The sequence below is a fragment of the Ixodes scapularis genome, unplaced genomic scaffold (genome assembly GCF_016920785.2).
Source record: "Ixodes scapularis isolate PalLabHiFi unplaced genomic scaffold, ASM1692078v2 PGA_scaffold9__187_contigs__length_104089568, whole genome shotgun sequence".
In the NCBI taxonomy this organism is placed as follows: Eukaryota; Metazoa; Arthropoda; class Arachnida; order Ixodida; family Ixodidae; genus Ixodes; species Ixodes scapularis.
In genome coordinates this window covers 70,085,362-70,157,163 of record NW_024609884.1, presented here as the reverse complement: position 1 = coordinate 70,157,163, position 71,802 = coordinate 70,085,362, and the positions used below count along the sequence as shown (strand labels likewise).

At 46.3% G+C, this 71,802-nt stretch overlaps 2 protein-coding genes and 1 non-coding gene across 3 annotated transcripts; 1 reads left to right on the top strand and 2 right to left on the bottom strand.

The window, feature by feature from the left end:
• The first annotated feature begins 18,171 nt into the window (after positions 1–18,171).
• On the top strand, positions 18,172–20,657 carry LOC8031471 (unextended protein). The gene is made up of 3 exons (XM_002405768.4): positions 18,172–18,542; positions 18,601–19,967; positions 20,029–20,657. The coding sequence occupies exons 1-3, from the start codon at positions 18,172–18,174 to the stop codon at positions 20,655–20,657; spliced, it is 2,367 nt and encodes a 788-aa protein (XP_002405812.4).
• Positions 20,658–20,696: 39 nt separating this feature from the next.
• Positions 20,697–22,655, bottom strand: LOC8031472 (synaptic vesicular amine transporter). Its single transcript, XM_002405767.3, has 8 exons — positions 22,550–22,655; positions 22,063–22,437; positions 21,731–21,997; positions 21,340–21,668; positions 21,099–21,282; positions 20,996–21,041; positions 20,851–20,938; positions 20,697–20,777 (listed from the first exon to the last, which is right to left on the bottom strand). The coding sequence occupies exons 1-8, from the start codon at positions 22,653–22,655 to the stop codon at positions 20,697–20,699; spliced, it is 1,476 nt and encodes a 491-aa protein (XP_002405811.3).
• Positions 22,656–35,646: 12,991 nt separating this feature from the next.
• Trnas-aga lies at positions 35,647–35,728 on the bottom strand. The gene has a single exon. It is a non-coding gene; the product is annotated as a tRNA-Ser (tRNA).
• Positions 35,729–71,802: the final 36,074 nt, after the last annotated feature.

The window sequence follows — 71,802 nt, the reverse complement described above, 5'->3', positions numbered from 1 at the left end:
TTTAGGGGTAAGCCGCCCGAAATGTCAACATCGCGCGATACGCAAAACGCGCACGTGACTGAGAGGATGCTTACAAATTTTTTTTTTTTGTAGCCAGGGGGGCCCGGGCCCCATGCCCCCTCCCCCTGGCTACGTGCCTGTTCAGAACACACGCAAAAATTAAGAAAACAGAAAAGAAAGTCATCACATACTCTGTTTTGCTTTCTTTCCTTCCTCCTTCTCTGCGTTCTGAAACCAGGAACTGTTAAACCAGCGTCAAGCTCGTCTTCGCTTCTTGGATAATTTCACGTGCCGTAGATCTGAACGTCACAATGCGTAAAGCAGACGCTGGGGGCACCGGATATTTCCGGAAGGGTCCATTACCCAAGCAGTAAAGAGAATGCTGGTAGGCCAGGTAGGTACACCCGCTGTACGCGTTCGCCTCCCCTGCACACCAACACGCGGCCTTGACGTTACGCCGCTGTCGGGAGAGATGCATGTGCAAAGTTGACGCGAATCTTGTTCCTGCGCACGCGCAGTGCCTCATGTGGGGACTGCGCCTTTGCAAGATTACAAGTAAATATTATAAAGAAGTCGCGTTGACGTGCAATCTGCCATTTGTTTTATATATGTGCTTTCGAACAGGCAGTTATACTGCTGCAGACGCGGGCGCACGCAGTGTGTGTGTGTACCTACGTTCCCGGCACCTTCTGTGATGCTTGCGTAATTTGGTTAAAAGTCTATGCGACCACAGCGACTTGGTCGCGTATTTCGCCCCGCGGACAACGTTCTGTAGCAGTCAAAGATAGGGGCCAGTGGCGTAGGCAGAAGGGGCAGAGGAAGGTTTGGGGGTGTCGAACCCCCCCCCCCCCCCCCTCCCTCCCCCTGCCCCATCCTTCCAACGGGGCCCGCTCGCTCACCTGCTCGCGCAGTCGGTTTTGCACGAGGCACGGAGCAACGGGGGAGCGCTGACCATCTCCAACTTATATGCTTTCGGGAAAATTGTTCGTGTAAAATATGCAATATTGCTTAATTCATGTTTATTTGATGAGATGCGGAATTTTATCTCAGATATATAGAGAGCGGATATTTCGAAACATTTGTGGGGTGAAGGATGGCAATTTCACGGCAAAGTATAACAAACTATCCTCACTGAAATACACAGTTCAATCAAACCAAAGTGAACATAATAAAACGAACACACGGTGATAATAAATAACAATGTCAGTGATGTAAGGATATAATAAATGAATTGTAAAAAGAAACTGCACTGCAAGCGACGAGTGGCGCTGCGCTCACGGACACCTTCTGTGATCAGAATTACGTGATTTCGACTAGAAATTACCGCGAATAAAAAGGTAACTGTGACTAGTTACATTAGAAAGCAATTTACAGGTTCTCTTTATCATCTCATTTATGCCAAGCGCCTACACAATCAAATGCAGCCGCCTGCGATCACGGAAAAAAACATCCCGGACGTCCTCCGCTTGAACCTTAATGTTGCGGTGAACATTCGAAAGCGCTATACTTCGTTTCAGCTTAGGATCCAGTCGGAGCCGATGCTACAAGCGCGAGCTCCTGGCTTTCAGCGTCCCTGCCGAGCACGCTCGCCCGTGCAGTGCAAGCACTGTTCAGGGCCACATGCAGGCGCCTGTAGCACTGGCATGCGTCTAGACTTAAGCTGAAACGAAGTATAGGTCTTAGCAGTCGCTCATTGGGAGTGGACGCTCTTAGGTATGTTTTCAACCGTCGTACAGTGAAGAGAACGAGCGCTCAGCTTCCGCCGTTGTTCAAGGCAGAGTCGCTAGGATCTTGAGGAGACGATGGACGCTCTGAATAAGTGCCTCCGGAGTCCGGACACGTGAGTCGCTAGGATACATTTCTCCCTCTTGCACGTTTCTCTATCTTGCATTGGACGCGTAAAATTTCCCTATTTTTGGAGAAGTTTCTGTCACTTTGCGAAAATCGTCGCTCACGGATGCGATGAAGTCCGTATTTCTTTCTGCTTTGTATGTCCAGGGCATCTGATGCAATTCCTTATTAGATTAATCTCTCCGTTTCACGAAACATCAGAAACTCAGAAGAGACAAGCCTTCATATTCTCACTGCGCATAGACGCAAGGCTAGTCAAGTTCCTTTCCACGTTCGGCGTGTAGTTTCTTTGTCGTGCGTCATGTCATTTCTCCGAGTGACGGAACGAAGAGTTCGAACTGATGACTTGTTCTTACCCCGAGGATAGGCTGCTGCTGCCTTTGGACCACGCTGCAAGATAAAATGGCCTAGCAAAGATAAGATTCTCTTTCCTTCACCATCTGGTTCTGTAGCACAAATTTGTCAAACATTTAATATATAATAGATTTTGGTTTTGCGATTGTTCAGAATTACCTTCGCCATAAATATGGGCCCCTAGTGTTTGTGCGTGGCCGGTTACTCCAATTTTTCAATGTCGAGATTTCTTTTTTTTTTTTTTTGCCGCTTAATTTTTTTTTTATTTTTCTTTGTGAAAGTATAGTTATCCTTGTGAATAAAAGCGCCAAATAAGACAAGGACAAAGAAGTGGAACGACACAAGGCGCTTCTTTGTCCTTGTCTTATTCGGCGCTTTTATTTAAAGAACCATGAACCAACTGGCCCAACTTTCCACTTTTTTATCCTTGTGTTTTGTCTGTCCTTCAGGCGTTGGTATTGCAGTGCTACCTCAAAAAGCGGAGGGAGTTGTGTGCTGTAAGAGGGCTTTTAAAGTTGGCGGGCCGCAAGTACGTCGACAATAGAACAGTGGGCCCACCCCGCCCGTATTCCTGTAAATGAAGCCTGCTCCGTTGTGAAAAATGACAATGCAGCGTTACCCGTTTTATCTTAACAGCGCCTCCCTAATCTTTGCTTGAGCGTCCGTGTCGGCGAGACCACCCTGCGTCATTGAGGGGGGGGGGGGGGGGGGGATGCCGTTGAATTCCTCCCGAAATAAAATCCTGGCTACGCCAGTGATAGAGGCGCACGGGCGCCCGGGCGTTCAATGCTGCGCACGCGTATATTGATCCCTTCTTCTGAAGAGCGAGAGTCAGTTGTCCGCAGACTTGTAAATAGTTGAACTACCCTACTCAAGTTACACTAGTTTAACTACTTTTTTGAGTAGTTTAGGAACTTTCCATTGCATTTTTATTTCCGTAATTAGTAGTTTAATTTAGGGTGTGTTCAGATAAGGACGGTCATGGTGGTGTCATGCCTATTTTTTTTGCTTTCAATTATATTTTTATATGAGGTAGCGAAACCTGTCCACACAACGGGAAAGACCTTACTTTTGCAAAATACTTTCTTGTATTCGTGAAAAAAAAAATCGCATCCGAGAGAGGGTTGAAACGATTTTCCAAACTGCGCGATGACGCAACTTTGAAGGCCGGAGGAATAAAGCATGCAGCTTTCTACGCCATCATAATTTTTTAACATTTAATGCACGCATAATTTACTGATAGAATGGTTCAAAGTTAACTTATATGAGCATATATTTCAAGCGAAATAAAATACCAAACTTGGCTCCTTGAGCAAATCTTACATAATGAGGCCATTTTTCCGCGAATTTGTAAGTCAATTTAAATTTATATTCTAAAGCTGAAACCTTTTGTTTCGAGTGTTTAATGCTCTGTAAATTTGTAGAAAATTAATTAGCGTTATTAGCGTTCTACAGTTGAAAGTATTTTCTGCATTCCGCCCGAAATTTTGTCAAAATCTAAAAAGTCAATTTTTTGCCATTTTTGTGCCGCAACTAAAAAAAAAAAAAAATACTCATTCTCGATTTGATTTAAGTTTTACCCGATGGGCCCTTAATGACCGGTAACTACAAATTTGCAAAAATATGTTTCATTATTTTGTTTTAAAACGAAAAAAAAAAAAGTGTAACCAGGTCATGGTCGCATCAATTACCACTGGGGTGTTTCTGTCTTAACGACTGGCGGTACACGAGCGACGCATGCAACAGTATCCCTACTTGGTCATATTAATGCCCAGGCGCCATGAAGCATTCTAGAAATAACACGTGAACTTGTTTTCATCGCTGATGTGGCTGATATTGGCAATCAATACTGAGCTTTACGGCGCGTCCGATACTTATTAGGGAGTTATGCTTGGCTGGTTAAATGCTCATCGTGCCACCTTTTCAGATTAGTACTTTAATATGAGTACTTGGGGCTGACAAAATCATTTGATTCGTCCTTTTAGGAACCGCTAGGACCGAGCGATGTTGCGGAAGCCTTTGACATGACTGATAAAGGGCGCGGCGTGAACGGAAGGTTAAGCCGGTTGTATCTTCTTGCATTGTAATGAATGACGCAGCTAGACTCTAAGCCGGAGAGTAATTGAAGACGGCGGAGGAAATAAAGTGTTTCTCGATGCAGACTAGCCGCCAAAATAGGTGGCAGCCCCTCCTCTCCCTCCGCTCCCCCCCCCCCCCCCCCCCCCCCCCCCCCCCCCCCCGAAAGTGAAGCCGAAGGTTAAATCCGCGCGCGCAAAGGCGATCGTATCTCACCGACTCGAGGCAGCGAAACGCGACAGCGGCGTAGTTTCTTGCGCGGTGTTAACATAACCGGCCGGGAGTGGCGATGGTAAACAAACACTATAGTCATTCCTCCTGCGGTGGCACAGCAGCCCCTTACAACGGAAGAACAAATACGGAGAACGGAGGAGGCGTGATAGATGCAAGGTTGGTGAAGAGGATGTTAATGCAGTGCTTGCACACTCCAAAACGGGCAAGCTGAATTTCTCTAGGCAAAGCCCGAATAAGGAAGATGCTTTGCGTGTGAAACTCAATGGAGATACCCAATGGGCTCCAAAACGCTTCATGACCCGGTCCCTGCGCGAAGCATACGGCATCAACAAACTTGGTCACTCCAGCTTTGCGATTGGCCTCACGAAGCTTATATCTGCGACCTCATTGGGTCAAGTGCTTGCCGCACCGGGGGGTGTGCGTTTGTACCTAGTGTGCTAAGTTCCAGCTCTGTCTCGTAGGGCTGAAAAATACGGCAGGGGATTCACGTTCTCGAGAAGATGTGCAGTCTCTCCGCGTGTGTCCGCAACCCCCCTTGCTTCTTTGGCAAGTGCGACCCGTGCCCAAGAACGGAAGAATCGACATTGGAAAAATTCGATATTGGACATGACGAGGAGGTAGTCTTCGCCACATGGGAACTGGAGGAGTTAATTAGGAGGGCGCTGACGGCCGCAGCGTTTATCAAGGAGCTTTAAAAATATGATAAAGTGGATCCCTCACAACTACCTACGACGCGTGCAAGCAAAGGCAATACATGACGAGAAGCAGTCTTGTGAAAGGGGTGCTATTGTTTTCCACTTTGGACTTTGCCGAGAATTAGACCGTGGTGCTTGCGGACGAGGTACAGGCGTACCATTGGCAGAAGAAACAAATCAGCATCTTTACGAGCGTTGTAATGTCAAGGAAGTCGACGCGGAGCGATGCCGCTATTTGCGAGGATCTAACTCATGACTCAGCGCATGCATGCTTGACCTTGTCAAAAATTAAGGTACACCTCAAGGACAATGCATCCCCCCCCCTCCCCCCCCCCCCCCCCCCCCAATCTGCTCTCGCCTCACTTACGTTAGCGATGGAGCGGCCGCCCATTTTAAGAACCGGTACCAACTTCACTAGTTGCAGTGCAGTGAGCTCCGTACGATGAAGTGTTATCTTTTCGGCAACAGGGCACGGCAAGAATGCTTGAGAAGGGGTAGGGGAGCCTGCAATACACCAAGCCTACAGATGGCGAGCTTGAGGCATTTTGAGAACGAAAAGAAAAATAGAGTGGAAGGACGCCCAAGAGGGTGCCTGGAATCCAGTCACTTCACATGTGGAAATATGAGCGCGGACTCTGAGTGGAAGAGGCCCTGAGCCGCTTGAACATGTTCTAGTAGATTGCTTGAGTCACCAAATCCAGCTACGCCCGGATATTTTAGAGACTCCTCTCGTTGAATCACCCGGAGACCGACCAAGGCGCACATCACAGTTTCCAAATTCCATGCCCTTCAATATAAACAAAACCCCGCGGGACAAACGGTTCGAAGGCCTTCCTGCACCTGGTTTGATATATCGCGCTTCCAAACACGCTCTTTGCGTCTCTCACGAAATGCGACCTGTGTGAACACGCAGTCTGCTCTGGACTTGGAGCCGTGATATTCGATCTGCGGAAAAGCGGATCGAGTTGGGGAGAAGCGACGGTGGCTGGCCAGGTCCGTGCTGGGGAAGCCTCAGCAACAGGTGCGTGTGTGTGTGTGAGTGTGTGGCTGGCCTCATCGAGCTGCCCACTAGCCCACCGTAGAATCCACCGGTACCACCCCCCTTCGGACAATGCAACGGAAGAGGCCGTAACTCCGGTACAGTGAGAGATTAGACGCTCCCTCCACCCACTAGCTCCTCAGTATTGCAATCTGGTTGGTAGTAATTCAGGATTTTAGGAGTTCAGCATTCAATTGTCTAGTAATTATTTTTTCTTTTGTGTATTCGCCAGGTATTTTTGCATTTTTCCGCCCGTGCACCGGCACGGTGAGGACCTAAGGTTATTTACTGCCACGTTTCGGTACTTTTGAAGCCCATATAATATTTCTGCTTCTATTTAAATAATCGGTTTAATTAAACTACCGTTATTTGAAAACTTGAGTTACGTCCTGTTTATTGGCAAGACCTCACAGCTGTGTAGGCCAGTCGACTGATCAGCAGTTCTTTCTTTCTTTTCTGTTTATAGTGAACCACGAATCTGTCCGCGTGGCGACGGCTTACGGCATTCGGTGGCGGCGCTGGCTGAGTCACACCAAGAGCGTTCTAATGGCAAACAAACATCGGCAGCTTCTTGCACTCTGTGACCCTTTGGGATTCCGTAAAAATATTCCCCAGATCAATAACTCTCTTGCCCCCCTTGACCCAGTCACAGATCATGACTTTTCTGAATGCGGATGAAGCGTAGCAAGAGATCCTGTTGGAGCGACTTGAGTAACGCCCGAGCGCACACTTGGCTGGTGCCTTCGACGCTAAACCACTTACAGTACCCAAATCTCCTCTAACTCAACCTGGATTTCCACTCATTCGCCATTGTTTTTCGAGATATAAGCTGTTATCGTTCCGCCTTAGACACGCCCGCAACGGTCGGGGAAGAAAGCTTCCGCAATGTCGCTCGTTCCAAGCGATGCCTAGAGAAATGAATCAAACTATTTTGTCAGCAAGCTTCCGAGCGGTGCCCAGAAATACGAACCAAATTATTTTGTCAGCCAGGTACTAATATTATTGTACTAACTTGAAATGGTAGCACGATGAACATCTAACCAGCCAAGTATAACACCCTCCCTAGTAAAAAAAAAATAATTTGTATGAGAAATTTCTTGTGTCCAATAAACACATATGAATCATACAAGATATATAAGAACATATAAGAACCACATAAGAATTATATCAGAACTATAAGAATTATATAAGATATATAAGAACCCCATAAGAAACCGTAAGAAACTTCCCAGTAGTTTCTTCTACGGTGCTTGTATGTTCTCATATATATTTATATAGTTCTTATATAGCTCTTATATGGTTCTTATACGGTTCTTATATGTGCTTATATATCTTGTACGATTCATATGTGTTTATTGGACACAGAAATTTCTCATACAAATGAGAATTTTCAATAGGGCTATCCGCCGAATTCAGAAACCTCACTCAAACTACACTCAAACTGAAGGGCCCCTCCGCTTCCTCGAGGAAGGCGCGAGGGCCGGCGCTGGCCAATCGCGACGGCGGATCCGTCCTCGCGATTGGCCAGCGCCGGCCCTCGCGCCTTCCTCGAGGAAGCGGAGGGGCCCTTCAGTTTGAGTGTAGTTTGAGTGAGGTTTCTGAATTCGGCGGTATATCGGACGCGCCGCAACGTTCAGTTTTCATTGGCATTATCAACCACGTCAGCGATGAAACCAAGTTTACGTGCTATTTATAGAATGCTTCGTGGCGCATGGGTATTAATATGACCAAGTAAGGTTACTGTGGCATGCGTCGCTCGTGTACCACTAGTCAGTGTTGGGAAGTACTTTAGGTGCACTGTACTTAAAGTACTACTTCAAGTAGGTTTAGCAAATTTGTACTTTACTTGAAGTACATTCAGAGAGTATGTACTTGCACTTTACTTAAAGTATTTTTGAGGTACTTTCCAAGGAAAGTACAATTCCCGATTTCAAAGTACATTCTCCAAATTTGGTTTTGTTAAATTTGTATCACGAAATGATGCTTAGTCAACTCCGTAGCAATACTGGAAGGGATATTCTAATCTCACCAGAATATAAGCAGACGACGCATCGCTCCGTTTGTTCTAGGGGCAGCTTTCCTGTAGCTTTTTGAACACTCTCGCTACTTCTGGGTCGGTCAGCGCAAGGGAGGAGGTTTAAAATATTAGGAAAGCAAAATGAATCATAGTGTAGCACCTGAGACTGTGGTGCGGAAAAAGTTAACTTTCAAGTCGAAGAAAAATACAACACAGGAGAACGTCACAATGCGTTGAGACATTTTCTTGGCTTTTCCTTCTACTTGAAAGTTCCTTAATTTTTTCGCACCTCAATATCAAGTGTCACATTATGAATATTATCACCAGCTCGCTTGCACACTCACTTGCACACTCCTCTATGAGAGGATTGCTAGCAGAAGCGGGCCGGCGTCATGCTCTCCCCTAGTACATTTAACACCCTTGGGTGCAACAATCCAGTGCAAGCGGTGCCAAAATCAGAAGAGGAACTTCTTACTTTGGCTCCATTCCTGAAAATAACTACTCTGTGTCCACTTGACTTTATCAAATATTCGCCTCTGCTTTTGAAAATAGCTCATGCACCCCTGATTACCCCTGGCCAATGCATACCAGTTAAAAATCACTGTATAGGGGAACGAAAGGGCATCATGAAAGATTGTGTTAAAATACATGTACTTTACTGTGAAAGTACATTGTTTATATAGTACTTTACTTCAAGTACATTGCACCCAGTTTACTTACTACTTTACTTGAAGTACATCACGTCTCATTTACTTTGTACATTACTTGAAGTATTTTTTAGATGTACTCTTTCCAACACTGCCACTAGTCGTTAAGACAGAAACACCCCTGCGGTAATTAATGGTTACGCATTTATTTTCTTGTTTTAAAACAAAACAATGCAATATGTCTGCAGATTTGTAATTACCGATCATCAAGGGCTCATCGGGTAAATTTAATGAAAATCGAAAATGATTGTTTTTTTTTTTAATTGCCACACAAAAATGGGAAAATTTTGACTTTTTCGATTTTGACGGAATTTCCGGGCGCAATGCAGAAAACACTTTCAACAGTAAAGCGCTAATTAATTTGTTAAAAGTTCACAAAGCTAGAAACACTCAACACAAAAAGTTTCAGCTTTAAAGTAAAAATATAAAGCGACTTAAAAATTTGCTGAAAAATGCCTCATTATGCAAGATTTGCTCCAGAGGCCAAGTTTGGCATTTTATTTCGCTTGAAATATATGTTCATATATGTACACTTTAACTAATTCTGACAGTAAAGTATGCGTGCATTAAACGTAAAAATTTTTGTTTTGTAGAAAGCTGGATTCTTTATTCCTCCAGCCTTCAAAGTTACGTCATCGCGCAGTTGGGAAAATCGTTTTTTGAACCTTTTCTCGGATGCGATTTTTTTTTTCACGAATACAAGGAAGTTTTTTTGCAAAAGTAAGGTCTTTCCCGTTGTGTGGACAGGTTTTACTACCTCATATAAAAATATAATTGAAAGCTAAAAATAGGCATGACACCACCATTTACTTTTCTATGTAACTTCTACTCAAATTACAAATTACTTGCGAATTTTAGTGGTAGGTTTGCTGGTCAACAAACATTAAATAGATAAGATGTTGGAGAATCAGCTAATATTTGCAAAGAGGGTGAAGCATGTGGTGTAGGCAGGGGTTTGGGAGTGGTTTGGAGGGTCCGAAACCCTCTAAAAGTTCTACGAGCCCCCCACTGCAACAACCCTGCTACGAGCCGCGGGGAGCGGACAGACACGCCGCAAGTGAGGCCCAGTAAATGCGGTATTAGCGCCGAAGACTGGCGTTTCTTTGTGTACTGAAGTTGAAGAAGACGACGTATTTAAAGAAGGAGTTTGTCCCCGCTCCTCCCCAACGTAGGAACTCTCACCCACTACAGGAGGTGTACTCAGGGGCGGATTTAGAGGGGGGGGGGGGGGGGGTCCGGATGTCCTGACCCCCCTCTTGATTTCTGCATGTGTAAAATTTGGGGCATAAAACGAAGGAGAGAGGGAGGGGTTGCTAAGCATATGGTACGCTGACCAACAGCTGACCCCTCCCTCAGGAAATTCCTGCATCCGCCCCTGGGTGTACTCACTGCAGCCTCACTCTAAGGAGTCAACAAAATGCAGCACCCGCTCTGAAGCTCACCCGGTGCTCCCGTAGTTTGTGCTGTACTTGAAGGATCGTGTGCTAAAGGGCAATACAAAGGTGACCTCTTTGCGTTGCCTTTCCTCCCAAAACTCAGTACATGCAGGTCTATATTCGAAGATCGTTCGAAAAGCCTACACTCTAAAAAAAGAACCATGCGCCTACTTTCCCGCACAGCACTCGGAGAGCCAATCACCGCAACTTACGGAGGCAGCTCAGCGAATGAAGATGCCGAAACATATGTTTAGACCAAAAAACGCAGTCTGAGTTGTGACATTAAGCAATGCAAGCGTGACGTTTTGCATTGCTTAACCTCACAACTCAGACTGCGTTTTTTGGTCTAAACATATGTTTCGGCATCGTTATTCGCTGAGCTGCCTCCGTAAGTTGCGGTGACTGGCTCTCCGAGTCTTCTGCGGGAAAGTAGACGCACGGGATTTTTTTAGAGTGTATAAATTCCCCATATGTTTTGACAAAAAAAAAAAAAAAAAAAAGTCGAATCGGGAAGTATTTTAAGAACATGGTACTTAAAGTACTATTTCAACTAGAACAAGAAAAGTTGGACTTTATTTGAAGTACACTTTATGAGCATGTGCTTGTACTTTACGAAAGCATTTTTTCTGGTAATTTCTCAAGAAAGTAATATTTCCGAATTCAAAGTATATTCTCCAAATTTAGAAACAAAAAATGACGTATCGTATGGCGAAAACGCGCTATCGTCTTTCGAGACTTCATCTGGTCATTTGTCTAAGTGAATGGCGGCTATAAGACCGATAAAAATAAGTGCCTTAAGTGTATTGTGCTAAATAGTTCGTTAGCGAGAGTAAAACAACTACCGCATTTTCCGGGATGTAGTCCGCGGACTATACATGTTTAAAAGTTGAAATTTCTGGCTGTGCGGACTATCTACACGTGCGGACTATACAAGAATTATGTTTTTCAAGATCGTTTATTATGACGAGACGTGACGAATTTTGTGCACGAAAGTGTATGTTAATGATGATTTATGCACATTATAGGCTTTATTGTGAGCTAAAAAGCAGACATTTGTAAACGTGTGCCGTCTATGAGAAGATTTTCGTGCCGACTAAGCACCAGGTGCGGACTATGCACCGGGTGCGGGCTATGCACCGGGTGTGGGCTATCTAAGCAAAATCTTTTATTTTTGACCCCAAATTTCCCCCTGCGGACTATACACCGGGTGCGGACTATAGTCCGGAAAAAACGGTACTCTGCGTCGACTTGACTTAATTCAATATTTGTTGCCATTTCCGAAAAACACTGATGCTCCTGCGTTTACCCGTGGATCAATGCATATGAGTTAAAAAAAGAAAAAGAAAAGGGTATGAAAGGGCATCATGAAAGATTGTGTTAAAAAGTATTTGTACTCTACTTTAAAATATACTGTATTTATAGTATTTTATTTCACGTACATTGCACCCGGTGTATTTACTATACTTGAAGTATATAACCTCTAATCGACTTTGTACTTTACTTCAAGACTCAAGTACTTTTTATGTGTACTTTATGCAACACTGTAAACAACCAAACACTGTCTGCAAAATCAAGCTCAGGCAGTGCTAAACCTCAAAGTAGAAATGAGACACCCGCAGTACATCATTGATCATAAAACAAAAAGTACAAAACAATTAATTACGCAAAAGCAGAACCAGCTATTAATTTATATGTGAAAACACAAGCCGCTTTATCTTTCGCTAGCAGAATTTTGCTAACAGATAAAAAATGTAATATGTACTTTCTTGTTACTATAAAAATATAAAAGTAACTTCAAAAGTAATTCGCTACTTTCTTGCTGTAGTTATTAATTTACTCAAATGCTTTCCATTTGAGTAATTTCTCTCTACTCGAATTACTTTTAGAGCAATACTCAGTAACTTAACTTAATTACTTTCTTTTAGTAACTTGCACATGTCTGCTTATCCGTGAGAGTAGTCCCACTAGAGCGATAAACAAAAACAACCGATGCCGACCACCATCAAGCACGTGCAGTGTGCAAGTAATGGCGTCTTTGGCAGGCTCGCAGTCTCTCTGTGCTCGTGAGTACGAGTGATTGGAAGCCCGTCATACAGTGACGTCACAAAGCGGGTTCGGAAGGCGGTCGGGTGCAGCGCTTTGGGGGGGTGTCGCGACCAACGTTAGTCGCGACGGGCCGGTGGGGGGGAAGGGGGGGGGGGGTCGCGCGGCGGGCGACGAGCGGGGGATTTGGGGGGGGGGGGGGGGGGGATGGAGACGGGCGACGAGCCGGGGTAGGGGGGGGGGGGGGGGGGTGTCGCCGCGGGCCACCGCCCCGGGTGCCGCTGACCCTAGTGACGCCACTGCCGTCATAGATACCTTTTGATGAATGCTGCACAAAATGGAAATAGCCGACACCTTGTCGGTTTCGGTTATTCCCGTCTGTCATTCTAGTAAGACTCGGGCATGAGGGGTTAATTTGAAGGCCACAAAGAACGCGAGGGCGCTTCAGTCAAATCGAGCACCAGAGTTGTATATTGGGAGAGTTTGGCCTATGGGTGGAACAAAGGCCGCGCCAGCGCCGAATATTTCCCCTGCGGTTAGAGCGTAAACTAAAAGTGCGAAACAGCATCGACCAACCAGTAGACCTCGACGTAACAATATTGGAAAGGACATTTAAAGCGTGAAATAGAACCGTTCGATCTCGCAGCAGCAATGATCTGAACTACGCAGTTTGCTTTGGTTTGGAACCCACGTTTGTTTATTCTACCGTTGAATATCGATATGACGAAAACCTCAGCTGCGGCACGTTTTCAGTCACCAAGAGTTACACCTTTTTACTCTAGCGACGCTAAAACGGCTTAAATTAGTGGAGTCGCATTTTTAGAGCTCACGACCACCCCTATAGGAAGTATTCACTGGCGGCCATATCTGTGTGCGCGACTGCAGAGCGCGTGCTGATGGCGAGCTTCCACAGTTCTTTTGTAACGTGCATTCCGCACCCTCAAGATTGCCGGTTTTAGCAGCCTATTAATTTGGGCTCGTTCTGAGCATGCGCTCTAGACAGCACCCACAAATATGGCGCCCAGTGAATACTCCTTATAGGGGCTGTTTCGCGGCCTGTGATTATCCACGATATGCTCACCTATGCAAACCAATGAATGGCCAAACTCTCTCAACACACGGCTTTGTCGAGCACGAGAGCGCTTGTATACTCCGCTCACCCTTACGCTGAGACTACAACCAAAGCTACAAGCGCGAGCTAGCCGGAGCTCCTGGTTTTGAGACATGCATTTCTAGCGCGAGTGCTCGTCCCGTGGAACAACGCTTCAAAGCAGCGACCTCGAGCGCTCGGGCTTGTTGCATTGGCTGCAGTCTCAGCGTACGGGTAAATGGAGTATAGTGGAAGCCCGGGCTGGGTAAAGTCACTGGATCCTGAGAAAGTGGCGCCAAGCTCTTCGTGTGGTCGCCATTTTGGTCCGTGACATGAGAAATTTCTCCTTGACCCCTCCGTTCTTGGGGAGCCGATCTAAATTTGCTGGTGACGAGCAGCTTTATGGAGGCGTTTCTTGTATACCAAGATTTCGCTATCCCCACACCGGCGAAACAAGCGTACCACCACCACATGCTTGTCGGTGCTTGGAGGCACTGAAAAATAAGTTCACTGTTTTAAAATACTCAAGAAGAACAATACAATTGCAAGATATCTGTGGAGATCGCCATGATAGATAAGTTGATTGCATACAGAGTGCCGAAGACGCTTATATTGGTGAGGAACGCTTCCAGTACGATGATGCTCCATGGTGATCTTGGCGCGACTAGTTAGAACGACCCTCTGGAAGCTTCGAAGATTTGAATGGACCGCAGTGGCGATTTCCATGGCAACGTAGACAGATTAGCTAATCGCCTTGCGAGGTTTTGGTCGTCTGTATGTTAGTATCTGTTCATATCCGGCCAGTAGGTATGAAAGGCAATGGCGCTACTTTCCCAGGATCCAGTGACTTTAGGGCTTGCAACCCCGGGGAGGTTGGGTTCAATTCTGGCACCTGCCAGTTCGATCTGAATGAGCATCGTACCGGAGGGCGTCAGTTTAATCGCTATACTGTGTGATGCGCGCTAAGACAACCCCAAATTAGTAGTCGTCTTGCACTGGATGAATTTCTAATCTATAACGTGAAGCAGTATCGCCATCTTTCGTGAACAAACCGACCTCAAGCTGCCTAAACACTCACGTCTTATTTGCTTTGCTTTAATAGACCTTTTCAAACTAAACTTCGCCTTACGATCACCGTAAACAGGTTGGGACACAATGTATTCCGGTCACTTCTTTTCTCTCTAAAAAAAAAAAAAAATTAAATGCACTGCTACACTCACAACATTTTCTTTGTCCTCAGAAGCTCGTACCATCCCATTCGCCAAACGGTACGTCCCACAAGACTGCATTCACAGAGCTGCTTAGATGAGATTAGAATTGTCTGACATTTTTCTGAACCCGTTTTCTTTTCTCTTCTCTTCGGAAAGCTATTAAAGCCGCAGCTTACTAATACCCCTGTTACACGGGCACACTTAACCGCGGTTAACTCAGCTTTAACTGCGGTTACGTGGCAGCACAGATGCCGCACTATACCCTCGGACAGCTATTTCAAAAGAAGTGAAGAGAGCGCGTGCACTGCTTTGGTGGGAGCTCAAGATGCTCAAGCGCACGTTCGCCCATAGCTCTGACTGCATCGCCGCAGAATGTTGTCGGCAAGTATTGTGCGCTAATGGCGGTTTAGCGTAACTGCAGTTAAGTGTGCCCGTGTAACAAGGGTATTAGTGTCAAGGCGCTGAAAAATATGGACCGGTGGCCGAGTGGGCTAGCGCACACCAGCTCGGAGCACGTGGAGCGAAAGCTCGCGCTGCAGAACCCAGGGATTTTGGGGTCAATCCCCACCCGTGCCCGTTTCGATCTGGATGAGAATCGTACCGGCGTGCGGTCGTGTATCACTACTGCGTGGTGCACGTTGAAGACCCCAGGCTAGCAGTCGTACTGCACTGGCTAAATTGCTTATCTACAGTGAGTGACAATTTCGCCTTGTTCTGGCAGACTAGCCTTCTGCTGTATAAACAACTAACGACAAGTTTGACTTTTAGGCGCTGAAAAACAATAAATATTTCATTGATGGTAGTTAAAATGTAATACAATTTTCTTAAATAACGTTCTATTTTCAATCGTATAAATTAAACAATTTTACCTTACGGGCATAAATAAGCTTATCCCAGCTCTAATACCCTCAGGATGTTACTGCAACACTCTTAGGACGCCGGTGAACACCTTAAAAATGGGATGCTGGTGATCTTAGAAGCATTCTAGCGGTATTATTTTACGATTAACACGTTTACGGTAGACACAGGAATCATGACCCTGTAACGGCTCTACCACCTTATATAAGGTGGGTTCCAAAAAGTTTGGGACTAGTTCTGTAGCGTAAAAAGAAAGCAGCTCAGTGATGGGCGCGTAGCTGGAGAAGGCAGGGATCTTCGTGTCTCGTTTTGCCAGAGGTCGTCGCTCTGTGAATATTTGGAGCTGCTCTACACGAGTTTTTCTGATCACGCGTGCTCGAGAACAATGACGAGTTCAGCATCTACCGTTCAAACGGCGAACTTGTTCGCCGTTCAAAATTGTTCTAATGGCGAACATAGATTCTGCGTCAAACTCGGCTTTAAGAATGACAAAACATCACTCAAAAACGAAGAGAGATTGGGGAAGGTCCCTCTACCTCTCTTCGTCTTCCAGTAATATCTGCCATTCTTGAATTGCGAGTGCCACTCAGAACACCTCGCACGCCTCACTGCTTTTTCGTCATAAGCCTGTGGAATCATTTCAAATGTCTTCGTTTCAGATTCGCTCTTCTTTGCAGTCCATTCTAAATTTGACATTGTTCTCGCGCACGTGTTCATAAAAACGCGTGTTGCGCAGTTCCAAATGTTCACAGAACGACGCCCTTTGGCACGAGACATGAAGAATCCTTCCCTCGACAGCTGCGCGCGCATCACCATGCTGCCTTCTCTTTTTACGTTACAAAACTAGTCCCGGAAGTTTTGGATTGCACTTCGACAACTCAATGACATTCAATGACAGGTGACCTTCTCCGCAACTCCGAAGGTTGTACGTACGTTGCTTTGTCGTCGTCAAGATTTCACGTAGAGCAGAATATATCTGAGTTAAGGAAAAATATCTCCAAGTAAAAATCATTTCTGGACGTAATCGTTATTTCACGTAGTTGATAGAACGAGCTGTTCTAAGTTGGTGTCAGTGCAGCAAACACAATTAGTGAAAAATAAAGGGTGTTCTCACTTAACCGTAGCACTATTTTCCGTACCCTTTTTCCACCCTTCAAAAGTGAAGGGCGCTCTGTGCAACATCACCCCATTTTACGGTTAAAAGGTATCTATTGCTCGAAAGAAAAGCGCTGGAAGGGCGTAGCTATGAGTGCAAATCTTTGGAACACCCTTTTTACACCCTTAAGGACGTATTTTTTGTTGTGTCTAGAGATGATAAGGTTCACCACACGACACCCTTTTCGCAGCCAATCAATCTTTGCAAGCGCGAAGGTAGCCACTCTGTAATATCTGGAAAATTATACACATGCGGGATTCAAATCCAACAAGATATATACAGGTGCGCAATTGGAGCTTGTGTTTACTACGCACGACAGTCAAGAGCATAAATCCAGTTGATTCAAAGTCCGATAGTCAATATTAATCTACAATAAAAAAACAATATACCAAACGCATTTGACGTGACGTTTGCAAAGCGAGACTTCAAGAGGAAGGACAAATCTGATTGAAAAAGTGTACAATGGCTATGACAACAGTAGTCTACACGAGTAGAAATGAATAAAAGTACAAATCAGAAATCTTCCCGTGACAAACGATGCTTCCTAAGCATGCTCGAGATTAAAGTAAATATGATATTCACGACAAATGACTACAGCTGCAGTACCAGCATCCTGGATTTTGCCTGCTAGATTTAGTGAGCTTGTAATCAATTGCGACTGAACAACATGTCAGGTTGTAGCATGTGCCTATATGTAGTAGGGATTTCACTTTTGGTTTATGCGGAACAAAAAAAAAATATTTTCAGAAATTGGACGCGTACGACTGCTCGACGAATCTCTTGACTGAAGGCAATGTGCTCTCGGATTTCGCAAGGAAACAAAGAAAGGACTCCCTTTTTTATGGGTATTGAATTTCGTGAGCAAGTAACTATAGTTTTCAGTGGGACAACCTATACACAAAAATATATGTAAAGAACAAATGGAATCACCAGTTTTACACGCCCTCTACAGCAGATAAAAACGCAGTGCTGAGTTTATAAGGTCATTCGCATCAATATTTGTTGCATTTGAGCAAGACCGTTGCAATATGTCTGAAACAGGCACTGTTGAGATCGCACAGAACTTTACGTCGGACAAACGAAATCAGGCTTGCCCGAGGTGCCACTGAAACGTCGATGCTCACTGGGACGAGAATGCCAGTGAGCATCGATGCTCAGGTCAAACAAGCAAATTCTTTACCTAAAGAGCCACCCCCTCCTTCTGTCCAGCTAGAACATCGTTTCGATGGTGAATCGCCTTTGCCGGTTGACCCCAAGACGAGGACAGGAGGATCCCAGGGTCCCGCAGAGCAAGCGCTAGCTTCCAGCAAGTTGCAGCACGTGCCTGGAAGGCAGGCAAGTCAGCAGCAGCGAGGGCGTCATCAGTGGTGGCATTCATGGCGGCAAGATGAGCCCCTGGGCTCAATGGTGCCGTTTGGCGCTGTGCTGTTGGTGCTGGGGGTGGTAGCTGCAGCTGCGGTGGCTCCCACCGTCGATGGAGTGCTGGTCATGGGGCAGGACGGTCGCTGGAGCAGCAGCGAGCTCGTGTCCGTCGGCCAGCAGACCGCGCTGTTGCTGTTGGGTTCGCGTCTGCCTGAGGGTCCCGGTGAGGTTGGTGTCACGTCCAGAGAGGCGCCCCGAGGCGGCAGCTGCGAGCAGCACCACGTTCTGCCGCTGCCCGGTCTCGACAGCAATGGCTCCGCCAGCGTGGTTCTGCCCTGGCGGGGTCGCTGGTACATCTGCTTGCGTCAAGGCAACAGCTGGATTCACCAGGGTTCCGCGGTCAACCTAAACGCGTAAGTGAACTCACCAACTCAGTTGCTGAAGAACGTGCTTAGAGCAACGGCTTCGCAGCGCAGGAGACCCGGAGGCTGCTGTGGTGTCTGGACTGCGTTCTGCCACTTTTAGCGTGTCCGAAGACGGTGTCCTGCTGGTGCCCACGAACGAGGAACTTACGCTGGTGCTACTGGGTACAAATTTCTACGAACACACCAATGTGTCCTTGACTAAAGAGCATGCGACGCGGGGAACCAGGTGCCAGCAGCCGTCGTTGGCCGTCTCGGATCTGGAGCCTCTGCACGGGGGCCTGGCGGCCAAGGCAAGGACAAGGTTTACGTCTGCCGGACGTTATCGGCTGTGCGTGTCCCGCGCGAGACACTGGATCCACCAGGGCAGCGACGCGCTGGTCACACTTGAGGCCCAGGACAAACTGATCCCGGTTTGGGTGCACGTTGTGCTCATTTGCGTGCTTCTCGTCTGGTCTGGACTCTTCAGTGGTCTCACGTTGGGTCTCATGGCTCTTGACAAGACCGAGCTCAAGGTGATCGAATCCTGCGGTACCCCCGAGGAGCGCGAATACGCCCGCAAGATCTTGCCGCTGCGGCACCGGGGCAATTACTTGCTCTGCTCATTGGTCCTTGGAAACGTGTGTGTTAACAGTAGCTTCACCATTCTGCTTGACGCCATGCTGAGCTCGGGCCCTGTCGCCATTGTACTGTCCACACTAGGCATCGTCCTCTTAGGAGAGATAATCCCTCAGGCCATCTGTTCGCGCTACGGGCTCGCCATAGGTGCTCGCACAATCTTAATCACCAAGCTATTTATGGTGCTGACGTTTCCACTATCCTGGCCCATCTCCAAAGTGTTGGATCTATGCCTGGGCGAAGAAATCGGAAGTGTGTTCGACCGGGAAAAACTGACCGAATATCTGCGTATCACCAAGGACTATGCAGATTTAGAGAACGAGGAGCTCAACATCATCTTTGGGGCCTTAGAGCTGACTAAAAAGACGGCCGCGGATGTCATGACGCGTATCGAAGACGTCTACATGGTGCCTTATAGTGCAGTTTTGGACTTTGAAACAATGAGTGAGATTGTTAAGCGCGGCTATACTAGAATTCCTGTATTCGAAGGTAGCAAGCAGAACATTGTATCGCTGCTCAACACCAAGGATCTGGCTTTTGTTGATCCGGATGACGCAATTCCTCTCAAGACACTATGTCGCTTCTACAACCACCCCCTGAGCTTCGTCTTCGAGGATGAGACCCTAGATTCTCTGCTCCGTGAGTTCAAGAAAGGCCATTCGCATATGGCATTTGTACGCCACGTGGTCCAGTGCGAAGATCGCGACCCCGTTTACAACATCACGGGCCTAGTGACTCTGGAGGATGTCATCGAAGAAATAATCCAGTCAGAGATCATCGACGAAACAGATGTGCTAAGTGAGTGGCTTTGTATTTTACACGCTTTCTGTGCCTGACTGCATATTATTTTTATTTGCAGTGGACAATCGTCGCAAGCAGCGACGCAAGGATGCTCAGTTGCTACAAGACTTCAGCGATTTCCTCAAGATCGGTGGGGGTCAGCAGGGGAAGAACGTAGTGTCGGCGCAGTTGGCTTTTGCGACATTCCAATTCCTGAGCACAGCAGTGCGGCCCTTCACTGCCGAATTTGTAACACCCATTGTGCTGCGGCGACTTATGGCACAGAACATATTCTTTACTATCAAACCATCAGCGGGCAAAAGCCTTTTCGATGCCGGGAAGCAGTGCGATTACTTTGCTGTAGTGCTTGAAGGTCGCGTGCGCGTTACGGTAGGAAAAGAGAATCTCGTTTTTGAGGCCGGGCCTTTCTCCTACTACGGATTACCTGCGCTGACAGCAGACAGGGGTAGTTTTGTCCCAGATTACACGATCACGCCACTCTCATATGTGGTTTATATGAAGGTAGGCCATGGTGTCTATGTGGCTGCTCTGCGAGCTTCGCGCATGTGCAAGACGGACGACCCTGCCGACGTCATGCTTCAAGAGTCCATATGCCAGTTTGAGGAGCCGCCAAAACAAACGCCGTCTCCAACGGCTGATGGTACCGACCACAGAAACGTTTCTTGGTCTGAGCCGGCAACTGCCTGAGAATCTTAAGAGTTTATTAAATGAATATGCATCAACGGTTCAACGATGTTCTGGGGAGTCGTCTTCGTTGGCGTAGCTCGTGTAGCGGATGTCCGAAGAGGCGCTGCGCAGCAGCAGCGCCTGAAAAGCCAAGCAATCATGCAGGTTCGACCTTGATAGCCCCACACCCACGTGCTATGTCCAATTCACTCACCTGGTTCTCTTGGCGACCGGGCGGATTCCTCAAGAAGAACATGAGGGGCGAGTAGATGAAGCACACAGCCGCCGTCATGTAGAGCAGCCTGCAGACAAGAACATGTTGTTCGATAGGCTGGTGACAGGCGCGGTGGTTCACTTACGCTCGAAAGCCCATGGTCTTGACAACGCTGCTACTTATAATAGGTCCTGCGAGGAAGGGCAGGATTGAGTGTTCCGCGCGCGACTCCGTGAGTCAGTGCTTACCCAGGACAAAGCCGATGCAAAAGGCTGTGTCTCCGATGGCGTATACACTGCCATATACAGACGAGTGCCGGATGTCGACTAAGTAGCCCAGCATGGGCATCATGGACGAGTCTACCATACCGATAGCGAATCCGATGCCAGCGTTGGGTGCGATCAGGTCGTTCACATTCTTGGCCATAGGAATCTGCGTCGGAGCGCCATGTCAGGTTTGTGCGAGGCCCGCGCGGCGTGGGCTACTCACGCAGACGAGGCAGATGCCGATGATAAAGAGTCCCATCATGGAGGAGAGCCAGCGGCCCAAGCGGTGGCCCATCGGGCCGAACAGGTTGGTACCCACGAGGTAGGAGATGCTTGCAGGCAAGAAAACGGCCCCCTGTTGCCACCGCGGAGCCTCCATGGTGTCCATTAGCCAGAGCGGCAGCGAAGGCTCTAGCACGGCAATGCCCATGTTGGCGAACGTGATGGCGCCGGCCGCTGCCAGGATATAAGGGTCTTGGGCCAGGGACTTGAGCGAAGCCCCCTGTACGATGTCCCGGCGCACTTTGGGCTGCAGCACCACCAGCTGCAAGACTAGAACGTGCCCCGAGGGGCTGTGGCGGTGGGCCCCAGGGGCCAACGGGCAGTTTACTCACGGCCGTCGAGCAGGGTCACGGCGGCAAGCACCAGGAAAGGAGCGCTCTTGCTGACGAATTCGTACATCGCGCCGCCGAAGGGTGGCCCAATCATGACGCCTAAAGCCAGACCGCCCATGGCGATGGCCATAGCATTGCCGCGTTCCCGGTCGTCCGGGTACTTCTCGGCCAGCATGCCCATGCCGGCGACGCTAGTGCACGCGGAGCCCACACCTTGCATCGTGCGCGCCAGGAACAGCGTGCCATAGCTGCTGCCCGCGGCGAACACTGCGTGCGGAGGTGGCGGGCTATGCAACGCGTGGCCCGGCGCGCGCCGTGCGGGGCTCACTCACCCAGTGTCGAGACGAACATGATGACGAAGCCAGCGAACATGGGCACCGTGTAGCCGATGCGGTTCGTGAGCGGACCCACCACCGGGTTGACGAGCGCCTGCACAACAGGTTTGGAGGCGAACATGACGCCCACCTCGACGTTTTCGTTGTTGAGCAGCTCGTGACGCGTCTGCTTGTCTTGGGGACTGAGTGTGCTGGGGCTGGGCTCTGGTTCCGGTGAACTGCTACCCGGGGGTACCAGGGTCCGACCGGGCAGCTCCCAGTCGCCGGGGTCGGTCGTCGTGCCCAGCAACAGCGCGGGGCCGCTCGTCGGCGCGGCGCTGGCATTTTCAGACTCCTTGTTCAGCTCGTAAAGGAAGTTTGGAATGATGGGCACTGCGGGAGGAGCGAGACGAGTGGGCGTGCGGGGCCGGCCCCCCGGGCCCCGCGCATGGCGGCCGATCGATCGGCTGCCCCGTCAAGATGAAGAATCGATAGGGGCGTTTACCGACGGTGGTGAGCAGCATGTTGTCTAGCAGCAGCGCCACGGCCACGATAAGGAGCACCAGCCGCCGAGAGTCCCGGCAGCCGCGGATCAGCTCCAGCAAGTGCATGCCGATCGATCACCTGCGGACGCCATGACTGCAACAGGTGCGCGCAACAGGTGTTGGGCGCGCTCACCAGCAGCCCCCGGGGACGCTGTCGCCGTGTCGACTGAGCCCCGCGGGCCCCCGGGCCCCGCGCCGGCCCCAGGCGACGCACGCGACATCTGCCGGCGCCCGGCGCGGCCCCCTCCAATCGAACAGTGCGCGCCTCCGTGGGGCCCTTTATTACTTGCCGCCTCATTAGCCAGCCGCGCAAAGCGCAGCCGGAGACTGCCGAACCCCACAGGCCCGCCACAGGACCCCGAACAGCGCCGCCTGGACGCGAGCGCGGCCGCCGGGCCCCCACCTATGCCCCTCGGGGGCTGCTCAGGGTTCCCTGGCAGGCCCCTGTTCCGCGTCTTCGAGGACAGTCGCCCCTGGCAAGCGCTGCAGTCGACCCGGGGGCCGCAGCGTGGCCGGCCAGGAAGCCGACCCCGTCCAGCACCACGCGCACGAAGCAATGTAGCAGCTGCGGGCCAAGTGGAGCTTCGCGAGAGACAGACCCCACGAGTCGAGCGAGAACAGCGCGATCGAGAGGCGCGGCGGAAATGAAGCGGTCCCCTACTTCTGCGCCCGCTCAAGGGAGCGAGCGCAGAGGTTGGCGCCCGCTAAACCATGCCGGTGCCGCCTTTGGAATCAGCAAGAGCAAGCTTTGGTCGCGAGCGCAGAAACCTCTCACGAGCCGTGGCGTCGAGCTTTTTCGAGGCTCGACGACAGGGCGTCATACAGCTGACAAACTTCAGCGTCCAGCAGCGCCGTTGCGGGTTGCTGCCGGAGAGTCCCTCATGCGGCCCACAGAAGCACGTCCGATAGCGTGGAGCTTGTGCAAAGCAGATATCAAGGGTGTAGATGGACCGACAATAAGTCCGTTGCGACCTCCGCCCCCCCCCCCCCCCCCCCCCCTCCATTTCAGACATTTATATTTTATGTTAAGTATACGCTAGTGGAGTTTCTGGTGCATTTTATACTTGTATCTGACTAAGAGTAAGTAACTGAAAAAAATAGTAAAGAATCCCCATCCTCCACCTCACCTGCCTCCCCCCCCCCCCCCCCCCCCCTTCCTCCTCCAAACAATTCTGAAGGCACTGACCGACTCGAAGTTCGCTGGGGAATGTAGGAAGTCAAGTACGTGGACAGCCAGACGGAAGCCCGGGCAATGTAGCTGCACATGTGCGTTGTCGAGGGCATGCAGTAACGGTCCCAACAGGCGCGAACCCGCAGCATAATTTCGGGCAACTCTCCGGTCCGTGGTCCGGACGCGGTTTCGGCGAACCCGGGTGGCCAAGGGGAGCGGGATGTTGCGAAGGCTCAGCACCTAGACGAGGGCCTCGCGGTTCGGGAAGCTACACTACCATCCGAGGTTCCAACTGAATCTCAGGCTCGTGCAGCCTATAACCATCGGCCAAGAGTAGGACGGCCGCTGACAGGACTTCAATCCTTGTCGTCTGATATCAAGCCGTACTGTGATTCGGAGCTTGGCCCTGCAGTGGGTAGACGTCAAACTTAAGTAATTTCCTTTCCAAATGTAATTTAATTTCTCTTATGCCATTTTGCTCCGAAAATATTTAATTACAATTAGGATTACGAGTTCACAAAAATAATTCGTACAAATATGCATTACTTTCAGAAAGGAATGCAATTACTTTACTATTAGTTTACTTCCAGTACCCGACTTCAATAATGTTGATGTGAAAGCAGTTTGTCCGATTGAAATGTATTGGTGGACTCCTTCACTCTAAGAAATTCCTGCGCGTCTACTTACCCGCAAAACACTCAGAGAGACGATCTCTGCTATCTACGAAATCAGCTCAGCGAATGATGAGGAGGAATATCTGTTTAGGCCTAAAAATGATGTCTGCGCTGTGGCATTACGCAATGCAAAGCGGCATGCTTGCATTGCGTAATGCCACAGCACAGACTTAATTTTGAGGTCTAAACAGATGTTTCGCTTCATCATTCACTGAGTATTGGGGGTTGTGGGGATATTTAGACAGCGTGTATATGTGAGTTGGTCAGCCATTTCAAAGATGCGACGAGTCACTCGCTGTAGATGAGAAATTTAGCCAATGCAGTACGACTGCTAGCCTGGGGTCTTTAACGTGCACCACGCAGTAGTGATACACGACCGCACGCCGATACGATGCTCATCCAGATCGAAACGGACAGGGGTGGGGATTGCACCCAGGATCTCTGGGTTCTGCAGCACGAGCGTTCGCTCCACGTGCTCCGAGCTGGTGTGCGCTAGCCCACTCCGCCACCGATACCCCGTCATTCGCTGAGCTGATTTCGTAGATCGCAGAGATTGGCGTTTCGATTGGTTAGCGTGTAAGCAGACGCGCAGCCATTCCTCAGAGTGTTGTATGGCCATTGAATATTCCGTTTACGGAATTTTGCATTCGTCACATCGTGGGACATTGTTTTTCTCTTTATTACCGATATGATATATAGGAACCTGCGTTCTGAATATGATACAATTCAGTCGGGTTTATCATTGCAGCTCAACTTCAAGGTAACTGTGACCTATCCTTGTGAAAGGAATCTAACGGAGGCAGAAACTCTAATTATTCTGAAAATGAACGATACTCATTGTGTAAGATACTTAATGAACACATCACAATCTCATCATTTTGATTTTCCACCTTGACAATAGAAGACACTCTCGCTTTTTATCGGGCATCTTCTGTGTCCCTCTGCGACTGCTGTGGTTTGACAGTTGCCCAGCCGGCGTTCAATGTCGCTGGCCTGGCGAGTTGACGGCAGAAGGTCAATGAGGCAGACAATCAGCGTATTTTCGCCTGCCAATGCTCTATAATAGGAAGCTCCAGCATCACAAAATCCCCAAAAGAAGTTGTAATTGTAATTTAAGTTTTCCAATAAATGCAGGTAAAAGTAATGAAATTACAACTGCGATTACATCTAGTTAAAACAATAAAATACAATTACAAACTACTTGCACAAGTTACTAATTTACAGCAATTCTATTACTGTCATTGAATAGATACCGAAGTATGCTATGCTTTGTTTCACCTTATCTGCGAGCGAAGCCAAAGCTAAAAGCGCGAGACCAGCGCTTTTTGCGTTTCTCCCCAGCTCGCGCGCTCGACCAAAGCCTGAACGCACGGAGCTTTCGTGCTCGCGCTTCCAGCTTTGCCTTCGCTCGCACATAGGGTGAAACGAAATATATATGCGGCGGTTTCAATAATGATGATGCTGACGCGGCTTCCGAAGGGATGCGAGGTAGGACGAAGACGCACCAGGGCCGGTTTGCTAGCCAAGAGGGGTATCTTCCCACACGAGGAATTTCGAGGTCAGGTGACCGGCTCCGTGGGGAGAAAGTACCTAGCGTTCCAGCCGATTCCGCTTAGCCGACGTAGGCCTTGCGTGCTGTTTTCTTTAATTATCGATTAACACGACCTTCCCCAGAAATAACTTCACATGCCGCTTTTGAAATGCACGAATGTGGTTTATTTCACTCGCATTTCAAGCCTTTTCACCATTTTTCTGTGCGCAAAATCGAACTTTAATATTCGAAGCGAGGACGGACTTGCGGCAGCCATTCGGCTGCAACATAACGTTTCTCGTCCACATAGAGCCGGTCACGTGACTTCAAAATTCCTCATGCGGGTGATTTAATCGTCGGGAAAGATACCCGCATTGAACGGCAAACCGGCCCTATAGGGGTCCGACTTTGTTCAAGGCGAGAGCGTTGTCGGCCGCTGATTAGACCTGACGCTACAGCATGTGTGTATCAACCAATGGGAGTTTTTAGACCCGCTGGAGAGTTCAATCGGGCAATAGTTTGGTGAAAACGTTTCACCAACATACGAATAGCGAGAGAGGTCTCGCGGCCTTTGATGTCCTTGTCCTTAGTACGTACCGTATTTACTCGAGTAATAGCCGCACTATTAATGAACAAGGCCTTTGCGTCTGCTTTTCCACAGGACAAATATACAGCCGATCATTGCGTTGCGCATAAAAACCATGGCGAATAACCAGATCGAGAACACGATTCTCCAAACAAATGCAATCTTTACAGATGGTATCTTCGCATGAAAACGTTATCTCTGTCCTGTAAACCGCTGGAATCATGCTGTCGATCGCGGTGATTGGAAATCTGCGTGCTCCGCGGGAAAGCGAACACTCAGGTTTTCTTCATGAAGAGTGCGGCTATTACTCGAGTAAATACGGTACTTCTTCATGCATTCATCTGTCGACGTTAGCTTGTGTACGGCAGCAAACAACTTGAGATTTGGATGGACAGACATTTTGATGAACAATATCCTCTGATAGTCTTATTATTCATAATAATATTAGTATTAATAATAATGTTATTATCATTACCATTATTATTATTAATATTATTATTATACCACGTTGGATATTTTAAAGTACAGACCAGATAACTTTGGACTTGTGCACAATCGATATAATTGTATCTAAAGGGTAGCGGACATTTCATCGAACGCCGTTTCATCGAATGAATGGACATTTCATCGAACGCCATTTCATCGAACGCCGTTTCATCGAATCGCTAAGGGCCGTTTCATCGAATTTCTCTGTATCGAGTTTTGGGGCATAACAGTGCTTTATAGATGTTTTACCTTACATTTGTTAAGACTAAGGTTGTCACTTGTGAAACTGTCTTTAGGGTGGAGCCAAATTACTAGAAATAAAAACCATTGGTATAAAAACAAATGGGTATGCGACTTACTGAAAAGTTTTACTCATGTACCTGTCAGAAAACATGACACTGGAGGTAAAGGACCGGCACTTAAAACACTTTTGAATGTCTGTGTCTTTTTTTTTTTTTTTTTTTACCGGCTGTCCGGGGATTTTGGTAATGTGCCATTCACACCAGCTCATTTGCACACTTACGCTTAGTTGAAAGTTTATTCACGAAAAGAATTTAACTGCCAGGGCAGCACACTTATAATAAAACGATACTCTGCCAGGAGAGCACACGAAATAAAACATAATGATACTCTGATTATCAGCTTTATGCTCAGATTGAACGTTTCTGCTTTTTTTTTAGTTTTCAAACTCTACAGAGTCAAAAGCTGCACAAAGTGTCAGCCAACATGGTTTCGGGCTACACCTGGACTGGAACCACCTCCCCTTCACTGTCAACTTTATTACCGACCCTTTTTCCTATGAATCATCTTCAGGACGCTTTCTTAGGAAGGCCAACCCGCACCAGATAATAGTAAAGCCCTGGGCGTACTCTGTCACCCAAGAAGACAGAACCCTTTCGGATCCTCACATAACCCAAGGTTACAGGTACGCGCTGTCAACGCTTCCCAGAAAGCACATCGTGCTTTCTGTTTTTTTTTTTCTTGTCTAATTTTTAATTGTTTTATGTGACATGGAGAGGGGTCATTGTTTCATGGAGGCTTTCTTCTCAAAGCAGGACATGTTCACAATGGAACTTATCTCGTCACAGCATACTGTGATTTAAAAAAAAAGGAGAATTAGATGACGTTGTGTATAAAAATCAAAATAAATTGCAAAAATATTGCAGGCTGTAACAGCTTTCGATGCAAAGGCGTTCGATGAAACGGCTTCGATGAAACGGCGTTCGATGAAACGGCGTTCGATGAAACGGTGTTCGATGAAACGGCTTCGATGAAACGGCGTTCGATGAAACGGCGTTCGACGAAATGTCCGGACCCAGTATCTAAAGCGTAACTTTGTGCTCAATTAATATTTTCATTATTTTATGTAAACATCATATTCTGTGTTTAATTCTAAATAATTACATGCCAGCCGTGCACTATGCGGTATATCCACCTGTTCGCCGGTATTTCAAGCGTATTAATACCAGCTCTGGAAAAAATACAGAAGTGTCATCAGCACAAACCACGTTGTCAAACGTATGCGGTATGTTAAAACATCATTACTACACTAAAAAGACATGAAGCAGAGTACACTCTAAAAAAAACCCGTGCGTCTACTTTCCCACACAACACACGGAGAGCCAATCACCGCAACTTACGGAGGCAGCTCAGCGAATGACGATGCCGAAACATACGTTTAGACCAAAAAACGCAGTCTGAGTTGTGACATTAAGCAATGCAAAACGTCACGCATACATTGCTTAATGTCACAACTCAGACCAGACTTGTACGTAATCCGTTACAAGTAACGAAATTACTTGTAAACCCTTGCATTTATCGGTAATTTAGTAACAGATTAATTTCATATTTTCTAGAGTAGTTTTAAAGTAATTCCCTTACATATTTTACGTAACGGATTCCTTGTAATCCGTTACATTTTTTTTCTGGACCAACCCCCCCCCCCCCCGCAGTGTTGTACGGAACGGCGTTCCAAGGAACGGCGTTCCTGGAACGCGTTCCTTTTAGGAGGAACGAAGGAACGCCGCCGTTCCATTTTGCATCGCTGGAACTGGAACGGGAACGCGTTACATTTTTACTGGAACGGAAAGAGTAACGGCGTTCCTTTTTTTCGTCCAGTGGGGTCATTTTTATTTTATTTCTAACAGAGAAAGTATGAAGATACAAAAACAATATCTTTACGAAGTGCAGGATCTCGTTAACGTTTTGGTCACTAAGCTTATGAATTATTTTGTGTGGTCCTCGCTTGCTAACACTTAAGGGTGCAGGAGAGCTGGTGGGCATTGATTCTTTTTTGAGTGCCCGAAACTGCGGTACAAAAAGAAAAACTTTTAGTAGTAGGAAAAGACAAAGAAGGAGGGTTGTTTTCAACTTGGTTACCTTCTTTTGTTCCACGAATCTTTACACACCCAAAAATTGTATTCTGACTACAGCCATTTCTGAACTTCAATAGCGAGACCTACATTTACCACAAGATCACAGATTGCCAGATATCGGACTCACCCTTGTATCCCGAACATTGGTCACTTACAAGATACACAAAAAATAACCTTTATTCCTTCGCTTGTCCCCCAACTTAGAACTGAACAGCAAATCCAACCTTCACAACGAGGTATTGGTAGCTTTCAAGAGTGACTTTCCAAAAGCCCTACCTTCTCCTTTACTTGCTCGTCTCGCGAACAGCGACATTGAGAAGCAACTGTTGTTAAGTTCTAACACGGGAGTCTGTTAAATTGAAACGAGCGAGGTTGTTGTAAAACGCTCGTGCTATCTTGGGTAAAAGTACACTTGGCTCGTCTGAATTGTGCGTTACAAGCATGGACATGGTTAATAGCTGAGATTTTTGAATCCCGGACAAAAGCTCACCGGACAAGAGCTCACCGGACAGAAGCTCACCGGACAAAAGCTCACCGGACAAAAGCTCACCCATTTTTCCACAGACCCGGACAAAAGCTCACCCATATTTTCACAGACCCGGACAAAAGCTCACCACGAGAAAATTTTATGTTGGTCTTACCACCAGTGCGGACAACTTAGGTGCATGCGTGCGACACAAAAAGGCAACGATAAATTAAATCTGACAGGCGCATGGTTTGTTGATTTTAGTAGAAACAAGTTTATTTATCGATTGGTTAGAAGCGAATGCAGTCCCCCACTAGCTCCAGCAGTCTCGGTAGATCTCGATGTGCATGCAAGCCCTCGCAAATATCTCTAAGACGATTCTGCAGGTGCAGAGTAATTTTTCGCACCCGCTTTACGGTGGGCTCACCTCTCCGGGCTTTTGTCAATGCCGTGGCAACGAGCGCTTGATTTTGCTGTGGGCATTCAATCAGCCTCAAGACGCTTGGATGGGCGTGGCCGACGAGCTTCTGGAACCCGGTACTCTATCTTTCGCAGGTGTTGCTCATCCGGTCTTTATCTTGAAGAGTCGTGTCGTACATATTCCACCGTACCGGGGGAAACTCCGGTCGCTGTCGGCGCAGAGTCAGGCGAAGGGAAGAATTCGCTCTGGGTGCCGCCGCAGATGGAACAGAAGCATAACGGAAGCGGCCGTTGAAATACGAGCAATCAAAATAGTCCAGCAGGTAGCGATGTCACCGGTAGACTTTTCCCTGGTGGTTAGTTCTTGTAGAACAAGCTGTGGTGGAAGGAACCCGAGCCTATCTAAAATCCCGCACAACTTTTTGTAAATTGGTCATCTGTCTTGTACTTTTACAAAAGGCCGAACTCCCGTTCTTTCGAAGTATTTTTAAAAAATTCGCAACTCAATGGTGGATGAGGTACAAGTTCTTCTTAAAATGGTCCAATGTCCATTGCGTCCGCACTTTATTTCAGCCCGTGTTTTGCCCGGGTAGGAAAAAAAAAAAAGGAAATCGAGGTGAGCTTTTGCCCGGATCTGTCAAAAAATGGGTGAGCTTTTGTCCGGGTCTGTCAAAAAACGGGTGAGCTTTTGTCCGGTGAGCTTCTGTCCGGTGAGCTTTTGTCCGGTTAGCTTTTGTCCGGTTACCGAGATTTTTACCATGAATATATCAAGAAATGAAACCCTGCTTCCGCGTGTTTTCTTCTCCGGGTGCCCTTCCATCACGACATACAAACTCGTATGTTGACTATTAACGGGATAGATAAAAAAATAAGAAAGCTCTGCTTGATTTAACTAAATATGGTAATTAGCAAAAAATACAAAAGTAACGTATATGTAACGATACGTTCCATTTTTTAAACTGTAACGGGAACGAGTTCCTTTCTCACGGATGGAACTTGTAACGGGAACGCGTTCCAAAAATCAGAAGGAACGAGGAACGAGCTTTCGTTACTTTTTTTGAGGAACGTGTACAACACTGCCCGCCCGGCCCGCCTACCTTTCTAAAGAATTATTATTATTTTTTTTTTTTTTTTTTTGGGGGGGGGGGGGGGGGTTGATGTCGAGCGCAGTGACACTGTCACGCGAATTGACCAGCGTAGAGGGAGGCTTGGCACTCTTAGTTCCGCAAAACCTTTTTTTTTTTTTTTTCTGCAACACTAAGCCCTTGAATCTATTTTTCTAGACCCTAACAACAATGTCAAAAAATCCAAATGAACATTTCCACTAAAAGAAAAAAGAAAGGGGGGAGGAGGGGTCAAGTTATGTTAGCTTTTTTTAGTCCCTTCGTTTTTTTCTTTGCGATCGAAGGCGGGGAGAGGATTTGTATGCCTCTTCGGGAAGCTCGAGGCGGTAAGTGCACAAACAAGAATTACCAATATCCTTCTCGGTTATAGACTACGACCATTTTCATAACGTCACAACACGAGACAACGCTCCGTCTACCCTAAAATCCACTAAAAGAGATGTCATAATATGTGAAGGTATTATTGCCACAAGCATGCATGCTCGTTCGTTGCTGTACTTATCATCTTCTTTTAGGAAACAGGATGCATTTTTTTCTGTTTCTTTCACCTTATTTGACCCTGTTTTAGAAGCTACTTTCTTTTTTGTAGTCCAACTTCTAGGGTTGGCCCACTTTATTTGTGAATTCCAGCCAGGTTATCTGCATCTCAGTCACCCTTTTTGTGAGTCAGCTTTTTGCGAGCACTTCAAAAATGGTAATAGTCTTCCTTTCTTCTTCTTCCTGTACTGACCCCAGCAGGAAGCATCTTATCTCAAGCAGATATTTTACAAATAAAACATAATGGTGGCTGACGTAGACTTGATATTCTGGCTTGATGAGAGAGTGAAACTCATGAGTGGGGCCATAGCGCGGCTTAGTACTCTGCCCTTCGCTGCCTGTGGCATCAGCGGACGTCTATTTGGAGAACACCTGAGTAAACTGCAGTCGGTTCGTGCTCCGTGCGTTTTTGAACAGCACTAAGAAAGGTACACAGGGCAAACGTGCGTTTACATTTCGTTGTTTTAACCGCCGTCCTAATTAATTGTTGTTATGAGTGTCCTTTTTTTATTACTTATATTTATTTATTGGAAACCTTTTTTTTTTATTCACCAACGTCTCAACCGAGGCTCGACCTGTTCAGAACCAAAGGAAGAATATCGAGCCAAACCTTATTTATTATTGAATTATCAGCTTACTGTTACAACTATATGCTTTGCTATTATCTGGCAATACATACCGGTATAGTAAGATTGACATTATTATTTTAGTTTTGGCTAGATCCTAAATGTATGATGACTTCTACAGCTTCGCGATTTCGACAATGGAGAATTTTAGTAGATCGTCCCGATGAGTCCGATAACGATACCCGATACTCCGCCGCCGCCTTTGCGCATTCATCATATCGTTATGGGGATATCGGAAGTATCGGAACGATCTACTAAAATTCTGAAATATCAACCAAGGGCTGCAACGATGAAGCTTTGCTCTATCTTCGAGGTAAATAGTACTTCCATCGCTTCGCAAACAAATCTCAATGCAGAGCATAAAGCATTCGTGACGCACAATATGGCGCTCCCATACAGTGCTTCAGTTCAATGGGTGTTCAGCGTAACAGTCGACATATATAGTAAGAAATAACGCAAAATGTCAGACGAGCCTTTCGAGAGCAAGCTCTTGCTTAAAATACTCAAGGTCATTAAATGGAACAGGTTGCAACAATAAGAACTTGAATAACCCTCTTCCCTTCGTTTCTTCCTTGAGGGCAATAATGTTGAAAGTAACGCCACGAAAGTAACGGATTACTTTTTGGGGTAACGGTCGCTTACTTTTATGGCAGAGTAATTGTAATTGTAATAAATTACAATTTACCCTCGAGTAATTGTAAATGTAATTCCTTACTATTTTTCAGTACACTCTTAGAAATGCCCGCTTGTCTCCTTACCCGCAAAACACTCGAAGAGCCAATCTCTGCGATCTATGAAATCAGCTCAGCGAAGGATGAGGCGGAACATCCGTTTAAACCTAAAAATGAAGTCTGCGCTGTGGCATTACGCAATGCTAAGCGTCCTGCTTGCATTGCGTAATGCCACAGCGCAGACTTAATTTCGAGGTCTAAACAGATGTTCCGCTTCAACATTCGATGAGGTGTATTCGTAGATTGGAGAGATTGACCCTTCGAGTATTTTTCGGGTAAGTAGACGCGAAGGCATTTCTTAGAGTGTAACGTGCACAAGTTTGACTCGGACTACGTTTTTTGGTCTAAACATATGTTTCGGCATCGTCATTCGCTAAGCTGCCTCCGTAAGTTGAGGTGATTGGCTCTCCGAGTGCTACGCGTGAAAGTAGACGCACACACGTTTTTTAGAGTGCGGGAAAATGTAATAATGTAATATATATATATATATATATATATATATATATATATATATATATATATATATATATATATATATATATATATACGGGGTGTTTCAGAGAACGCACGCCAAATCGCTTCTGCGAAAACTACTCATCGCAACAAAAAAGGCTTGTGGCCCTGGGCCCCATTTAAGAAAATTTTTTTAAAGTACGGGATAATTAACTTGTTCACTATTTTTGCCTAATTAACGTTTTTAATAGTGTGTTTAAGGGCATAGTTTAAATTAAAAAAAAATTGCTCAGCATCATCGAAAAACACTAAACCAACAAATTGCAGAACGATAGAAGGCACGCGAAGCACTTTACGGCTTTCTGAAAAACCGCACAAATTCGACGGGTTTTTAAGTTTCGATTTGTTATCGGAGCGCATCTCGGCCCCGGCAGCACCGCGCCCCGCGGAGAAATAGTGCAACCAACCTTTGCTGCGCTGTCATCGCGCGACGCAGCAGAGTCTGGTTGCACTATCTCTTCACGCGGCGCGGTAATGCAGGGGCCGAGATGCGCTCCGATAACAAATCGAAACTTAAAAACCCGTCGAATTTGTGCGGTTTTTCAGAAGGCCGTAAAGTGCTTCGCGTGCCTTCTATCGTTCTGCAATTTGTTGGTTTAGTGGTTTTCGATGATGCTGAGCAATTTTCTAATTTAAACCATGCCCTTAAGCATAATATTAAAAAGTTAATTACGCAAAAATAATTAACAAGTTAATTATCCCAGACTTTAATAATTTTCTTAAATGGGCCCCTGGCCTAGGACCACAACGCCACAAGCCTTTTTTCGTTACGATGAGTAGTTTTCGCAGGAGCGATTTGGCCTGTGTTCTCTCAAACACCCTGTATATATATAGTTTAGTAAATCGTCAATTCCTAACAGGCAGATGTAAAAAAAGTCACTGAAAACTTTCTTTTGCACTTCGTTTCTGCACCGGTTCCGGCGTGTCAGTATGAAATTTTATTAGCTCGTTCCAATATCTCCGATATCTATAGCCGATAGAGTTAGGTTGCATGGTCAAAGGCGTCGGCGAAGTATTGATTGATTGATTGATTTAAATACCTTAGGACTCCCTTGGCGGTATTACATAAGGGCTGGGTAGAAAACAGAAAAAACGGGCGGCAAAAACTCTCCGAGAAAAAGCGCATAAAAACAATTCAAAGACAAAAGCATCAAAGTAGATGAAAAATATACACACAAAATAGTTACGCACCAATTTAGAATACGATATCTATGCTTCGTTTCACCCTACAATGGACTAAAGGCAAAAGCTACGGACCGCCAGATCTAATCACGAGCCACTTAGAAATTGTGCGGTATTTCGCTTCGATGCACGTATTGGTGCCCGCGTCTCGGACCACTGATGAGGGGACGGGTGGAAGGAGGTTCGAATTGAGAGCACTCAGTGACTCAACAATTTTACATCGCAAAGAAAGCCACGACATTGTAATCTTTGCAGCGTCGAAGCTATAGAAATGATGCGGCGCTTTTGCATTCGCGAGCAGGATTCGTCCACCGCTAACCAATGCTAAGAGTGTCATAGTATAGCGTGGAACGTGAATGGACCTGGCGGCCCGTGGCTTTCGCCTTTAGTCCATCGTAGGATGAGACGAAGTATAATAAAATTTCCTTCAATTTTGTTGCATCAAAAGTTGCGACAACGTTTGAGGGAAGACCGGTCCAATCAATGGCAGTGCGTAAAAATAAAAAAAAATTTGAAACGTGACTGTTCTGGTTTTTAGGGGCGAAGCTCCTTAGGGTCTAGGCTTGTCCGGCGTCCGTGCTCACATCGATTGCCAACCCATCCGTCTTCTTAAAAAAAGAAAAAAAAAATGTTTGCGCAGTCGACAGGATTCGAACCTGTGCGGGGAGACCCCAATGGATTTCTAGTCCATCGCCTTAACCACTCGGCCACGACTGCGGGTCGAGTTGCATGTAGCCGCTCAACGCCTATACAGGAGAGGGCGCTGCGGTCAAATGCTTATATAATCGCGTTAAACTTTGCATGCATTGGCTCAACGTTTATTGACGAGAGGGCGCTGCGGTCAAATGCTCAAATGCGTATATAATTACGTTCCATAACACACATTCTCTTTCTGACATGGATCGTTGACTTAAGCGGTGGAGATGCGTTCCCACAGCTTCTAGCGGATCCAAGCTGATCCGCTACAAGAACCACTGGCTCTGCATTTCACCGACCATAAAGCAGTAATAATGAAGTCGAAACGCAACCCAGAACTCAGCACTACCTATGAGCAATAAAAAAAAAAAATCAGCACCATCAGCACTGCCTATGAACAAAATCAGTATCATCAGCACCACCAGAGCTTCGCCCCAATCAACATCATTAACCACGTGGAGATGCGGTCATTTTTTTGGCTTGCTACGTTGATGGCCCGTACGAGGGTGACGGGGTACTGAAGATGAGATGTATAATGACCGGAGGCACGGACTGTAATAAAATGTGTGAAAAGGAGATAGCCTAGCAAGTTTGCGATGTCCAGAAATGAGAGGAAGACTGGCGCGGATTCTAAGAGAAAAGACGCTTGTGAAAGAAAAATAATCTGTTCTGGACTGATTTAATGTTATTGGTGAGATAAGCTTGATGTCGGTTCAAGGTGGCAGATGCGAACTCGAGTTTAGGACGGACGAGGGATGAGTAGGCAAGCAGCTTTAGATGAGGAGGGGCCAGTTTAAGGTTTCGCTTCAAAAAGTCTGGAGCTCGATTAGCAGAGGAGATAGTGTGTCTGATATGAGCGGCCCTAGAGATCAGATGAAAGGTGTACGCCGAGATACTTATACGAATCGTTCATTTGCAGTGGTGTGCTGTTAAGTCAATAGGAAAATACGGAAGGGTTTAAACGACGTGTAAATGATACGAGCTTGCACTTCTGAACGTCGAAGAACGTCAGCCATTTTTCACACAATGCTGGAATACGAAAAATATCATCTTGTATGAGTAGGTGATAGGATGGGTAAGTCACTTGACGATAAATGACACAATCATCAGCGAAGAAATGAACATCCGATGAGATGAATAAGGGTAGTTCATTAATGTATACCAAAAAGAGAAGTTGCCCGAGAACCCATCCCCTGAGAAGCACTTGAAGTGACTTCTGCAAGAGAAGACGATGCCTGGTTAGCGGTTACAAGCTGCCCTTGGTGGGTAAGAAAGTTAATAATCCAGTTTAGGGCCGAGGAATCTAAATTAAGCTGAGACTATTTGAATATGAGACGTCTACGGGAAACCTTACAAAATGCTTTGGCAAAGTCTAGAAAGATGGCGTCAGTTTGAATATTTGAATTGAGGTTAACATGCAGGTCATGAACAAAACATGCAAACTGTGTTTCACAAGAAACGTTTTTTTTTTTTCAAAAACCGTGTTGCGAGGAATTCATGAAGTTGTTATTTGTCAGAAAGTGAATGATTTTGGAGTAGATGATGTGCTGCCTTAGTTAACACGAGACGTTGTTAGGGAGACGGGGTGGTAGTTTGAGGGAGAGCACTTGTCGCCATTGTTGTAGATTGGAACGATCTTCCCCACCTTGCAGTCGTATGGCAGAATACCGGTTGAATGCGACAGGGAAAAACGTTTAGCCAATATCAACTTTAGATTTCCTTAGTATTCTTCAAAATATTTACATTTATTTGATCTATACCTGCAGAGGTATAGATAAACTTCGTTTAAAGTTTAGTATTTGGATGCAAAATAAAAGCAATGGAGGGTTACTTTTAACAAGTGACACAAATAGAATTTTCGCATCAACACCCCAAAACAGAGGAAGCAGTCCTCAGGAATAAAAAGTGTTTGCTGGAGGAGCAACAGAAAAAGAAAATGTGTGTGTGTGTGTGAGGGGGGGGGGGGGGGGGGGGGGCTTAAAAACATACTATTTTATAAAGTTTCCTCTGCCCCGTATCTTCGCGACAGACCACCGAAGCGTGGCCGCGGAAACTATAATTTGTTTGTAAAGCCACTCTTGCTAGGAAGTGCGTTTTCGGGGTACTTGACGCTCGCGCCGTTCCTCACGACGCTGCACCCAGCAAGAATAATTTGTCTCTCAAATACATGGCTTGCACTGAGCGCGAACTTTCTGCTGCATGCATATTGAAACACTGGATTTGATTTTCTCATCAAGAACAAATCGCAATAACCACTAGCATAGCACGTGCATACCGTGTTATACAGTTCAGTTTTCTGGTAAAATGTGATGTTCGCAACACTAGAAATTATCCAAATTGTAAAGTTGAGCAGTATATATAGCAATCTCGCGATGATATACGGCAGCCTAATAAAGTGTTAAAGCGCATGACTGATAAAGCACAGAGTTGTAAAGTGAGAGCCCAAGACAAGTGCACGTACAACCGAATATAACATTAGCCTCCCGAGGCAATATTTCACGAAGTTTCGAGTTCATGCAAGCTGTTGCCCAAATGTGATTTATGTTGGGAACAACCTTCACCTGTCCTTCGCGAATTTTATGTGTAATTAGTTAGGTCATTGCTTCTCTATGTACTACATTTTTCAATAAGGCATCGTGTATCAAATTCTTTTGAAGAATACCCAATTCATGATCTTTCTCTTTCTGCACATTTCGTGTATTTGCCTCAAGATCTATCATGTGAGCACAATCGCCTTTTTGACATACCCTGCGACCTGATGTTTCATACTGCCAAATAGCGAACAAAAAATCACGTCTCCACAGATCGGCTCAATAACTGACGTATTTTCAAGCATCGTATTCACGTGCCGGTCTCAAGCAGTTTTCTGAACTTCAGACAGTCAAATTTATTGATGATAATAAAAATATAATTAATTCCTGACCGAAGACTTGACAACATAAATAAAGGGCTGATCTCCTTAAAAATATACACTATAAGTAAATGCTCACCCAGATTACTTGAAATGTCCTCTGCAAATCTTTAACGGCGTTTTTATCGTCGATAGAGGTGTAGGAGTGACTTGGGAGGGCCTTAAACAAATTCCTGATTTTGAAGCTGATTTAAATAACTATGTGTTCGTGGCACATGTATAACTTCTCGAGCATATAGAAGTATGATTGCCTTTTTTGTGCGATGAACAGCAATTTTATGTGTCTTTGGGCTGGACAAAAAACAAAGTACAAACAAAGTCGTCATAATTCTGCCACGCGCCCCTGTGGGGCGCGTGGCAGAATTATGACGACTACGCAAGCAGACCGCCAGAAAGTTATTAATTAGGTTGCTGCCATGTCGAGTAGAGTATATACTCTGTTATATTAAGGACAAATCATTAAATAGGAAAGGTGATGCTTATTTTTAAATTGAATTGACCTGCATCTTGACAAGAACAAACCTCAACAGTCAGGCTATACCAGTTTATCCTGTACAAGAAAATGTTGATTTCTATACACGCTATTTTAGGCCAGATTTGATCTCAGTTCGAAGGTGTGTATAGATTAGAGTGAACAATTTTGATCAGTCCTTTCTGCATCATTCTTCTCCTGCGTCACGGTGCTGAGTGTAAACAATGCTGGTCTGAAAAACAACCGTTGTGGTTGCCGCTCAGTGTTTCTATAAAATGTAGACTGAAAGGGCTTGTCCCTAAACTTTCGTGACGTTTTGAAACTAATATTGCTCAGGGGCGTCGTGATCATATATATCGTAAAATGTACTTCGTAAACAATATTTCACGATATATAAGCCGACGAGGTGCCCATTCTATGATTTTATGCGCTGTAATTAATGCCTTAGTTCAAGAGCACAATTACGATTTTACTTTTAATACTGCGACACAAAGTTGTAACAATCACGGGTATTTTAGGCGACCAATCACACTTCGTCACAACCTTTCAATTCAGGTAAGATATGTGTGACTGAAGTAAACAAATGGACGTTGAGTCGTATATACACGACGTCTTGCATATTAATGTACATTTTCTTTTACTGTACCGTCCATATTAAATAACGCATTTTTTTTTTTTTACTTTTGGTAACTGAAAATAAAAGTCACAAAAGTTTTCACGGACGTCACTGCCGGGGCTTATGGTATACGTCGCCGCCATCGCCAAGTACTCACATAGTCTCAGTTTCAGGACGCCGCCGGCAACGCTGGCCTCTGCTGCACCGTTTTCGGTGCGCGTTTCTATCTCTTGTGTTTTCGTGTTATGTGCACTTGCGGTCACAATGGTGCAGGAATGCCGATCTGCGCGATGTTCGGTTGCCGCAGCAGAAGCAAGTCCTCCGCAAAGGATAGTAACACAATGCCATGTATAAGGACGTATTGTTCGCCGAAAGTGATACACGAACAGCTTGAACGCACAAAACTGCTGTCCGAGAGACACCGGAGCTTTTGGCTTGCTCGCATACACCGGGAAAATTTCAAGAATCTCGACAACGACTGTTTCTGTGGTCGTTGTTTTATGGATTGCTGAAACCTTACGTTCGTACACTGTGCACTTTGGCACAGAGGCTTAAGGCCCGCCCACATTTGCGTCGCGGAGGCTCGCCCCGCGACACTGGTCGCCGCGGGCTGCCGACCAAAACCAGTTTTCGCCCTCAGCGGAGCGACGGACAGCTCCGCCAGCCGGTCCTTGCGCTGTTCAGAGCTCGCCGCTCCTCGCCGCAGAAGAAAGGAGTCAATGGGAGGTGGCGTAGATAGTGACGTTGCGATGGCATGGCAACACGCAAGACGGTTTTCAGCACGTCTTTCACATTCGGAAGAAGCGTAGCCGCGTAGAGTTGTTTCGTTTCGTCTGCTATCCCTATTTCCCCCAATGCCTTCCCCAACGGAGCGGTTCCCCGAAACTGCGCGACTGTTTTTTTTTATATGCCAAGACGCAGCCAGACTATACCTAGATAAGGACGCTAAGAGCAACCGCGGGGAAAATATGAGAGGATTTCGGAATTACAGGTGAGTTTCTCCGTGGCACTTGTTGCATGTCGCACGTGTTGTGATCGTGGTCTTGTTGATTTAGTAACACTCTCGAAAATATAGCCTTCATCTCTGGCACGCCGCGGGCGCAGCAAAGCACTGACCTGTCCTTCGGTGTTTCGAGAACCAACTCGGCTGGACCCCAAACCTGGGCCTCCTTCCCTTCAGAGCGCGGCGACGTCGCAAAATCAACGAGCAGACTAGGGTAATCACTCACGCTGATCACCAGGTTATCATGGACACCTTCCATGTGGGCGGCGAATGCGGTTTCGATACTGATATATGCGAAAGATGAGAGCCGAAACGGAAGAATATAACGAAGAGCAAACGACGAAAGAGCGGGAAATCCGACGGGAGGTGCGATCGCGAGAGGCAGTGCTGTCACGTGTATGCGTATGCGACAAACGCTAACCACATTTTGCGCTTTGCGTGCGCTATTTTTTGGAAATTGCGTGCGTACGCATAGCGTCTTTGCGCTCCTCCGAGGTGGATGCGTCATGAGAAGTTGGCTGAAGTCAACACGAGCACGGTTAAAAAATGGCGACTCCCAGGACCGCGGCTGGGGCCGCTGTGGCGGCGTCGTGAGCGCGACGTCGGCGGCATCCTCGCGACGCAGTTTTAATACTGGGCGACATTGTTCTCGGTTTGGAAGACATAGTAAGGTGGGCAACGATTACCGGCAACTTGATGCTTGCGACGCGCTAACAGTTCTCGGCGAAGGCATACGGTGTGCGAAGGTCAGTACTGCCAGAACACGAGACCTTTCTTGCCGAGGCGACACGAGCGGGCACGACCGGTCGACCGCTTCCGTCGCACTCACATTTAAACAAATCTAAAATGTTATTTTAAAAAAAAATGTTTTCTTTTGTTACAGCATTTTGTGTGTGAAATAAGTATTGTTACTGTATCTTGGTGGCGTTGCAAGCACGAGATGCTTGGGCTTTCGCGTCGCGGCGGCAAAACGCTATACAGGGTATTCCAAGGTAAACATAAACAAGTAATGACGGAACTTCCTGTGGCCGAGATAACTTCCGGTTGGCCAGCTTCTTGTGTATGTTTCAACTATACTTTGTTTCAGCCTCGGTCCGAGCGCCGCCGATGTTATGAGCCAAAGGGCCAATCAAACAGCGCAAAAGCGCAGCGTCATGGCGTGGTCTCTGCACTTGATAGGACTAGCCGGCGGAGGAGCACGCACAGAATACCGGCTGGTCCTATCAACTGCAGAGAGCACGCCGTGACGTTGTGCCTCTTTCGCTGTTTGGTTGGCCCTTCGGCTCATAACGTTGGCCGCGCTCGGACCGAAGCTGAAACGAAGTATAGGTGTCACGAACTTTTGCCGAACCGGAACGTTCGTCGAACCGGTTCGACGAACGTTTGAACTTTTAACCATATTCGACCGGTTCGACTTTGTGGACAATGTGGCCAGACCTTGATACAAGCATGTCTAGGTTTGGAGTTTTTTTTTTTTAAGTTTATTTTCATTTTTTGAACAGTTCCAATTAAAAGAAACTAGTTTTAATCACTGAAGAAGTTAATAACTTAATTTTTTGTACTGCATTAACTGAGAAAACCAATCAGTGCTGCCCTTAATTCATCCCTTAGCCATCACCATCCAAGCCGAAGCCAACTGGCCAGCCTGTCGCGCATGCGCATAGCAGTCGAACCTGAGTCGAACCTTTATCGAACTTTTCATAAGGTTGAAAAAGTCGAACCCGGTCGAATTGCAACCTCGACCGGTTCGCGACATTCCTAGTTTCAATTAGGCAGTGGCTATTTCGACCTCCACCGTCAAAAAAATATCACCAATTATTTAGACGTCTGTGACGTCACTTCCAGAAAACCTTAAAATTTTAGCTTTATTATTTCAACGTTCGATTTCAATGCAGCCATCGCAGTGGTAAGGTTGAAGCTGTTTCGTGGTTTCGTTCTGTTTAGTTTCTGATGATGTTGTCGGTGTTGTGTTGACGTATTCATGTGCCGCGTGCCTAAGACGTTTCGGTCCTAGTTGGCAATGGAAATGTCTTAAGCGCGAGACACATGGACGGCAGATTCGTCCGATCCGACATCCGATCCGACAGTCCGAACGCTGCTCCGAATCGCCGCACGCAACAGTTTGAGACACACGCTTCCGACCTTGCATACGACACGACGATCCGTTCGGCTCCGCCCATGAGATCCAAGCGCCCCAGCGGAGGTCCGCGTTCACAGATCTCTGGTCCCAGATTGACGGTATAGCTTACAAGAGCGAAGTTAGAAGCTCGTTCTCGTTAGCCCGTGCCTTCTTTGCCGGGGCCATCTTTCTCGAATGGGTCAGCGGGATCCACGCGTCCGCCTTCCCGTCGCCCGTCCCGTTTTCTTGTTCGTCCCGCCAGACCCAGTACGTCATCATGACGTTCGCGCTAGCTGCGCTGTCATTGGCTGGACGCATCCGACAATCCGTCCGCCGTGCGAAATAACTATCTGGCACGTTGGACGCACGCCGGATCGCCGATCCGACGTCTGAAGCGACCAAATTTTTCGGACCAGGCAGTCGTACTGCCGGATCGGACGTCGGCTCGGATGGATTTTTCGCGCATGTGTCTCGCGCTTTATTCAGAATATGTGTGGGGCTGGCTCGATTGTTGATCCTTTCGGACCTGACACCCCCGGTAGCTTTGTTCTGAGCGTTCTGAGCTCGCATCTCGGCACACGTCTCACTTAAATGTTTAATGCGAAAGCATTAATTGTCCCATGGAGCGAGCTGACGTCATCAGTTTGAAGCGCGAAAACGGCACCTAGTTTCCCCGATCCCAAAGGTGTGTGTGTAGGCGTTGTAAAGGTAGGTGAGGGGGGAGGAGAGGGCCTTTTGTGAATGCGCACCGGGCGCTTTGGTCACTGGCTCGATCCCAAAGGAGCAAAGTAAAGCTGCTGGATTTCGCCTTCAATTCCATTGGCTGGCGCGCGTCGACGGGGCTCCCATTGGCCGCTGCGCTCGTCAGTTTCCACGACCGCTCACCCCATGGCGCTGCGTGTCCACCAGCGCGCCGTTAACACGGAGCGTCCAAGGTCAGCGTGCCAAGGGGAGCACGCGCGCTGACCGGCGACGGAAGTACACCGCAGACGAAAAAGGGAGCGAACGAGCGGCTTGCATGCTTTCGCTACAGTGTTCTTTCGCATTCACAACTCATAAGAAGTGCTTAGGTGTACCTCGAGCTTTTTCAATTTATAACAGGCGAGCTGGATGTCCCTCGCCTTCCCCGCATGTAACAAATGTAAGTGCGTACACTACGTAACACAGAGCAATTCGACACGCTTTTTGTGCCTTTATATTGTGCGAGCGCGTCTTCGTATGGTTGCAGTCTCGTCTTGCATCTGGCTCTCACCCTTTCTTTAGCCGGATGTCCTGAGTTGGTTGTTTAGTTTGGATTTTCTGTTTGGTTCGTGTATAACGAGCCGGTTAGCTGGGTTAGCTACGAAGCGATCGGAATGTTAAAAGGTTGTGAATGCAAATATTGCCTCCTTGATATTTCTTGACCGGTGCAAACGAACAAACGTTCTGGCGCGATTGTACGAGATGCACGCATTTTCCAATCAACTGTAAATTTTATGACACGGCATACAGCTCCTTTGTCTATATAAAACACATCAAATAAATTTTAAAAAAGCAGTGGTGCCGCATTCTCTAATGTTTGGCACAACCAAGCTAACGTTACGTGCGGCCTGAAAGCTGATGTACTCTGAGAAGTGCTTGTTGTTGTTGTTGTTGTTTTTTGCATTTTACTTTGTTTACGAGCTCATAAAAAAACAGCCGCTGACTGCAAGACATTTGTTTTCAAAAAATACGTAACGAACCCCGTGACGCTGCCTGCAAGCAAGATTAAATATCTTTTACCGACACTTTTGATTGCTCCCCGGTCCGGACTCGGAAACTCCAAAGTTCTCGTGAAAATAATAACAAAAGTATTCTGACGGGGGACGTCAAAATGTTTTTGAAAATATGATCATGTCTTTAGTAAGTGGCGTCACGGACGTCAAAATAATATTAAAAACTATTTTGAGAGTGAACGTCGAAATAGTCACTGCCTTTCAATTATGGTGCCTGGAGCGCGTCTCCGACTGGTGTGTTTAGCGTCCTTTTCTGCCCATACACCAAAGGTGGTCCCGAAGTGGCAATAAATGACGTCACGCCGCCAGGATCGCGACTGGCGACAGCATGACACCTGTATGACGTCATCAGGCGGAATTGGAGGGACTACTTTTTTGGACGCGGTAAACACACCAGTCGGAGACCCGTTCCAGGCACCCTAGTTTCAATAAGCAAGAATGAGTGTAAGGGTTTCTCGTCTCGTTGTTACGTGCCGTGAAGTCGCTCGTCTCGTGACGTGAAGTCGCTCGTTGTCTTCGGGGGTCTGTGTTGACGTCGTTGTGGCGGATTGCCAGCCAAGGGTATCTACTCTTGGGTTTAAAGGAGCTGTGCAACGATATTTAATTGGAATGTTTTTCTCTCTACACGAGCTTACTGGCACACCTGGGACTCAAGGATACTCACACGCAACGCCATTGGCCAAGAAACTCCTTTGTTGCGGTGTAATTTCAAGGACAAAAGCGATCATTTTCATTCAATCTCTCCTTCGCAAAATTTGATGACGTAACTCGGGGATCGCAGTACACCCAAGTGACGATATTTGAATGCGGTTCATAGATTGGACCCGAGCCCTGCGTGGGCACTCGACTTGGGCTCGTGACAATTGCTAGCTCGAGAAGCATTCGGGTTGTGACCCGCGTCCAATCGCTGCAACGACGACAACAGCCGAGCCATAACAATGTCTGGAACTCAGCGCGTGTCCTGCGCTTTGCCAACCCCAGCGCGTGGCTATGATCAACACTGGCGGCATATAATCGGCTCCAGATCGCGTGGCCGCTTGTTCTGGCTACGAGTTGAGGGGGTGAACGCTGCTCGTTTTTCTTAAATTTTTTTCTGGGACTTCTATTGCTTGGGGTGAAAAACGAACGCGTGTTTCATAGGTCATTAACGTTAGGGATCCGTTTTAAGCGGTATTTGCGCAAAGTACAAAAATTGTTGCATAGCTCCTTTAAGTGAGGTCGGGATCGTGGACTTTTAAGATTGAATAACTTGGTTTAATATACAGGTATATATACACAAAAGTTACAACATTGTTGAAGTTCACTCGGTCTCAAAACTCAACGGCCTCAGCCGTTTTACTCTATAAAATCACACCTCTCTACTTTCTCCTCTCGATTTTTCCGCATCGCTCTCAATGGGACTTCTCAACCCCTCCTGCTTCGCTCTCAATGCGCATCCTCTCAAAATCTCTTAGTCGACTTCTCTTTCTCGACTCTCACGCTCCCAGTATAGCTTCCCTCATTTCTTCCCCTCTTTCACTCTCTTTCTTTAACACGCCTTCTCATCTACGAATGACGGCTGCACATAAGCCGACAGGCAAAGTCGAATATCAAGTTAATTTGGCGCCACCCAACCAAAACGGCCGTCCGCCGCCGACTTTGTAAACATTCCAATTAGCGACCCCCCCCCCCCCCCCCCCCCCCCCCGAAACGCACCTTGAAGTCGATAAGACACCTCTGTATCCACAATAGCCGATTACCGGTACAACCCCGAAAGGTCGACGACACGGGATGGGACGCGCCACCAAGGGCATAATGCGCGTGCACAAAACAGAACACATTCCGAACGAAGCTTGAAGAGCAGCTATAAACAATACAAAGCATCTTCGTAGACGGAGAAGTTATATACGAAGTTCTTTAAACAGGTGTAAGGTTACAACATTCGCCTCAGCCTGAGGCCCATCAACCCTGGTAGGGACCATGCTCCGTGCCGTAAAGATGAACGAACCCTCGAAGAAGGCAAAAACATACAAAATTACCCAACAATGAGCAGAGCGTCTTTTAAGTTCTTTTCGGTGGAAAATCGGAGAGGTTTGTCGAAAACCGGACGTAAGATAGTTTGGTGCGTATTTCTGGACCATAAGGCGTAAAAGAAAAATCACGCATCTCGTTCCACTTGGCCTCCGTGGCGAAAGTTACGTGGCCCTACCTGACGGCCCAGTGGAAACTTGTGTACACGTGACACATTCTACGAAGTTAGACGCCCACGAATCAACCGAGACATGTAATTGTTTCGTGTTTTTCGTGCACCAGAGAGCGAGTGTGAAAACACCATCGCTTCGTCAACTGCGCGAACTGCTCGGCGTCGCCGTGGGTGTTCGAGGTGGCCAAAGTGAAACTATACTCTACGCCTTTCGGACGTAGTTGAAGGAGGGTGCGAAGGGTTGTGCCACTCGTGCTCGATCGTGCCCGGGAAAAAGCGTTTTCAACGACGTGCAGAGGTCTCGTGATTGGGACAAAGCCGTCGTAGTGTGTAGTACGATTGTGCCGCTCGTTCCCAGCAAAAAGGAAGGCGTGTTTTCGACGACGAGTGGAGGAGGAGGAAAAACACCGGACGAGAGGCGTTTGCCCTCTAGGCGGTTAGCAATGCAAGCTTCCTTCTGACGTCCGCAACTCTTTACACGAGTGGAGATCTCGTGATTGTGACAATGTCGACCTACTGCGGGGTACGCGGACGTCAAAAGGTTATCTTAGATTGTAGAACAAAGGCGATAATGTAAGAAAAGTAGTTTCGCGTCCGATGTGTTGCGATCACGGGAAACACATCGCATTTCTTCGATTTGTTCTCTTTGGGCAGACACACACAAGCGCAGTTGTGTTTGACGACGTGGGTGAGTAATAAAATCGAAAGGATGGTACCGATGCTCTTTCACGTCTTGCTTTAATCGTGTCACAAACAGACGCTTTATTGCATGCTGAAAAGAAAAATCTGGCTCTCGAATTTTGAAAATTGACGTGTCTCAAATCAAGGTGGAACCGAAACCCAGATTCAATTTCATGCGAAAAGATCTTTCAGTCTGAAGCCCTCCGGTCTTTCGCTAACACAATTCTGAAAATTTACGTGTTCATTTTTTTTTTGTGTGTGTGTGTGTGTGTGTGTGTCTTTTAGTTTGTTAGTTAGTTTTCGCTGGAGTTGGTTCAGGACTCACATAAACCGTCTGTTCACAAGCTCGCATGCATACGTAAAGTAACGTCAGAGAATATTTCTGCTCTAAGATAAACAAAGCGATGAAAACGATTATATTTTTTATTAAATATTTTATGCAGTTCCAAGGTGGTCTGTGTTATGAAAACCTGCGTTCAAGGTAAAATAAAAAGTTATGTCTACACTCTAAAAAATGCCTGCGCGTCCACTTACCCGCAAAACACTCAAAGAGCCAATCTCTGCGATCTACGAAATCACCTCAGCGAATAATGAGACGGAGCATCTGTTTAGACCTAAAAATTAAGTCTGCGCTGTAGCATTACGCAATGCAAAACGTCATGCTTGCATTGCGTAATGCCACAGCGCAGACTTAATTTTTGAGGTCTAAACAGATGTTCCGCCTCCGCATTCGCTGAGCTGATTTCATAGATCGCAGAGATTGGCTCTTTGAGTGTTTTGCGGGTAAGTGGACGCGCAGGCATTTTTTAGAGTGTAGGCGTATAATAATTAATCTTTCAATTAATCTTTATTTACCTAAGAACTCAAGTGTGATTCGTTCGATGAAGCTCATTCGCTGTCCGGAAGAGTCGGATGTGAGCATCATTAATTTCTAAATTAAGCGATCCAATAGTGTTGAGCGTGAATTCGACGCTCGCGTGACAGAGACTGTTCGCGCTGGACGGCCGTGGCTAGCTGCATCTCTGATTTCGCAAAGATCTTCCATAGCAAAGTTCCCCACCTAATTGCAAGACATTGCAGCACTTCAAGAAGCCAGTGGAAGCGGTAAACGTTACAAAAGACCGATTGAATTGCGGAACACACGAAACATAGCGGAGATGTTGCCCTTTAAAAGCATGCAAACAAAACCCGAATCGGAAGTGTCCTCGGCTCCCTGTCATGGCGGCCGGAAGTGGCCCGAATACCTTGTATTCTAAAACTCTATTGCGCAGCTCGCGCTAACGCAAGCGCTAAATTTAGCGCTAGCATGCGCTAAAATGGCGTGCGTTATTCTAGAACACCATAATGTCTCAAGTACAGGCGCGTTTTTTAACGTACAGGCGAGCCTTCGACTCTCACGGGCGGTACGAACCCAGACTGGGTGCTCAAAAAGCGTCTGGACTACGAACGCTGTGAACAACCCCCGCCCTTAACGAGCCTTGCCGGCTTGCATAATGCATTTGATTAATATTTTGGGCTAAAATGTTCAGTTCAGTGATCCTACATTTCGGATAGAAACTGTGTGATGATGCATGTGGATGCTGTAACATACCCAGGATACACACACCGTAGCGATGTCGTAGTCGAGCAGCGCACGAGCGACGGCGGTGTCCGCGTCTGCTTCTCAGTACCTGGTAATGGCGACCGGCGAGCGGGAATAGGGGAAGTAACATCACGTGAAAACTATGCATAGTTACTTGTTTCACGGCAGAAATAATGCGTACTGCCCAAAACAACGCTGTAATGATATGATCAATTTAGCGGTTCAAACCGGTTCGAACCGGTTTGAATCGTACTTTTGGCTCCCCGGAACTGAATCGGAACTGAACCTAAAGCCGTGAACCCGAACCCGAACCGAACCTATAAAAAATTCGGTTCGACACTCTGCCCATGGGGAATGCTGTGTCGGTAGCCCTAGTGGGCCTGCCCTCGCTTTGCGCGCAACTACGCTAACTTTGCCCTGGCATAACCGAGACGGGGGTATTACATGGGCAGCCCGAAATGAACTTGCCCACGCCCCACCGAAGTGGGATCCAGGGGGGTATTGTAGAGGCTGCCCAAGCCCACTTTGCCCACGTGGGGCCCAGCCCCCCCCTGCATGTGCTACCTGGGATAGACATTCGTGAATATTGTCTCCTCAACTGTGAAGTGAAGGTCTAGCATATATGTTGACAATGGGTCACCTACTGAAAGACAAACATAGCATCAAACTAACTTTGGAAGTGACGAAACCTTTTGAGTCGCTACTGGGTCATCAACAAGAATAAGGGCAGCGGCTTGTGGTTTGGGTCCTGGACCGCATAGTTGGCGGACATTTTCGTAATCAAAAACAGCACCCTAAAAGAAAAAAAAAAAGAAAAAAAATAAGATATATATATATATTGTGGGCTTTGCGGCCCGTCACCGCGCAAAAGAACTCGCGCTCCGCGCCCGGCCAACAACGTGCGCGCGAGCCACGGTCGAGTCTCGGGGCTCGGGAGTCGGTTGGCTGCCGCCAGACAGTAAAGGTGTGTTCTGTGAGATCTGCCTCGTTGGTCCTTCTTGCGGGTGAGCAGTAGCACCGAACCCTACATATATATATATATATATATGTAGGGTTGAACATATATATGTTCAACCCTACATATATATATATATAACCAACTCTACATATATATATATATATATATATATATATATATATATATATATATATATGTAGAGAAGAAAAAAACCCTTAGTGAAAACAGCAACAACGGACGATTTAATCTTCGACGTTTCGGCCGGAGTCCGGCCTTCGTCAGGAAGCCGTCAGATATATATATATATATATGTATGTCGAGATAACCTCATACATGTCTACGGGTGCAGTTGCTTGTGGCCTTTTTAAATGCTAGCGCATTTAAAAAGTCTGCAGAAATTGCAGAGATAGAAGGCAACACGACGGGAAAGACCAAATCATAAGCTAATTATTACGGACATTTCTAATTTGCCAGTGCACCCATACATGCGTGTTTGAACAGGAGATTGGGGAATAGGGAGGCCCTCTTTTCGATTAAGTTTCTTCCTGTTCCTATCGCCATTTTTCTAATCGATCTGGAATTGTCCGCACCGTGGGAGCTGACGACCAGTTCATCATTTTTTCTCCTCATAATTATCACGGCCGTAATCACCTTCCGTTGGGTAAATGCTGACGAAATGTTATCACGCCCCGGAATGTCTTCCGTCCAGCGTTGCCCCAGTGTAGTTCATACTTCGGTGGTAATTGAGCTACGGTACTTTAATTACTTTTTAAGCGATTTGTAACTGTCCTCCCTAATTTTGACCAAACATTTGTAGAAGTAATTTAATTATTCTTTAGCGTCCGTGATTACAAAAAAGCGAAAGGGCCTCTACAACCGGTATGTAGTTAGTGGTCTGCCCTCCTCGACAAATTGAAGATTTTCACTTTTTGCGCCACGCTGAACTGCGGACAGACTCTTCAAAGTCATTCTGAAGTTACTGCAAAAGACTGGCTCGCCTCAAAGTCTGTGAAGAAAAATGATAGAAGGACTCGGAAAAAAAAAAAAAGTTTGGAATAAACCCTTTTTTTATTTTTTGTCCTCCTTCTGACATAAAAAACAAGAAAACAAAACCGAGACCGAATGTTTTTCAATTTAAAAAGTAAACAAATTTCTGCGACATATGGTAAAATTTATATTCATCGTTACGCCAAAATCCAAAATGATCGTGTCCCACGTCATTTAGTCGACAGTGCAAGGGGAGGATTAAATACACTATACCATATTAGATTTCATGAAACATGAAAAGAAAATGGTGCAGTGACGGAGCAAGGGAGAAAATGGGAGGAGACACAAGCGCTTGTGGTTGTCTGCCGCCTCTATCCGTCATCAAACTGTTTGCTTTGCCCTAAAAGCATCCACCAAATGAGCATTGTTCTGCTGTGCAGTATGAATTGTGCAGCAGAATGGCTATAAATGTTAAAATATATCAAATTAAAGTTTCGAAAACTTTAAAACATAGGAGTGATAACTTGGTGCTGCCTGGGATTTCTTCCTGTAATAGTCTGTGCATGCATATGAAGGTCATTTTCTTAAGTAATCTGTCGCATATATTCCGGTGAATACATTAGTACGGCCTTAGTCAACGAACACCATAGATTTCGTATAATACGCAACCGAGCCTCCGCTACTGCACTACCATACGTACATATTTTTGTGTAATATTACATCAGACTTGACGAACGGTGGCTGCAAGTTAACCGTTACAGAAAAGCCAATAGAACATTCCGTATGGTAAAGAGTGAATTGCTACTGCTTGTTGCTCAGTAAAAATCTTCTAAATTGACAAAATTCTTATAAATATTCAAGAATTAAATAAGGTAATAGCACGACCGCAAAAACTGGCTAAAATTTTTGGCCGTTGTTGATCTATGTCGGTGTCTTTCAAAATATTGCTGGATTCATCTTGCTGAAACAAATGTTCAAATGTTACTGAAATTCCCGAAAAAACATGTTTTTTTCATCGTTTTTTTTATATTAATAATTTCCGGCTTTAAAAATTTTCGGAAATTTTGCATATCTAGTGTAGAGACATCCCTAACATACGAGCCGAATCAACTGTATCTGCTTGAAGTCTACTCCCTTGAACTTTCTTTCAAAACAATAATTCGTGCCCCGTTAAAGGAAAAAAATCTACTCTATTTCTTTTAACCGCCCTTGATTTCCTTATCCCTGAGCCGGGTAGAGACTTCTTCCGTAATGGGGGCCCACACAAATGGCTATCCATTTTTGCTCTGGACTACAACAAAAGCAATAGCGACGTTACAAGAAAATCCTTACAATTACAACTGCCTTTGCAATAATTTTGTGATACTGCAGCCCATTTCATAAAGTCACTGGAAATAAGATTAAGGGAACCACATGTGACGAATCTCAAACGCTGCACAGTGAGTCATCTAAAGCGTGGAACTTACGTATTTTTAAGATGCAGTGTTCACCGAGATCCCGACATCTCTTCACAAAATATCCTTTACCGGATTACCGGAGGACATTGTCGAGACAGCCACAGGTGGGAACGGGGTTCCACCCGGATGCTTGCACGTCAGTGATCTGCCGGCCTGTGGTCCCCCGTTGGGCAACACCCAGCGGGCTGCGGACGAAACAAACGTCAAACCGGAGGCCAGCTGCGTTTTGTGACGTCTTTTTGTGCGCTGACATTTAGGCGTTTAGCTACAACTTGAATGGGCGCGCTAAAAAACAAAAAACAACAAGAACGGCAAGAAAAAAGAAGCAACAAGAGCGACCATTCTCAAAAATTACTCATTTTAACCTTTCGCGGAACACATTCCCCATTTCATCCCGGATCCAAATAACGCTCGCTTTAACCTTTATCAAAATAGCTTTAATGAAAAAGCAAAAAACAAATTATTTTTCAACCCACATGTTTCTAGCGTCACAAATTAGAATTGATGAGGCAACGAAAACTGAAGCAAACTAAACGTTTAACGGGGTAACCTTGTGCTAAAACCAAGATAGAAAAAAAATTAAGGCTGCAATCCACGCTGTGAAGGTGGTTTGACAGCGAAGCTGTGGTATCACCTGCAACGATTGCACACTGCGCTATAAACCCTTTTTATGACAAACACCATCAGGTGGTGCTGCAGTGTTTGACGTTCCAAAGAACTTCCGGTTAATAAAAAGAATGAACGACGAGTTGCCATAGCAGCGAGGCAACATTAACACCGCTGCTTGAAATGTAAATGAAACGTTTAGTCACAAATTCACCAGGTGAACGCCAAAATGACGAAGGAGTTTGCGATCTGTTTAAATGCTTCGAGTATTCTTGTAAACCAACTAGCCTCCTCCAAAGTGTAATAATGTACAGCCGAAGGCCCTAGTTAAATCTCCCCCTTTGTTTTCCGTTCAGCACTTATGTTTTCTACCACTGGTGACATACGCGAGCTCAACAGGCTTGCAAAGACGGTGCGACCGGAAGTCGCTTGGGACGCAAGCGGCAGTTCATGTTTGGAAACCGCACAAGGGTCGAAACCAAATGATTGACGAAGTAAAAGGGAATTCACTGTACCAAAACTCTTTTATATATATATATATATATATCAGGGTGTCGAACCGGAACCGAACCGGTATTTTTTCCGGAACTGAACCCGAACCCGAACCGTTATATTGTTATCGCGATGAACCCGAACCGGAACTGAACCGGAAAAAAAATAACGGTTACCGGCTCATGTCAAAACGGTTCGGCCTCGCGCTGTTGACAATGAATGTGCTATCAATGCCATTTGTCTTCTAAGTGCCGTCAGCTGACACACACCTCGCTTACATATTTTTCTTCTCCACTCAGTCTTAGGAGTATAAACGCTGCATCCATGAATCTTGACAAACGCTGCATCCATGAATCTTGACATAAGAACCAGTATTGCGCTGGTCGCGGCTTGCACGGAAGAAAAAGAATTGGAAAGCTGTGCAAAAAAAAAATCGCGTCACGGGATTTCATTTTCCTACAATCTCGTAAATCCTAAATGCTGCTGTGTGCTCATTTCATAACACGTTTCTAGAACGCGCGAGTTCTTGCAGCTTGCTTCCATCCGAATGAGAAAAGAAAAGGCTGTGGAGTTTGATAATAATGCATCCGGTTTCGTATAGGCACTTAGAAGCTAACATATTTGTGAGACAGCGAACTCTTCTATTTTAATATTTATCCTATTACGTCCTTCTGGCGTTGCGTTCGGTGAAGTGTTTTTCATATTCTGTATCTTGTTTAATGAAAACTTATTTAAGGGTCTAATTTGAGTTACCGAAGGCTAGTTTAAATAAAGAAAGCTGTATTTTCTCCCCACTGTTCCTTCAATTGCTTACACGCCGAGGTGGCGGGATAGTTAGCGAGTTCTACTTGTAAGTGGGTTTGTAAGGAGGTCGCGGATTTTACAGCTACTGCGTCGGACCCAATTAGATGAAGTCCGAATGCGTAAACGTCGGTGAGGTAGCCTTTGAGTGCACATAAAGAAACCATTCCTGGTGGAAATCCCTGAGCCTTACACTACGATGTATCCCGTTTCGTATGTGCTGATTTCAGATGTTTATTTGTAATTTATTTAGATGTTGCAATTTGTAATTTATAACTTCCGAACCGGTTCGCGAACCGGTTCAGCGCCCCGAACCGGTTCGCGAACCGGTTCGCGGATCGAATTAATCGAACCGGAACTGAACCGGAACAAAATAAATTTACCTGAACCTGAACCGTAACCGAACCCGTATTTTTTTCGGTTCGACACACTGATATATATATATATATGAAAGACTTCGTACGCTGTCGTCGCCGCATCAGCTTATGCAACCGCAATCTTTACCGAGAAACGCATGTGATGAAAAACGCTACGTGCTTATCATCTATCATGTGATTTTGAAACTTGTTTTGTGGTTTTCTTATTGAAACAAGGGTCCAAACCACATAATAGGAGATAGGGCGCGCGCGAACAGTCATAAGGCGCCTGCATGGGTTTTCTGTCGACTATTTTATCTGTCAACTACTGTTATGTCGACGGACGCAAAAAAAAACCGACCTAAAAGTCATATAAAACTTCGCAGTAAAAGCCTAGCGTCACAGGTGTCAATGACAGCGAAACAGCAAGGTCGAACGCTGGGGCGAGATGACTCCCGCTCGCCACGCGGAGCCCCTTACGTACGCGTGTGGGTTTCTGGAACATTCGGCGTAGAACGTTCGGCGCGTAGAACATTCGTAACTCGATCAGACGACAAGGTTCCCGAAATTACGAGAGCGATAAACCGAAAAATTAAAGTTCCCACTCCCAGGAATCGAACCTTGGGACCCGCGCGAAAAGCAAGCACGGTATACAACCACTCGGCCACGCACGCGATCGCTCGGCGACGCGCGTGGCATTACTCGCCCCTTTGAAAAGCGCAGCTTCTCGGTGCATCGTGTCAAGAAATAAAGCAGCAAGACAAACAGAAATAATGGCAAACTACAGATGTTTGTAAAACACAGTCCTATCGAGCGTATATTGCAAAAACGCAGTTCAGAATCCTATCTATCGTAGTACCGCTTGAGGCTCACTTTCGGTCGTGGAGGGCGGCGTGATGAAGTCCGTGTTCCGTCGGGCATCACCTTGTAGTTCAGATCCCCGAGTCGACGAAGCACTTTTCAGCGTCCGAAATAGTGCTTTAGGAGTTTTTCGCTTAGACCGAGTCGTCGTGTCGGGGTCCAGCCCCAAACACGGTCTGCGGGCTTGAAAAGAACGTCGATCAGACGAAGGTTGTACCGGGTAGCGTAGGCACGGCAGTCGGGCGAGCTGGCGAACTTCTTCAGCTCGTTGAGCAACCACCTGGGCGTCATGGCTCCCATCGTCAACTAGAGTGCCTTCATACACACGCGCGATATTGTTTGAGTGGTGACATCTCAGTCATTTTTTCGCCCAAACGTTTTTTCTGCATTTTGAAGTGCGCGCAATCCGGTGTCACTCAACTCGAGCGCGTAGCTTTGGCTAATGTATAGACACCATTTTACCGCCTACGTCACGCACCAAGTGCACGAGAGCGTCACGCGCTGGCGCATTCAAGGCAACAATAGATGTCTTCACCCTGAGACTGACAGACATGTAGGCACCCTAACGTCAGCTGGTTCGTGGGGCAGCATCGCGCCGAGCATGGCCGTTACTTTTCGGCCATGCACCAGCTGAAACGGTGTTACTTCTGTGCTCTTGCACCGCTGTGTTGTAAGGAAACGTGACGTAAGGTAACACCTCGCTCCACGTATTGTGCTCTACGTCGACATACATGGAGATCATGTCGGCGATAGTTTGTTTAGCATTTCTGTTAGTCCAATTGTCTGCGGATGGTACGCAGTGGTTCGACGGTGGCTGGTGTTACTGAGACGAAGGATTTATTGTGTCAGCTGGGCCATGAACAATGATCTACGGTCTGTAATGAGGACTTCGGGGGCGCCTTGCCGGAGGACAATGGACTCGATGAAAAGCTTGGCAACTTCAACAGCCGTACCTGATCGAAGGGCTTTCGTCTCGGCGCACTGGGTGAGATAATCGGTCGCGACGATTATCCACCGGTTTTCTTGCGACGATGGTGAAAATGGTCCAAGTAAATCCATTTCAAGTTGCTGGAATGGGGCAGATGGCGGCGCAATAGGCTGAAAAAGTTCTGCCGGTCTCGTCGGTTGTTTTTTTCGTCGTTGACACTCATTCATTCATTTAATGTACCCTTAAGGGCTCTTCTTCAAGGGCATTACATAAGGGGGGGTGGGGGGGGGGGGGGTCATACATGAAAAAATACAAAAACAAAGCACCAGGTGTTGCAGCTAACAATGCTGCACTTGCATAAGATGTGAAAAAATTCAATGATTGATTCTTAGTAAAAACGTGAAATTATAGCATCACGAAACAAGGTGGGGTCATCAATGGCCACTATATCAGGTGGCAGGTCGTTCCAGTCTATGATGGTCTGTGGGACGAAAGATTGATTAAAATAATTAGTGCGACCAGTGATCCGCCACACATGGCGTGAGTGGTTTAGCCGTGATGATGATCTGCTAGGAGGAAGAAGCAGTGAGGAACGTAGTATTGGGTGAAAATGGTAAACCTTATGAAACAAACTTAAGCGTGTTATTTTACGTCGTACGTTGAGAGTTTGGATATCGAGCTGACGTTTGAGAGATGAAACACTAGTCGTTGGGAAATAGTCGTTTAGGATAAATCTAACAGCACGATTTTGAATGGACTCAAGATGGCTGATGAGATAGGCTTCGCTTGACTCGTGGCAAGATCGGGTGTAGTGGTGTACTGTCTTCGCAAGCTTGGGCCAATAGTACTTCTCGCGTATCCTGGCAAGAGCTCTGCTGTAGTCTAGGTGTCCCGCCGTCGGGTCATCGTGGCAGGCTTGAAATATATTTTCCCGAAGACTGGAGGGGATCAACCGCAGCCACGCCGTGTTGCTGTCGCCGAAGTTCTCCTTAGAGAGCACACACCTTGTCGGATAGAGGAGGTTGGCAGTGTTCGTTTGAAGACGCGGGGAACAGTGCGCCGAGGAAACACTCGTCGTCGTCTTCAGTGCGAGCAGGACCGGCCTCGACGGGGGTCCTTGACAGACAATCGGCGTCACCCTGCTTTTCACCGGACTTGTACACTACGGTCATGTCAAACTCCTGCAGTCGCAGACTCCACCGGGCGAGGCATCCTGAGGGGTCCTTCAGATTCGCGGGCCTTCAGAGCGAGTGCTGGTCGGTGAGCACTCGGAACGGACTTCCGTACAAGTGCGGGCGAAACTTGGGGATGGCCCAGACAACGGCGAAGCATCCTTTCTCAGTCTCCGCTTTGGACAGTGTCCGGATCGCATACCCACTCTGTGCCCTCCTGTATCTTGACTATCACCGCGCCAAGCCCCGTGTTACCTGCGTCCGTGTGAATTTCTGTTTGTGCATGCTGGTCGAAATCGCCAAGGACGGGAGGTGTTTGAAGTCCTCGTTTAAGCTCGTCGAAAACCCGTTGGTGCTCTTCTGTACTCTAAAACTTTACGGAATCTTTTCTAAGGTATGTCAGTGGCGCAGAAAGCTTCACGAAATCTCGAATGAAGCGCCTGTAGTAGGCACTGACGCCTAGGAACCTTCTTACGGCCTTTATGTGCGACGGCGGAGAAAATGCGTCTACGGCGCGCGTCCTCTCGGGGTGAGGACGAACACACTCGCTGCTCACGACCTGGCCTAGAAATTTGAGTTCACCATAAGCGAACCGATATTTCGTTGGCTTGAGAGTTAGTCCAGTGGCCTTGATGGCTCGAAGTACGGCACGGAGTCGTCGCAAGTCTTCGTCGAAGTGTCTTGCGAACCCTACAACGTCGTGATGATAGACGAGACAGTTCTGCCATTTTAAGCCTGCTAGCACGGTGTCCATGGCACGCTGGAAGGTCGCCGGCGCCGTGCATAGTCAGAAAGGCATCAGTTTCAATTCGTACAGTGCTTGGTCGAAGTGTCTTGCGAACCCTACAACGTCGTGAAGATAGACGAGACAGTTCTGCCATTTTAAGCCTGCTAGCACGGTGTCCATGGCACGCTGGAAGGTCGCCGGCGCCGTGCATAGTCAGAAAGGCATCAGTTTCAATTCGTACAGTGCGTCGGGCGCGACGAAGGCAGTTTTCTCCCGGTCCCGTTTGTCAACCTCGATCTGCCAGTAGTCCCCAGTACCCACTCTCCAAGTTCATCAACGAAAAGTATCGGTCCGGGTTCGTCTTCATGGCCTTCGGTTCAGTTCCGGTTTAGTTCCGGGGATCAAAATAAAGGTTCAAACCGGTTCGAACCGGTTTGAACCGTTTTGAACTGGTTCGAACCGGTTTGAACCGCTACATTGAGAATATATTTTCGGCGTTATTTTGGCAATTATCACTATTTCCGACGTGAAAGAGGTACCGATATCGCTTGTTTATCGTTTGTACTATCCACTTTCATTTTCAGGTACCAAAAATAAGAAATTGCGTTATTTAATTTTGACGCAACAGTAAAATAAAATCTAGATTGACACACAAAACGTCGTACGACGTTTTGTGTGTTATACAATCCGACTCGACGTCCATTTGTTTACCTCAGTCACATATATCTTACCGGAACCGAAATGTCACGAAGTCTGGAAGGTCGCCTAAAATACCCGTGATTGGTACAACTTTGCATCGCAGCATTAAAAGCTGAATCGTGGTTGCGCTTTTGAACTAAGAAATTAATTGCAGTGCATAAAATCATAGAATAGGTACATCGTCGCCATATATATAATGAAATATAGTTTACGAAATACGCTTTACAATATACAGGCTCCGGCCGTAACGATACGCACATTTGGCACGCTTTGCAAAATTCAATTTCCAAACGTACATAACCTGATGTTGGGCACTTAAACGTAGTTTTGCAAAAAGATTTATGCCCCTTTTCCTTCTTCTGTTTTTTAGAGCTCAACTCTGAGGTAGTGAACTATTGGAAATAAAGCAAAATCAGAGGCCGTGTGTTTCATATGTCCTATATGAGCTAGCCTGTTTGTCGTCTGCACTCTGGTTTATGAGCTCGCTCTCGGGTGGCTTGCTAAACGCAAAAACGCTAAATACCAATGGCAGAGGTTGGGCATGAGCAAGGTAATCGCGATAATTAATACTCTTAACGAAATATATAAACAATGCCCACCTGGGAGCAAGCTCACAACACAAATGAGGGTGAAGACGACGAACATCTGGTATATGGCATAAGTAATGTGCGTCCGGCATTTTTGCTCTTTTTGTAATATTTTACTATCTCTGATTCTAGCTCTGAAAAAAAAAAAATTGTCATAAAACGTTTTGCGGAACTACGTTCGCGAACCCGATTTCAGGTATGTACGTTTTGAATTCGAATCTTGCAAGACGTGCCAAATGTGTTAGTCCTTACGACCGCACCCTGTATATGATGACGACGCAACTTAGCTAAAAGCTATAATATTTTTAAAATGTCACGAACGTTTTAGGGCACGCCCTTTCAGTCTACCTTTTATTGAAACACTGAGCGGCAATCACTACGCTTGTTAATCGACATTGCTTACACTCAGCACCGTGATGCCGGGGACGAATCATAAAAAAAGGAGTGATCACAATTGTTCACTCTAATCTATATGCACCTTCACACTGAGATCAAATCTGGTCTAAAATAGCGTGTATCCAAGTGAAAATTTGCTTGTACAGGAGTAACCTGGCATAGCCTGACTGTTGAAATTTGTTCTTGACAAGATGGTGGTCAATATAATTTTCAAATAAGCATATCACCCTTGTTAATCGATGGTTTTACAGGAAAGCTGTTTATGGGCTAATGTTCCGTGGATTTGTCGTGTGCAATGACTAAAAAATCTACGCTCGCACCATCGCACGCGCCGCGCGCGCCACACGCGCACGCCTTCCCGTATAAAAGATTCAAAGTAAATAAACAAAATAAAGTATTGACGAGCGCGCGTGCAAGATGCCATTTGTTTTACCATATAGCCTCCTCTATGCTCACAAAGCCTGGTAGTTGGACGACGGAGCCATAGAGTGCCCGTCGTCCAAATGCAATAACAACAACAAAAAAAAAAAAATATCGAAGTTTATTTTTGTTACATTCCTTCTTCTTTAAAATTGGGGGTTCATTTTACTGCGTTCTCAATAGAAAAAAAAAAAAAAGAAAACGAATATTCAAAGACAAAATAATAATGTTTAGGTACCATGACCCATTGTCCTGAAGGAAGCTTTACAAGCTAAAAGGCAAACCCCTTTTGAGATTTCAAAGGAAACTGAATTGGCGTCTCCTCAAGTCCACTGATTCTGTGCTCTTATAATTTTTTTTTCAAAAACACCGTATGTTTTGCTTTTTATTTTGTCGTTTTAACCTTAGAACTGGGAATTCTTTGAATAAATCCCAATTGACAAAAACAAATGTACGGTGAGTGTTATCCGGATATTTTTGAATTTATCCGAAACTACGGAACTATGTGGCGTGAGCGCGACGTGCGCCTCGGCAGCGGACTGTTGCGCGTCGAGGAGGAACAGCGCTGGCGGTAATGAGGGGGTGAGAGGAGCCTCTGGTGCATTCTTAACTTACATCGGACTATTGTATGAGGGGTATCCAACAAGTTGTGCCTCCTGATTTGTAACGTCTTTTTAATTTAGTGAAGAAATTTAAAGATGTTGCATTCAAACGAAAGATTGAATCAAAGATATCGTCCTGTCCCCACCACCAGCGGCGATGCACTAAAGGCCGGTTCTCACATACAGCGAAGCGCTAATGTAGAGCTGCTCACGTGTCGTCAGCTACTTATTGTCTTCCACGAGCAACAGTTTTGACGGTGCGATACAAAGCTGGTGAACGCTCCCGTCAGCACGCGCTTGGCGCGAGGTCAGCGATATATGCTTATAGCGCTCCGCTGCATGTGTGAACAGGCCTTTACACCACCGGCGCATCTAGTCCCTGCTTGCAGTCGTAGAAGAATGAGGGCGGCTGTTGACGAAACCAAGGGCGCACTGCATTGGTGACCTCTTCGTCGAACGCGAACTGCGCACCCTTCAGATGTTCCATCTTAGGAAACTTTCAAAATTCGGATGGCGCTGGGTCCTGCCTGTAAGGTGGATGAGGAAAAACATTTTCGAACTGCGGCTCTTCCAGCGGGCGTTGGTCTCGTCAACAGTCGCCCTCATTCTCCTACAACTGCATGCAGAGAGTGCACCGGTGGCGGAAGCGCATCACCGCTGGTGGGGACTACATGAAAAAGTGATGGGCTCCTGGGCAAGAAGAGACTCCAGACTTTCATTTGAATGGAACGTCCTTCGATTCCATCACCGAATAAAAAAACATAGAGCCCGGGAGCAAAACGTATGGAACACCCCTCATAGTTTTGATGACAGCCTTTCGTTTCAGAGAGGAAAAGGGAGCAAATCGGGCGGTCGCGCTTGTTCGCGCTATTAGTGTCCCGCTTTGCATACCTTTCCGAGTGTTGTACTTCTATTAGAAAGAAATTATCTTTCTCAGTGAGTATGCATAGCTCTAAAAAACATCAATCTCTTGTTCTAAAGAAAATAATCATTAAAAAAAAACTTAAAAATTAAGAAAAATTTATCTTTGCCACCCCCCCCCAAAAAACACACAAAAGAACATTAAAATAAGGGAAACAAAATAATGAATAAAATGAAAACATAAATGAGAATACATATATACGCAGATACACATAATTAGTTAAAACATTAAAAAAGAATACGATTTTTTAATTGTTTCCAATTCAATTTCTTATATACTCCAGTACGAAAATTCAAAGAAGAACAATACAACTTCCTCGTCGTCAAGAAAACCAAAGACATGAGGCAAGACCAAGCGGAATTACAATTATTACCTTAATACCAAATAAAAAGAAAACACAAATAATCATAAATACCTGCAAGATTTTTCAAAGTTCGTTCCGATGCGACGATTTTGCTGTCTCCCTGTTTTTCTTTTTAATTGGCTTTAAGAAATAAAGAACATTTTGTCCAATTATGGCACTTATGTTTTTATTTTAAATTCAATTAAACCTGTAAAGAAAAACAAGTTTATTTTCTTTACTTTTAGCTCTTACTTAAAAATTTAGTAAATTAACTAAGTTTTCTGTTTACGACGGCCAACAGGAAGCGCCCAAGTGAGCGGGTCATTGGCTTAAAGGTCAGGGTAGGTTCGCTGACTGTCCTCGATGCAAACACGATATCTCTACCACAAAACAAACGGACATCGAGGCACCTCACTTACAATAAAGCCTCTCAATAAAATTCACGCTTCGCTTTTTTTTTTTTTTTTTGAAATATTAACAGCCATTATTGTGAGAACGCCATTTCCTTCCATTTCCTTCCAAGGGGCCAAAGGCCGCTCATTTCAGCGCTGCAACGCCTTTTGCTTCTAGGGGCCGCACGAGTCACTGGCTTTGTGCTTTGAGGCATTTGACGCTACTTGCAAGACAAATACACAAAAATCAAGGGGATTTATTTACAAGTTGTGGTCAGCGCTATCGAAGGCACGAGCTTGGGAGCATCTCTGCCCAATGGTTTGCTGCACAAGCACTGGATTAAGAAATCCCAATTAAATACTAGAAAATAAGCAAAACACGATACCAGAGCGCAGGTTTGAAGGAGGTGTCCAGCAGTGCCTTCGGGAGCTCGAAGCGAGCAGGGCTTTTTCAAGGCTCTTTGTGCCCAGCCGTCCCACAAGGTAAAAGTAAAAAAACAAAAAAAGAACTCAACCTCCATCGGCCAAGCCTGTTTGATCACGGCGTTCTAACCCCAGGGTCCGGAGAGCGGTAGAGCGAAGGAGACCAAAGGCCCTCCATCATTTTTCTTTTTCGGAGTCGGTGCTTTTCCCAAGGCATCGCTCGAAGGTTGGAACCCATTCTCGATTTATCTCTCCCGGAACTGAAAATGACCTCATATATATAATAATAAAAAAGAGAAGTATAATATATATATATATATATATATATATACTCCTCTTTTGTGTGTGTGTGTGAGTGTGTGTGTGTGTTTTCCATTTTTCTTTCTTTTTTTTAATTGCAATCCCGTTCCGAAAACGTATGCACTTCATTTAAAGGGATGCTAGACATACCAACAATAAACTCTATGTAATGGTGCCGCTTCTTTTTTTCCATAAAAAAAAAAAAAAAACTACTCACAGTGTGTGCACGTCGTCGCAGTCGTTCGAAACCGACTCGACAATTGTTCCTCGCAAGACAACTGGCAGCAAGGGGGACTTCCGGAAACGGGCGACACTTTGACTCGCATAACCTTTATCGTAATCTACCAGCGCAGAATAAATTTAACCCCGGAGGGTACGTCCTACCAGGTGCCCAGCACGTAAATACACCAATTAAAAAAAAAAGTTCACAGCTTCCATTTCTAAAAACAAAGGAGTGGGATACTAGTTCCTTGCCCTACATCACATGACATTCGCGCATAGCATGATATGGTATGTAGGCGGAGTTTGCGCACTGCACACGTGATATTCCACATTTTCTCTCCGGTCTCGGTTGAACGCAGCATGCCCCGCTTGTATTTTTCGACATCTTCAAGATATAGAATTGCAACTCTAGCAGTCCGACTTTACTTAGTGGAAAGTAACATTAAGTTACTTTCCACTAAGTAGTTCATGAGCTTCAAATCTGGAAAAATCAAAGATCTCAGAAGAGAAAAATATGTTCCCATCGCATGAGCGATTGAAAAGAAAGTGTCTTTAATGAGAACATGCGTACAATATTGTAAAGTTCATATCATATTAAATTAATGTATATTATGAAATAAGGACATTTTACTTACTTGACCAAGTGATAGATTTTGCTTTCAGCGGAAAGGAGATGAAAACTTGACAAAATGTTGCAAACAGAATGGCACTTGCTCGCTGAACTGAACCGGTCGGTAAACAAATTCTGCAGTTGGGCAGAAAAACCCAACAGCCGTGGCTACAGCTCTGGATTGTTTCACGATATACGGTGGACTTTGACACTTTTCATCACACAACAATAGTTCCCAATGGGCGTCGAAGTAGAAAATAGGTTTCCCTGGGTTATTAAGGATTGAGAGGCTATTCGCCAGACAACGCACGACGGTTTCAATATTTTGCACTTAAAGATGCCTATAAGGTGACGACAACAACAACTCGACTCTTTTACCGTCGAGTTGTCATCGTGAGTTCATAGCTGTTTTAGCTAGCCCTTTTGACGTCTTTTAGTTGTATGTTAGCTTATTCAGACAGTGGCGACACTTGATGCAACACAGTGAAACATTCAGACATCGAGCAAGTTTATTAGCAAGTTGCGCGCAGCGTGAAAGCGGGTCTGTAAAAAACGATTTTTCAGAGACACTCTCTCACGGGCCTGATAGCATACTCCCGAAGAATGTTTTTGTGCACGCCGTGCAATAATTTCTTTTTTTTTTTTTTTTTTTTTGTAGCGTGAGCTGCACTGGCCGAGATTGAGCAGTTTCGCGTGGCTCGCATGAGCCGTGCTCCGTGCTGCGCATGCGCGAAGAGCAGTGACGTCACACGGCGCACAGATGGCGCGCCGGAGCCACCGCCGCCGCCGCGCCCGCCTCACCGGTCTGCGCATTCCAGAGGAGCGACGTCCTAGCCGCGGCAGATGCACTGGCGCCGCCGCGTGCCCAGCTGTGCGCCTCCGTTGCGCAGTAGCCAAGTCTGACGCTGCACCGGAGCCGCTTGATAGCGCCTCTCATTTTGTGTGCATAAGCTCACGCTACGTATATCTTGGCATAGCCCAGCTCAGCCACCGCAATTTTTTTCAACTTCTCAGATGATAAACACACACACACACACGCACATACAGACGCACGCACGCACGCACGCACGCACGCACGCACGCACGCGCACGCAAACACACACACACACACACACACACACACACACACACACACACACACACACACACACACACACACCGCAACAACGCAATATAGAAAACACAGAGGGACAACGCAATATAGAGAAGATGCGCAGTAAAGCCTTCGAAATGTTTGAGACAAGGAGTGTTTCCTCAAGGCTCTAGTAGCCCAACTGCTGCCCAATGTGGGGAAAAAAAATAAGAAGAAAAAAAAGAAGACGTTTCTATTGGTCAAGGGCTTGCCCTACCATCCATCACAGTCGGGTTTCGGGGCCGCTGTAGGAGGATTCATTGTTTGGTATATTGCCTCGGTGCTGCCTTTGTGCAAAAAGCAGGCGGACCGAATATGACTGATGCAAAACGCACGTAGCAGTACAGGGAACCAAAATGAACTCGAGCTTTCAATTTATGGTTTCTGCAAAATAATTCTGCAAGATGATATACAAGGCACAAGTTTGCTTCATTCATAAATAAATAGTTCTGCTTCATATCTATGCTCCATGTGCCAGTCGCCGCAGATGCGGTGGCCTTGTTTCGGAGTTTTCCAGTAGAATTCCTAAAGTGTCTCCACGGATACTGTCAATACTTTACTAGAGATCAAATACACCTTACTCCGCGAAATTCTAACGGCCCTGACGCCGACAGCTTTTGCATAGTTGGAACGGCTAGACGCCTACAGCCTCGGGGTTTTCCCCTTTGAATTGGGAGGGGTTGCTGTTGCCATCTATTGTTGTGTACACTCGTCGAGAGAGCGGAGACAGCCGTCACTTTTGTCTTGGCGAATCCGGTATTTCGGTGCGTCGGCGGCAGCTCCCTTCCTTGGCGTAGCGCGACACCGTCGACAGCGCGATGCGCATACGTTCTCTCGGACGGGGAGTTTAAAGACCGCTCGGGAAGGCTTTTGCACTGAAGGAGAGATGGCTCGTGCCAATGAGTATAGGTAGAATTTATTCTCCTAGTAAATCATTAAAGGCGATATATTAAGTGCGATAACATTTCGTTCGTCGTGCCAATGAGACGCCACCAAATAGAAATTAGCGTTTGGCTATAGGGAGAGAGTGGCAAGCTGGGCTGGTTCTGCTACCACCAAGGCCTGAGTGAGGGAACGAGGTTTGTCTCAAGTTAGTCAGCGTAATATGGACTTGACGTAAAAAGTATTCTACAGCAAAGCACCACAGAAACACAACCGAAAGGAACTATATCGCATTTAAAAACGGGGCTGAGTTTCTGCGGTGCTTCGCTGCAGACAACGTCGACGTTTCATACATGAAGGACATATACCTCTGAATAAATGAAGACAAAACTTGATCTTTCACTCGGCTCTCGGTCGCAGCAGAACGAGTCCACCTTGATTCTATGTCCCTAGCCAAACGTTGTTCGTATCGTTGCCACGACGAACACGCTGTGCCTGAGTAGGCCGACGCTCCTTTTCAACTATGTCTTCCTCAGCCTGCTCCATTTTCTTGCGAGGCATTGTGAAGACGACCAGAGCCCTTCCAACAAATGTAGGTTTTCTATACTAGGATGTATGAATGGATATATAATATTAGACTCTGTGTACCGGGCGGTCACTTGCGCCAGGTAGCCAAGAACCATTTACACTCCTCCCCTTTACATTTTGCTATACATTTCGTCTCTCGTTAAATCATAAAGTTTGCCAATTTTGCGCACTTATTTAGACCTTCTCGACCAATCCTAAAACCTTCTTGTATTCTTTTGTTCCTCCGTTCTTGTATCCTTACAAGCAAAAACCCAGTTGTCCCACCAATTCCGTTATCCCTTCAAGGAGGGCAGGACGAAGTCCCGTGCACTTCAAAACCACGTGTTTTCTCGGTGTCAGTAATGCATACAGCACATATGTTTGTATCTCTCGGAATTTAGCCCTTTTTATCTTTGTTCTACACACTCGTTCTCGCCTTAAATGGTAAAAAAAGTTCCCCGTGTATTATCCAACTGTCCAAAACCTGTTCCTTTGCATGTCATGTTTTTGTGACATGTACACTGCTAAAACTGATTTCTCTTGTGCACTTTGCTTCATTACTTTCATTCATGATTCTTTTGCTTTCTTTTCTACTGATCTAGTCTGCTCAGACCCATGACGTAGGTAGAGAAAATAAATGAAGGTAGTTGAGAGATTGGCAGCCTTAGAATAGTCTGTAGATATTTAAATTCCAGCTTTCATGTTCGGTTCGTTCATTTTTTGTTTACATTTTTTATGCCTAATTGCTTCTATGCTTTCCGTGCCTACCGCGCATCCTCCATTTCAGTTAACTTGCGAACCTTTGCTGTCAAAGGACGCCCAGCCCATGTCCCCTGTGCCCTTCATTTGGTGTGTTCCCACACGCTCCCAGTGCCAATCTGCCCACGCTCCTTTGTCGAATTTTCAATCCTGATTAAACCTCTGACCTCATGCCAAAATAGAGTTCAGGCAGAATCACGTTTTTCAATATTACCCTGACAACTTCTTATACTATATTAAAACAACACTTTGCCTCTAGTTTATTAATTGAATTAATTTTCTCTTTTTCTAATTATATTTTCGTCATGTTTCTCTACATATTTCCTTCACTCATTGAGCCATACCTCCAGATATGTGTATAGTTCTACATGGTATGTTATAATGGTATTGTATTTTCAGGGGTTTCCTCTTTTCGTTGTTAAACACCATTACTTCAAACTTGACGCTATACTAAACCTCAGGCCCCTTCGTCTCCAGATATCGCAGTTAGTTCCTGCAATGTATTTTGGATATTTGCCACCAGTACAATATACTATTTTCCCTTTCCAAATGTGTGCCCTATGTTGGAATCTGTGTAATCCCTGCACAATGGCCGTAACAAGCGCGAGTTCCCATGAACACATGCCCGTACGACTCCCGTCCACGTCCATATACCTGTCGATTCCATGTGCTCCGAGCCGGCGTGCGCTAACAGACGATCCCAACCTTTCCGACACCCTCTTCAGTGTTCGATTCTCATGAGCTGAGACGATCTAACAAAATAATGCCAAGTTCGACAGTCAAATTACCTGAGGTGTTTGCTTGCTTCTTCAGCGACGAGCAATAAGAGAGAGTGTCCGCTGTTGTGTCAGAAATGTTAAGAAATTTAACGTGAAAGATTCAAGATTGCAACCGTACACCGACGCAGATTTCACGGTAGCAAAGTAAAAACATGTAATCGAAAAGAGAAAGATAGTGCCTTCAATCGCACCACGCAAGGCGGCACCTGCCAAAGAGAAATCATAAATTACCGGTTCAACGTAACGCGCGTCAGCAGGTTATGAAAGCTAGAAACAAGAAAGCAGGTCGTGAGAGTGACCTGTCACACTTGTTTGCAATAAAGCCACACCACTTTCCTCGTAGCCCTTCTTTATTTACTAGATATTTTGTTTATCGCAGGAACCTGTCATCATTGGCTAATGGAAACGTCCAAAAGGCACGCCCCCAGTCTTGCACATCGTTGAAGATATTGCGAAATTCGTCGAACTTTCAATTTTAATTAAAGCGGAAAGTCAAGCCCGTCTCAGGAAAAGAAAAACATTTACAAATCTCCGCAACGTTGCGGATTCAGGGGTCTCCTAAAGCAAAAAAAAAAAAAAAAAAGACTTATGAATGATTTGGCTTATAAAACATTTTACAAGAAGAAAAAGAAGTAAGAGACTTACGCTGGATGTTTGAATACTGCTCTTTCGACCCTCGACCTACAGAATTTTGTCCGCCAGCGAGTTCTTCGCGCCCTTCCGGAGAATACATTGATTGCTCTCTCAGGTTATGGCGGGAAGCCGAGCTCAATTTAACGAAGCTAAGTCGAGCAACTTCTTCACCATGAAGCGATTGAGTCCACTGTGCACACACACACACACGCACGCACGCGATCTTATCGCTCCCGACGCCCTTGCGCGCGCACGAAAATCGATATTCGCGTTCAATTAGGAGCAGTGGCGCTCGGCCCCTGATGTCCGCGAGACTGCAGATTCCCTCACTTGCCGCTTCTTTATCCCTCTCTCTGCCTGCCCCGGCGAGAAGAAGAGCACGCTGAGCAGCGCCCACAACTTCCTGTTCCGTGGACGAGCCAAGTGCCGGGCGCTTCCAGGAAGTGTTCGCCCGAGTCGACGGTCTACTTGAGGCCGTTAAGACTCGACCACAACGCTTCCCGCAATTCAGCTGTCTGTCGATGAGTCACTCGTGAAAAATCAGCGGACCTCACTTACGTGGTCCTTCGAGGGGAGAACACGCCCGAGACAATGCGCACAAATTGCCCATGAAAAGGGGGCTTCGCGAAAAAACTGGGCGCAATCGGCGTTCCGGACGTTGTCACGGTGGCGCGTCTAATAGCACATGCATTTGCTCGTTGATTTAATGCACCCACGCTTGATGGACAAACCGTATACGCTTGCTTGTCGGTCAAAGTTCGACAAATTTTCCAGAACTTGGCGAACAAGCATTTGCCCCCCCCCCCCCCCCCCACTTCCCCCCTTATTCCCAAGACATGCAATAATTTTAAGCTTCAGGAAAAAAAAAAAACAAAAAAAAAACAGCAGAGAGTCAAGCCACTCGAGTAAACTCGAGGCCAAAACAAGCAGTCAACAAAGTACTCTTTCGTCGGCTTGTGCCGCCAGTCTTCATCGCAGCCACGCTTCTTGGATGGCAGTGCTCAGAGCAACGCTCAGACATTATTAGAGTTCGCCCGTTGCCGTTACCGACTAATTGGTCACCAAGGTGAACCCAAATGTGCGTTAACGAAATGATTGTTGCCGCACTCATTTCTGGCTGCTTATCCTCCTTTGCCAGTTTTCTTGTGTCCCACTATAGTCACCCGACAATATACAGTTAAGCCGGGGCACTGCTCATACATCCAAAAGACAGTCTGCAAACACGAGTCACCCCAATATCCGTGGTTCGAATGCCGCGTGCCAAGTTTTCTCTTTGAACTCATCGCTATGCGGCATTCGAAGCACGGATCTCGCGGCGACTCGCGTTCGAATCTGTATGCAGACTGCAGTGTTTTTTGTATGATGACATCATGGTGAGATGCTTGCGAGGGGAGCCGGTGTTTTCCTCATTATGGGTAGTGCACGTGCTACCCACGCGGTTAAGTTTTAATTTTCATAGTGCATACGAGCTTGGCATTGTGCGTGCTTGCAACAGCAGAGTAAGTTAAAGTATCCTCACTATGGGTTGTGAAAAAAATTCCACCAAGCAGCGATACCCAAACTTCTCTCCGTCAATACGCAGTGTGACCCCGGCTTTAGCAAAACGGAACACAATATCGTTCTTCATTTTTTAGTAAATTACATGGCGTAAAACTACTTGGTTAGATCGATATTATACTATTCCTTAGTATAAATTGGGATTCAATTATTTCGAATGAGTACACAGGACAAGCGATGTACTTCGACCCCTTGTTTTTCGCTCTGTTTTCACGCGATAGCGTAAAAGAGCACGTGGTGCGCCGGCCTCGGTGCCGTGCCAGAAAAGCTGGTGTGACGCGAAAATCCTGATTGGTCGATAGGGTCATGGCGTAACCGCCACATGACCTAGGCTCGTCTGTCTGGAGGAGCGTACACCTTCCATCCGTCGCGGACGAGCGGAAAGTTTCTGTCCGTCGCCGAGTCCGCCCAGTGGCACTGCGATCCTGCCGTCATATCGTTCGTCTGTGGAGACTGCTTGCCCCGCCGCGGGGCCGCCGCTAGGCCCACGGTGAGAACACGTGTGCGATGGATGCGGTGCCGTCTACCAGTGCGGAGCGCTCTTCCGAGTCACTGTCTTCTAAGAGTGCGGATGCCGCATCTACATCTGCTCAGGCTGTGCGACGGGGTCGGCCACGTAAGGCTGAAGCCGCGAAGGCGAAGAAGGATAGGCGTACTGAGGCGATGCGCCACAAGCGGGCCGAGGATTCGACAACGCTATTGAGTTCCACTCTTGAAGGCGAAGCTTAAGCGTCTCCCGATTTTTTTTCCAGTCACGTGTACTCAACTAGCCTGTGCAGTTGATCGTACTTCAGGGGATAACAGTCCGTTTTTTGCGCGGAAAGTATGAAAGATTAGATTCCTTGTTTTCGTTCGCGACGACAGGCAATGCGATGCGCACGTCTGTCATACGCGTCTTCTTTTTGTCCGTTTTATTTTGCGCTTTGTTTTATCAAGATTTGTTACGAACTGCTTGTACAACGTGATGCTCCTGAGCGGCGCAGAAATGTTGCGGTATTAAACCTTCTGTTCCTATTTTATCACATGGACACGTGATCCCATCAAAGTCTATATTTGCTCCCTTCATCTTCTTCCTAGTACTCAGTCTTTCCACGCATCATATTGAATTCAAATTCCCTCGCTCGTACTAACGTCACCAGTCATGATTTAAATACCACTCTCAATTACTACCTTTCTTTTCTCAAATATTGCCCTAGCGATCTCAA

What these genes read in the sequence shown, in the direction of transcription:
- LOC8031471 (XM_002405768.4), top strand. Translation starts at nt 18,172, where the DNA reads ATGGTGCCGTTTGGCGCTGTGCTGTTGGTGCTGGGGGTGGTAGCTGCA. An exon ending in TCCGCGGTCAACCTAAACGC is followed by an intron (nt 18,543 to 18,600) that starts GTAAGTGAACTC and finishes ACGGCTTCGCAG; the next exon opens with CGCAGGAGACCCGGAGGCTG. An exon ending in CGACGAAACAGATGTGCTAA is followed by an intron (nt 19,968 to 20,028) that starts GTGAGTGGCTTT and finishes TTTTATTTGCAG; the next exon opens with TGGACAATCGTCGCAAGCAG.
- LOC8031472 (XM_002405767.3), bottom strand. Translation starts at nt 22,655, where the DNA reads ATGCACTTGCTGGAGCTGATCCGCGGCTGCCGGGACTCTCGGCGGCTG. An exon ending in CATGCTGCTCACCACCGTCG is followed by an intron (nt 22,438 to 22,549) that starts GTAAACGCCCCT and finishes CTCCTCCCGCAG; the next exon opens with TGCCCATCATTCCAAACTTC. An exon ending in CCGGTCGCCAAGAGAACCAG is followed by an intron (nt 20,778 to 20,850) that starts GTGAGTGAATTG and finishes TTGGCTTTTCAG; the next exon opens with GCGCTGCTGCTGCGCAGCGC.